Raw genomic sequence first — 70,825 nt, forward strand, 5'->3', positions numbered from 1 at the left:
GCATTTTAGAAGTGGGTGAAGGGATAGAAATGTGCAAGACTAGCTGTGTTTGAGTGTGCTGCATATTCCCCTGTGAAGCTAAACAGTGCGGTGGAACAGGGTGTTGCTGCACACTGAGATTTCACAGGAATCCTCCAGAGATATCTCCAGGAAACTTTCCTGGAGGTACTCGCAAATCCTCTGCCAAAGGTTCCTTGGCAGAGCTGCTTTGTTCCTTCCCCCATTGTAGGAACCTTTCCTGCACCACTCGGCAATCACTTGTGCAGGGACCAAAGCGGCACACAAACGAGCAGCATAGGGACTGGGTCGGAACCTGAACGCATGCAGTGGATGCATCCTTGCCCCCTTGCTTGTCCCCAGGAGTGAGATATCGGCTTCAATGACCCCCACCTGTGGAAAATGGTGGCAGAATTTACAATATTATCCATAGTCACCTTCACTAATCCCCTGAAAACAGCACCTACACCTTGCCCCATCTTGAACGCCCACTCCCCATCCGGGCCTAACTCACCACATTTAGGATGTTCGCCGAGACTTGTGCTTGACAAAGGTCAGTGAGAAAATGATTGGTATGTTACAAGAGGTATATTTTTTACTGTAATGATTGAATGCTGTATGTGAACTAACAATCCTGCTTCTGTGTATTGTTTCTTGTGTTTCTGCAGATGTGGCTATGACGTTGCAGTCTAGATGATTTTATAAAAATTTGATAATGAGTGAATATAATGTAACTGGAATATGCTTCATGCAAAAGGTCTCTTGTAAGGTATAATTACAAAGCTTATTGTCTACTGAGTGTGGTCATCCTATTTGTATAAAGGTATCACTTTTGTATCTGAAACTAGAAATATGAAATATAACTCTGAGGGCCTATTGTAATTATGTAAAGTGTGGGCCATTAATGGTGGTTTGGAATCTTAATGGCTCCATCAACCAGGACAATTGATTGGATGGCTCTGTTTGCAGGCAGGCCTTTCTGTGAGTCAGGCTGGGAGGAATGAAGGCTTGGGGTCTTACAGTGACATGTGATCATGTCACATGAACTGGAATCCATCTTTAACCTGGTGCTTTTCTGGGGGCGGGGGGGCGGGTGTGGAAACCCAGAGGGACAAAGGATTCCTGCCTTATGCAAAAGATCTAAAAAGGGGTGTGTGACAGGGTGGTAGCTCACCACTGTGGCGCCTCCTCCTGGTCGCCTTCGGGTGGCGTCCCGCCTGTTGTCTCGCCTTTGTTAGGTGCGCAGGCTTGCATTGCTCCCAACGTACGGCGTCCTCTTCTGGAACACTGTCCTCCAACAGTGTCCCTTTGTCCATTCATACCCCCTTCCGGGGGGGGGAGTGGTGGTTAATCAACAGCCCCACACCTTCAAACCCAATCCTTGCAGTCCCGGGTCTGGCGTGGTTCTGGCCGGCCGCTCCCTGCGGCCTAGGGCTGTGCGTAGGGCACCACAGCACACAAAAGGGGAAAAAGGGGGGGGGGGAAGACTCAGGCCCACCCACTACTCTGAGTCCCGGTCCAGAGGCCCTCTGGCAACAGTCTCGCTGTCCTCCTTCTCCTTCCTCCTCTGACTACCCCTCTGGACCGCTTCCCCAAGGCCCTTCTCTGTGTTAGGCCTCCTCCTTTCAGACCTGCCGCCTGGCAGGCTATGGAGAAGGGCCTTCTCCCACTCTCTCAAGCTGGCCTGCACTGCGCTGTCCACGGTGCTGGCCTCCCAGCTCTGGAGAGAGACCTTCCCCTTTGAAGGCCTGGGACAGACTGGCTGCTCTCACTCTGAGCAGTCTTTTATATGGCTGAGCCGGGCCCTGATTGGCTAGCCCCAATCTGTCCTCTGATTGGCTCCCTGTAAGCCCTTCTCTGATTGGCCGCGCGTCTACGCAGGTGCCTAGGCCCGCCGCAGCCCACCCTCTCTGGGCGTGCGGCAGCCGCCCCACCACAGGGTGGAACAGAACAAAGATGGAAGGAGCCATCATGAAGAATCCCCTAGCTACCACCTGAGCTGGAACAAGAGCTGTACCAGGGGAAAGAATTGTGCCCAGGCCTGGAAGGTGTCCAGTCTGAGGAAAAAACTTACTGAAGCATCTCTGAGGGTGATATTATCTGCATTCAGTTTGATTAGACATAGATTTGCGCATTTTATTTTATTTTGATTGGTGGCTTACTTTGTTCTGTCTGTTACTACTTGGAACCACTTAAATCCTACTTTCTGTATTTAATAAAATCACTTTTTTCCTTATTAATTAACTCAGAGTATGTATTAATACCTGGGGGAGCAAACAACTGTGCATATCTCTCTATCAGTGTTATAGAGGGCGAACAATTTATGAGTTTATACAATTTAAGCTTTATACAGGGTAAAACGGATTTATTTGGGTTTGGACCCCATTGGGAGTTGGGCATCTGAGTGTTAGAGACAGGAACTCTTCTGTTAGCTGCTTTCAGGTAAACTTGCAGCTTTAGAGCAAGTAATTCAGACCCTGGGTCTTTGTTGGAGCAGACAGGAGTGTCTGGCTAAGCAAGACAGGGTGCTGGGGCCCCGAGCTGGCGAGGAAGGCAGGGGTAGAAGTAGTTTTGTCACATCGGGTGGCAGCTCCCAAGAGGGTTTCTGTAATCTAACCCATCACGGTGGCCTTCAGGGGAACCTTTGCCTTTGCCAGATAAGGATGTGACCAAGGCATAGCAAGGAGGACATGTTCCGAGAGGTGCTCCAATCCTCAGAGGCCAAAGAAAGAGAACGTAGGGAGTGGAGAGAAAAGGAAAGGCAGGAAAGAAAGTAGAGTAAGAAGTGCATTCTAAAGGACCAGGAGCAGATGATAAAAGTGATGGAGGAGCAAACAGAGATGTTGAAGTCTCTAATCATGCTACAGTCAGAACAGATGCATGCTCCCCCCTCCTCCCTGCCACCCATACTGAACTGTTTTCCATCCCTCCCCAAACTCCTCCCACACATTCCTTGCAACTTCCTGGCATGTCTCGGTACCCCATTCCCTCCACCCCTTTGGACAGCTTCCAAAATGATAGTTGGACTTATGCACAGCTCTGAGAGCCTACACTACCCATCACTGTTATCTCTCTTCCGACCAAGCCTTTTGTGTGTGTTAAATGGGGTTTAATAAAAACAAACTCTCTGAAACTGAACCAATCTTTATTTGTGTCCTACATGTCATGATTGCTGCAGGTAGTGATACATAGATGTAGTTTAATCATTTGCTTAGTACAAATCCTGCTCTGGAATCATCACAGTTTTTAGGCAAAACAAGGTAACCGAAGTTACTGAAGCATGGCAGATTGCTGAATAGAAATACACATTACTGGTGCTCATTATCAAAGTGTTGCTTCAAAGTTTCCCTGATTCCAATAGCCCCCTGTTATGCCCCTCTAATAGCCCTGGTATTTGGATGTTCAAAATCAGCAGCCAGGCAACCTGCCTGAGCGCTCCACCCCAGGGGAAATTTTATACCCTTCGCCTCACAAATATTATGGAGCACGCAGCAGGCTGCTATGACCATGGGAATGATTCCCTCATTTAGGTCTAACCTGCCATAAAGGCAGCACCTGTGCACTTTTAATATGCCAAAGGCATATTCCAGAGTCATTCTGCACCTGCTCAGCCTATTGTTGAAGCGCTCCTTGCTGCTGTCCAAACTTCCCATCTAAGGCTTTGTGAGCCATGGGAGTAAGGGGTACGCATTTCAACACCCCCTACTGGAATCTTCTGGTCTGTGCTCCCATTGTGCAAAAGGCACATGGACCCCTGCATGCAGAGTCAGGAGGAGAGGGCTTTAACAGGCATGTGGTGCATGGCAGAGCTGGTGGAGACAAAGGGTGCAGGGTTGCTGAGGTTTATCAATCTGGCCCTTGAACCGCTTTTCTGACATGTTGTTTTCCCACTGCATTAAAATGTAGCTGAGATAGAAAAAAGAGGTCTTGGGGTTCCCTCACTGGTGTACAGACAAGTGGGGGAAAACCCAGTATCTTACAGAGTGGCATGAAAGAGAAGGCATACATCTGTGTCTAAGCAAGAGTAAGGAGAAATCTCAAGCTGTGTTTGAATTCCTTGTGGGGAAAATTCAGCCAGAGGACAACTCTGACTAACACCAGTATGGTGACGTACCCCGGTGAACTCTTCAATAATGTCTTTGCCCCTCATGATGAGGTGTTGTCGTATGAGTTGATCGATGATGACACAGCCATAGTGTGCTGCCCCCATTCTCGCAACACTAACGTTTTCATAGCGTGCTTTACCACTGCTCAGGCCAGGCTAGTGCTCTACTGCCTGTTAGTGCATTTACACGAGTTGTGTCTGGCCTATGATACTGATGCTGTGATTATAGAGAGTAAAGGGGAGTGGCGCCCAGCCCAGGGGGTTATTTAGGGGCTCTGACTAGCAAGATACAGCCAGATGAACACATTGTGGAGTTTGTGCCCACAGGGCCTAAAACCTACAGGTACAAACTAGCTGGCAGTAAGGCCTGTATGAAAGTAAAAGGGATCATGCCCAACTCGAGGGTGTTGTCAGATGTTCGGCTATGTGTGTGTGTTCTTTGTGTGCTGTCCCAGCTCTGCGCTGATAGTTGGCACAGCAGACCTCAATCTATCTGCCCAATGATCACAAGATCTGTTAAAGTACGAAGGCGACAAAGCACGGTAATAGCACCTGGCAGACTCTACGAGGATACTAAGGTATGTATGCGATGACAATGGACGCAGCTCTGTGAATGGTGGGACTTTCCATTCCCAAAGGGTTAAACAAGGTATCCCAACATTTATAGACTGAGACAAACAATTTGGGATAAACAACTTAGGTATCATCTTAAGCATTTCATGACATGTTTGTTACCTCCCCTTGTTCTTTCCTCCTGTTGGTTCAGACAAAACACTTTTATTCACCACCTGTCTTTCAGTCAAAATATCACTATTCATCACTTTTGTCAAACCATTTTATTGTGTGCTAGGTTGGGATGTTCTTGTGCTGGCCTGCTGGAATGTGTTTACATATTCAGTGTGTTTTAGCAATGCTAGCAATACTGGTGCCAAGTTCGTGTACTGGACACTGACTTGCAGGCAAACATCTGCTTTTGACAGGGACTGGCTGTTGTTCATAGCATAACATTTGCTGACTTTGGTTCAGGCCTCAGGCCTTGCACCAGGCCCATGCTTCAGGCTCTCTTTCTACCACAGAGGGATAGCAAGAAAATTAATTTTGAGAGTTTAAAAGCTCTCGTCCAAGACTACTGTTTGAAGCCCAAAGGGGAGGACTCAAAGGAGATCATGGTACAGCGGCTTGGGATCAAGAGGGTGAAAAAGTACTGGCTGATAGAGACAAGAACTCTTAAAAAACTCCAGAAAGTCATTTATGACCAAAGAACTGTCCTGGCAGATTCTAAAACCTTGCCATATGGGTATTGATTATTATGCAGAGTCACAACCAGTTTGCTCATCCCTTTTCCTGTTTGATTTGTGCCTTAAAAGTCAGGAAAATCTTATTTTTTTTTCTAAACCAGTTGTTAGAAAACAGTAATAGACTGTTATCGTGCATGCCTGAAAATATTGTGTGGTGTTACAGCTGTTGACAACCGTTGTATAAAGAGTTGTTATATAAATTTCCATATATTATGATTATGGAAGGTTTACTTGACACTTTAAATGATGAATATTTATTTCCTAGTAGTAAAGTGAATATGGTGATTGTAGATGATCTGATGGAGTCTGCTGTCAAAAGTGGTGAAATCAAGAAAGTCTTTACAAAGTATGTACGCCACAGGAACCTAAGTACGATGTGCAAAATGTGTTTTGTCAGGAAAAAAAGAGCCGCACAATTAATTTAAATACAAAGTAAAAACTCCTGAGATAAATTGCAAATTGCCACTCTGGCACATCAAATTATGCTGGTAAGATGCAATTCTTTTTGGAGGCGGTAGAGGACACTGTGGTAGAAAGGGAGCCCAAGATACAAGGCCTTGTATCAGAGGCCTGGTGTGAGGTCTAAGGCCTGAACTAAAGTAGTGGTCAGGCCTTGTTAATATAAAGCAAAGTTAGCAAGATACAGGCTGTGAGCAGAAGTCAGGCTCTGCCTGCGTGCAGGCTCACTGAACCTGACAAGAATAGGGCTGGTATTGCAAAAAAACACACATTCCTGAGAAGTGCTAGGCACAGGACACTCACGCGAACACATTCCAGAAGGGTGGCACCAGAACACCCCGATACGAAGGATGATACAAATACTCCCTGAAGCTGATACAAGGACACACTAAAGATAAGGTCAGATGACAGGGTGATGGATAGAGATATTTTGATCGAACCAACATGTACAAGGTAAAGGGTGGCAACTAACCACGTCAGAGGGTCAGTAACTAACTATGTCAGAGGGGCAATACGTAGCTTGTTTGTATTGGGGTATAAAGAGGTGTCTCAGAGGGAGTGTCTTTGGCTGGCCTGGGGGCAGTGGAAAATCCCACCACTGACTGAGCTGCTCTATTGCTATGGGCATCCATGTATTAGTGGCCTGGTAGAGTCTGCAGGATACTAGTACTGTGCTTTGTCGACAATAAACATGGCCGGGTGCCTTCACTACTAAACGGGTGTGTGGTTATTGGGCAGTTCGATCGGAGCCCACTGTACAGGCTACTTGGCCGGAGCCAGTGCAGCACGCAGAGAGAGCACACACAGCCAACATCTGAGCACACACATTACCACAAAACCCTGTGGGTACACGCTGGTGGATTTAAATGCTTCAGTGCCTGAATCCTACAGATCAGGTCTCTTCCCCCAGAGCGGCCCTGTGTATACGTTTTTTAAAAAGCCCCTAAAAAGTACTTATTTTTACCACACTCCAATCATTTTAAGAAAGGCTGCGCCCCTGACAAGTATGTCTAGCTACGCCCAGAGAAACCTGGCCCTTTAAAAACTGCTCCTCAAAACCAGACAGAAGCAGAGAAAGGCTATTTTGTGTTGTGCCCCAATGACCTGGTAGTGGCCATCTCAAAAATAGCTCTCAGCCAGGGCTGGCTCCAGCGTTTTTGCCGCCCTAAGCGGCAAAAAAAAAAAAAAAAAAAAAAGCCGCGATCGGCGGCACTTCGGCGGGAGCTCTACCGCCGCCACTTCATCCTTCGGTGGCAATTCGGCAGCAGGTCCTTCCCGCCGAGAGGAACCCGCCGCCGAAGAGCCGGACGTACCGCCCCTTTCCGTTGGCCGCCCCAAGCACCTGCTTGCTGCGCTGGCGCCTGGAACCAGCCCTGCTCTCAGCACTTGGAAACATCCCCCTGAAGCCCTGAGAAGTAAGTGTACAAAAAGACAATGGGGTTTATTAAAAAACTGAGTGATAAGAAGTTGTCCGTCAAAAGGAAAAAGCTTTATTGGTCCTTTGTCAAGCTTTGCTCTCCCCCTACTGTCAGGACTTTTAAATACCTGATAATGGAACATGCTTAAAAAATGTATCTGGTTCTGAGTCATCAGCTAGAACAATTGAGAAGGGCCTCTAGTGGCACAGAAAATATCAGACCACAACCACTTGCCGACTGGATCTGAGATGAAAGACAGCCTACAAAGATCTGGTTTCTCTGACTAGGAAAAGGAGTTGGGGTATATCTTTAAACTCACAACAAGAAAGTCAGGTCTGGACATGTTAATACATGTTTGGGGCATGTCCAGTGCTTAATTTGTGCCAGCGCTTGCCAGGGCTCAGCCCTGGCACTTCTAGGCTTGCCACATCATTTATTAATGTAAAAAAATTGCTTGAGCCCTGGCACCTCTTTCATTACAAATTAAACACTTGGCATGTCTGACTCCCCCACCCCCCTTTTACAAACTGCACTCCCATGTGGTCATTTTCTGGTAAATCACTGGTGTACAATTTTAAAATCTGAAAAAAGGATAACCCCCTACTAAATTTCTTTACAAAAATATGCAATGATATCCACAGGGTCTTGTAGTTTTCTCTGGTGAAACACAATGTTACCAGAATTACAATTTTAAAAAGTCATGATAGCTTCAGGAAAGAAGTTACTGTCTGGGAGAAATCCGTAGGAATAAAAAAACTTGCCCGGCCCAAGTCTGGTAGAGAGAGAGAGAGAGAGAGAGAGAGAGAGAGTGTGTGTGTGTGTATGCATGCATTTGTGTGTGTGTGAACAATCTTCTGGATACAGAACCCTTTTGGAGCAGGTCACTAGGAAACCCATTTTAAATCAAGCGTCCATTGATAAAATACATGTGAACTGCACAGTGTTCATACTCACATATAGTCAAATAGGACATACCTTCGGTGGTTAACTTTGAGCACATTGTCAAAACCTCCCTACTATCAGATTGACTGCAGAGGGCAGCACCAGGGCAAAATGCATCTCTGCTCTCCGGTTGCCAGTTTTAATAATCAAATAATGATGGCTAATTCCGGGTCTGGGGTCAGGGTGGGGGTCTACCATGCGTAACCCGGGACAAATTCCCCACAATCGATGAAGAGCACTCGGTCTTTTACATATTTCCCAGATGCCTGCATGAGCTGCACGCACTCCCTCACACAGTTCCCGTTCTCAAAATCAGGGTGTAGAAATTTAGCTGGCACCTGCTCGCTATTCCCATACAAGGCCACAACATTAATGTTGTGATGTTTAACACTGAAAGAGGTTTTAATGTACTTACCACCAAAGGCATCATTATGTATAAAGCTGATAATGAGCTGTTATGGTAACTACCTCACAGAGAGGCTTTTCTTGTTACTGATATGACTACCGGGTAGAATACTATAAACACCTTCATGCCTACCCGGTCCATAGGGTACATAGTGTTAGTGGTCATTAGAGTCTCTGAGTGGCACAAATGGACCCACAGAGTAATTTTTACCCGTTTCATTCATTACAAGGGGACAATTTAGAATTCTAATTGACATTCCCACTCAAGAGGCAAAAAGTATCTTTGCTACTTGTGAGTTTAATTTTCAAGTCATAGAATCATAGAACCATAGGGTTAGAAGGGACCGCAGGGGTCATCTAGTCTAACCCCTGCCAAGATGCAGGATTTGTTGTGTTTAAATCATCCCAGACAGATGGCTCCAGCCTCCTTTGGAAACCTCCAGTGCAGATGATTCCACGTCTTCCCTAGGCGTCTGTTCCTTTGTGTTACTGTTCTTTCCATTAGCAAATTTTTCCTGAAATGCTGTAGTTTGAACCCTTTGCTTCCTGACCTGCTCTCTGCGGCAAAAGAGAACAATTTTCACCATCTTTTTAATGGCAACCTTTCAAGTATTTGAAGACCGCTATCAAGTCCCCCCTTAATCTCCTCTTTTCCAAACTAAACAGCCTTTGCTCAGATGGTTTGCATTCCATCCCTTTGATCATCTTTGTTGCTCACCTTTGGATCTTTTCCAGTTTCTCTACATCCTTTCTATACATTGGTGACCAAAAGTGGACACAGTATTCCAGCTGAGGCCTAACCAGTACTGAGTAGAGCGGTGCTATCACCTCCTGTGACTTGCATGTCATGCCTCTGTTAATGCAACCTAAACTTGCATTTGCATTTTTTTCAACAGTATCACCATTCAGCAGCAGTTTTTCTTGAAAAAAGCAAAGCGCCAAGTGAAGGCCCCAGCAACTCCAGCTTCCTGGTGTGGGCAGTTAGGTGAGCCCTGTGCATAAAGCCCTTGTAACCCATGCCAGTCAAAATGGTGCTCTCGTGGGCATCTGCTGTGTCTTTCTGAAATGCCCTCTGGAAAACTTCCTAGCGAGAGTATTGTGGCTGTAGGTCAGAATCAATTCAATAAAGGGTCTGTGTATGCAGGGTCTGAATGAGTTCTCCCCTGACAGCTGGCTGGGAGGGGGTGAGACTTCAGGAGTAAACTGTATTTACATGAACACACCTACTCTGTGTAGGTGTCCAGCAGACTGGAGTGGGGCGTTGCTCAAAGTGATCAGCTTTGGTTGGTGTTGGGTTACAAAATGCTGTAGTACTGACTGCAGGGTTAGTGAAATGTTGTTAACCATGTTATCTTTATTGCATAAGTAAAGGAAAGCAGAACTGTGCTGAGTCTGTCCTGATTGAGGGGGTCACTCTCAGTTGAAAGAAACTCGCTAAAGCAGGGGCTCAAATGTCAGACCCCTGTGAAGATAAGAAGGGTGAGGATAGGTGTTCTAGCCAGGAAATAGATTCTCCTTAAGTGTTTCTGGTCTGGTTTAAGCTGTTCTTCCCCACCATTGAAAAATTGAGCTTAATAGGCTCCCTTAGAAGCCTTTTGTTATATTACATGTTCAATAAGAGCTAAAATCACTTGCAATGCAATAGTGTTTCTGCCCAGCTGAAAATCACTAAGAGACTGACCTGCAGCAGTTACTGTAGAGAGGCAAGTGGCTGGCAAGGCAGCCAGTCAGAGCAAGTGCTCATATGGCACAGCAAACCAGGTGTCTTCTTTCCTGGTGGGAAGTGAGCTCACACAGATGCACCCGTCTGAACCCTGACCAAGGACAACCCCTGTGAGTGGGGTCTGGTGAGGGAGCAGAGGGGGGCACAGAGAAGGAACTGATGGTTGTAGTACTCAAGGACCTGAGGTAGAAGGGTCTGCCCCACGCACTCTGGGGTGGGCATCCTGCTCACAGTTTTATGGTTATGAATCTTGCTTGTTGCGTTTTCCCTAATTAATGTCAGGTGACTTCCCTCCTGTCATTAAGTTTCTTTTCTATACACAGACTCTGTGCTTGCAAGTCAGAAGTATTGCCTCTCAGAGGAGCCTAGGGGTGGTGTGTAATTTTCCCAGGTTACTGGGTGGGGGCTCAAGCCGGTTCTGTGTTGTATTGTTGAAAAGGAACCCCTAGATATTGAACCCAGCCCTGGTTGCCGCCGGCTCCACCTGGCAGAAGGGTTACATCTGTAAGGGTACTAACTGTTGCTCTGGCTAACACTTTGCTCATCTAAAGTGACATCCAGCTGGTTAAAAAGGGTGGCAATGGGATAATTTGTTAAGATAACCCTGGCATCGCTGGAGATGTCTGCACCATCTTCTTTCACAACCTTGCAGCACCCACATATAGCAATGTGTTGTTGAATCTAAGTAATGATCCCTGTGTCTCGAAATAAAAAAATTCTAGAGGGGCAGTGTAGCGGGGTGGTCACCCGCTCCTGCCTGGAAGGGTTAAAGCCAGCCCTGCAGATGGCTGGGGCTGTGGAAGGAAAGACCTGGGCTGATTGGGGGAAGCAGCTGCAGCTGGGCCACACCCCAGTCAGAGCCCAGCTGGCCCTATAAAGGCTTGAGCCAGGAACAAGGAGACACCTACTCTCTGCATTCAGAGAGAGAAGGGCCTGGCTGCAGGAAGCTAAGAGACAGGGTACCTGAGTGGAGCAGGGCTGGGGAAAGGCAGAGGAGCTGGGGCACTCCAGCTTGGAAAGCCCCAGGCTGTGGCCTAGCATTGGGCCAACAGGTACTGGGGATTGCAGAGGGCAGCCCAAGGATAGGCAAAGGCAGCAGGTCCAAACCAAACCTTGCCTGTGATGAGTGGCCTATACTGCAGTCTGCCCCCAGGGAGTGGGGCTAGATGGTGACTGGCAGTAGCCTTACCCTGGGGTGGGGTGAGAATCATAGAATATCAGGGTTGGAAGGGACTTCAAGAGGTCATCTAGTCCAACCCCCTGCTCAAAGCAGGACCAATTCCCAACTAAATCATCCCAGCCAGGGCTTTGACAAGCCGGGCCTTAAAAACCTCCAACGAAGGAGACTCCACCACCTCCCTAGGTAATGCATTCCAGTGCTTCATCACCCTCCTAGTGAAATAGTGTTTCCTAATATCCAACCTGGACCTCCCACACTGCAACTTGAGACCATTGCTCCTTCTGTCATCTGCCACCACTGAGAACAGCCGAGCTCCATCCTCTTTGGAACCCCCCTTCAGGTAGTTGAAGGCTGCTATCAAATCCCCCCTCATTCTTCTCTTCTGGAGACTAAACAATCCCAGTTCCCTCAGCCTCTCCTCATAAGTCATGTGCTCCAGACTCCTAATCATTTTTGTTGCCCTCCGCTGGACTCTTTCCAATTTTTCCATATCCTTCTTGTAGTGTGGGGCCCAAAACTGGACACAGTATTCCAGATGAGGCCTCACCAATGTCGAATAAAAGAGAACGATCATGTTCCTCAATCTGCTGTCAATGCCCCAACTTATACAGCCCAAAATGCCGTTAGCCTTCTTGCAACAAGAGCACACTGTTGGCTCATATCCAACTTCTCGTCCACTGTGACCCCTAGGTCTTTTTCTGCAGAACTGCTACCTAGCCTTTCGGTCCCTAGTCTGTAGCAGTGCATGGGATTCTTCCGTCCTAAGTGAAGGACTCTGCACTTGTCCTTGTTGAACCTCATCAGGTTTTTTTTGGCCCAATCCTCTAATTTGGCTAGGTCCCTCTGTATCCGATCCCTACCCCCTAGTGTATCTACCACACCTCCTAGTTTAGTGTCATCTGCAAACTTGCTGAGAGTGCAGTCCACACCATCCTCCAGATCATTAATAAAGATATTAAACAAAACCGGCCCCAGGACCGGATGGGAGCGGGATGGGAGCCCAGGGCTGGGGTGGGGGGCAGCCAAAATGTTTTTTGCTTGGGGCGGCAAAAAACCTAGAGCCGGCCATGAGAGTTTTATCACGTTTTTAGCAGCCTGAAGTAAGGAGGCCCCAAAACTCTCCATCTCCGTGAGTGCGAAATACATTTTCTTTAACAACCCCGTCATTTCTGATCTTTCTTATTCTAAGACTTAAGTACACCTCTATCCCGATATAATGCGACACGATATAACACGAATTCAGATATAATTCGGTAAAGCAGTGCTCCGGGGGGGCGGGACTGTGCACTCCGGTGGATCAAAGCAAGTTCAATATAACGTGGTTTCACCTATAATGCGGTAAGATTTTTTGGCTCCCGAGTACACCGTTATATCAGGGTAGAGGTGTATCTGTAAGAAAACACAGACTTGGATTTTTTTTTATTTAATATAGCTTCTCTCACTTTCTAACTGTGAGCCCCCCCACACCTTATTTTCCTCTAAAATGCATGTTCTATTACTAATATTTCATATCTTTATTAAAAAATGCAATTATTTTTCTCTAAAAAAAGTGTCATTGAGACTTTATTTCAAAATAACCTAAAAGCATAAAATTTATTCTTTCCCCAAAAATAGTTATTACTAATATTTAATGCCTTTAGTTCAAAAAGCATACGTTTTCTCTAAAACCATTTTATTCTTCTAACTTCTAACCTTAAAATGACCCTAAACGTGAAAAAAAAAACATGTGCAAATAGTCCTAAGGCTCCTCATAAATAATTTTTTAAAATGTCAAAATGGCTACTGCACTGAAAGTGTACATATCCGAAAACGAGGCTGGGGGTGGGACATAAATTTAAAAAGGGGGTATGGACACCTGTCAGAATTATATGTTGAAGAACACTATAGAGCCTTTCCTACTTGCCCCCCAATCCATGAGCAGTGCAGAGCAGCTCTTGCCAGCAAATGACATTGTTCGTTTCCCAAACCATTTTTATTTACTTGATGTCATGTGGGTAATCTGGGGTTACATGCTGGGGTCAAGTAAAACAGGCCAAGACATAATGTAACCGTGTTATATGCTGCAATAGGATGGAGAGTACTCATATCAGAACATACATAAGTGTGTTTATACCATGGAGCGGTATATGCTGCATATCATAGAATAATAGAAGATTAGGGTTGGAAGAGACCTAAGGAGGTCATCTAGCTTCAAAGCAGGACCAATCCCAACTAAATCATCCCAGCCAGGACTTTGTCAATCCGAGCCTTAAAAACCTCTAAGAATGGAGATCCCACCACCTCCCTAGGTAACCCATTCCAGTGCTTCACCACCCTTCTAGTGAAATAGTGTTTCCTAATATCCAACCTAGAGTTCCCCCACCGCAACTTGAGACCATTGCTCCTTGTTCTGTCATCTGCCACCACTGAGAACAGCCGAGCTCCATCCTCTTTGGAACCCCCCATTCAGGTAGTTGAAGGCTGCTATCAAATCCCCCCTCACTCTTCTCTTCTGCAGACTAAATAAGCCCAGTTCCCTCAGCCTCTCCTCTATCTCACATTCAGAGTGCAAAAACAGGAGGCTGAGAAACCAGGACTGAACTCCTGATGACCAGGGAGCCTAGAAATCCGTTTGCCATGGAAAAATGTGGAATTTGCATTCTTACAGAGAATCTTTAGTTTTTACATTCTGTGAAAAAATAAAAACCTATATTAACAATTCATTAAATTTTATTGAAAGTGCCAATGCCACTTATTCAATGAGCACAACCACCCCCTCTTGTGGTTGATTTTTTAATTCGTTTTAAATTAACAGCTGAAACCTATTTATCTGATTTAATTGGGACGGGGGCCAGATCGGATAATCAAAAATTGGGATAATCAGGAGAACTGGCAAAGAGCTTTGAATCCCTTATTTTAAGATGGGGGGCTCAGGCTGTCAGCCCCGCGCAGCTGGCACTTGGGCTGTCAGCCCTAGGAGACTGGTGGGTTGGTTAGTATGGAGAGCTGGATAATGGAAACTTGGATAAACGGGCTTCTACTGTATATCAACACACCATTGTGTTCAACTGATACCTGTAGGTATGGTGCCTATGGAAACTAAAGTTCAGCCTTTCATTTTAACTGAGGAAAAATGCAAATTTTTATGGTTTTTAATCAGAGAAGTTTGGTTTTTTATCACGGAAAACTAGGATCTCTGCTGCTGTCAGCCTTGAGCTCCACCCATGGCCTGGACCCGAGCTGAGCACAGAGCTAAGAATCATGGGTGGGCCCAGGCTGCGATCAGCTTGGAGACCTTAACCATGAAAATATTATAATGATTTGGTGGTTGAGGGTGTAGATGTGTCACCCCTGCCAGCCCCATCATGGAATGGAGGCAGGGTCATTGGGCATCCAGCGGAGCTACCACCCCCATGTGCAAATGGTTCCCCAGCCGCCATGCTCTGCTGCACCAGCATGGGCTGGCTGAATGGGAATGGCTGTGACCCGTTGGTGGGTTCTGTGTTGCTCTCACTCAGGGTTGGTCTACACTGCAATTAGACAGCCTGGCTGGCCCATGTCAGCTGACTCCGGCTGGTGGGGCTCAAGCAAAGGGGCTGTTTAATTGGGGTGTAGGAAGGTCCTGGGAGGTGGGAGGGTCCCAGCGCTTGGGCTGCAGCCAAAGCTGGAACGTCTACACTGCAATTAAACAGCCCTTTAGCTGATATGAATCAGGACCATAAACAGTGGGAAACGCTAGAGGGTAACAGAAAGAGAGCGGGAAGGGACGGCACCTTCTGGTCTCATTTCAGAGACATTTAAAACCTAAGTGACCTGGAAGAGAGTGAGGAGAATTCCTGTGCGAGAAAATCACAGACAAAAAGAGGTGAGTGGAAGGGTGGGAGCCTAGAGAAACAATGCAACAGGTAGGGTTATAGCTAAGCAGACAGTAGGAAAATGGATATGTACAGCCAGCCATGGAGGCGGGTGAGCTAATCAGGAGCCAAGCTTTCCAAGGGGAGGGCGCTGTCTGGCAAGGGGCAATGCTGATACACTGAGAGAATGGGCAGGAGTTTGCAATGCAGTGTGGCTGCATGAAAAGCCAATGGGATTTGGGTCTGCCTGTGCCAAGGGCTTATCCCAGCAGTGAAAGGCAGGGCCCGGCGCAGCTCTGCAAGTCAGAATTCACCAGATTAGTGGGAGGAACCCAGGCAAATGGTACTGAGTGCACGTCAGGATCCCATCCTGCCCCTGAGATCTGCGGTGAGCAGGGAAGCTCACGGAGAGCCGCACCAGCCCTGATGCCAGGCACATTTAGGAGCAGACTGGACCAAGCACTGGAAAGCTGACTGAGGAGCATCCAGTGCTGGGGCCCAGGGTGGGAGGCCTAGACAGCACCTCCCAGCCTCTCTCAGCTCTGTGCTTAGGCCCAGTGTGTGCGACAGGGAATGGCACAAACCCCAGGGGCTGGAGATCACATTCTCCTTTGTGCTAGACTTGCCAGGGTTTATGGCACAGTTGCCAACTTTCAAGTGGTAAATAAGAACCCCGACTTTCACAATAAACCAAAAATCAAGCTAATCTCATTTCAAAACAAGGCCAAAACAAGCCAATCCCTAAGAACCCCAACACTCTATGTGACCAGATCCCCTGGCGTGCAGTCTGGGACTGTGGTGGGCCCGCTGAGCACCCCTGGCTCTCTCTCTCTCTTGCCCCTGCTTGCCCCTTGCCCCAGCTTGCCCCCTGCTTGCTGGGAGCCAATAAAAAAAAATAAGAAGCCACAAGCTACAAGCCAAAACTAGCCAACAAGCAACTCACAAGCCAATTAAGCCAAAAACAAGCCCAATTTCTGCGTTTTTGCTGCGGGTTTGGCATGTCTGGTTCATAGCTGCAGACAGCACGCCCCGGGGTCAGGTCACTCTCTGAAAGCAGACAGCAGGAGTTGGACCTTTGGCCGGGGCTGCACCGCTACTGAATGCGGCCTGTGCTCACAGGATCAGAATAACAGCCTGTGTTTCAGGAACACATCACCTACTAATTCATAGTACAAATTATTCCAGCCAAAGATGTAGCGGGAAAAGGACCCACCCCCCATTATAGATTGCATGTCATAGAGGACATGGTCCCACATGTACACGTCAGTCATTTCACCTGTAAAAGAATTATATAAATCAAACCCGCCCCCGAAGGAGTCCTGCTCCTGCCCCAGGATGATCACAGCCTCAGTACTGACGGAGTAGCCTTTCCACAGCCCTTTCCTGGGTAAGGGCTTCCCGTTCACCCAAAGCTCGGCTATGCCCGTGGCGGATTCCCAGGTGGCACAGACGTGCTCCCAGTCCATACGGGTCTCTGGGACTCTGAAGGTCACAAATTCCCCCCCCACGTATAGTCTGTACTCCCTGGAGCTGGATTTGAAGAGCAGGATCTCGTCGTCATAGGCCTTGGTGGCATAGGAGAAGAGGGCGTATGGCCGGGGCAGGTCAGTGTAGGATCTCAGACACACGGTAAAATTCTGCAGTGGCTGCTCTGGCTTCGGCTTCAGGATAACATAGGAGTCGTTGGATGCTCTCGGGAAAACAAACACCTTACGGAAGAGGTCTGGGAGGAGAAGGGAGATGGGTGGGGGGTGTTTCTTTGTCAGGGTAAGAGACCCGATTGGTACCACTCTTCCTAGTTAACCGCTGAGGCCCCTAAATCTCCCCCCCCACCGTGCTATCCCAGCCCTGAGGCCAACCCAGCTCTGCCAATGCCCCTCAATCACCCTCACCTCACTACCCTGGCCCTGGATCCGACCCAGCTCTGCCAATGCCCCCAATTCCCCCCACCCTGCTATCCCAGCCCTGGGTCGTACCCAGCTCTGCCAATGCCCCCGATTCCCCCCGCCCTGCTATCCCAGCCCTGGGTCGTACCCAGCTCTGCCAATGCCCCCGATTCCCCCCGCCCTGCTATCCCAGCTCTGAGGCTAACCAAATTCTGTCAGTGCCCCTCACTCCCCCGCACCATGCTATCCCAGCCCTGGGCCGTACCCAGCTCTGCTAATGCCCTCAACGCCTCCCACACCCTGCTATCCCAGCCCCAATTAAGAGGGATAGATTGGGGCTAGTTGAAAAGCCTTATGTCTGCCTGGCAACTGGCAACACCTGCCAGCCTGATAGGCAGCCGCTACAAAGGCTGGGAAGGAGCCAGAAAGAGGTCAGTCAGGGAGGGAGGTGGACACCCTCTAGCTGGTTACTGACCCAGCCTGCGGTAGGCGAGACACCTATACGGATTGTATATAGTTGGACACTGGTGGTTGGATTTTAAATGCTTAAAGAATAAAGGATACGGGTGTTGCAGAGTTGAAGTCCCCTGGACTTATTTGGGAGGGCAACCAGCCCCAGAAGAAGAGGGGCCGGCCGTGCACCCCGTGACATGTGGGAGCTTGTCCGAGATCCTTTTGTGCCAGAGCTACAGTTTGGCAACCTGGAGATGGAGGGAACCCTGCAGTGGCTGGCTCAGCAGCAGGAGGAGATGCAGAAGGTGCTGCAGGCCTTCCAGCAATCCCCCCAGATGGAGAGATGGGCTCTACTTGCCTGGCAGGCCGTGCAGCGGAGGACTTTACAGGACTTTATTAAGGAGCAGGTGGGGTTGCAGCAACAACTCCTGCAGAAACTACTGAATTCCTTGAGGGGAGATGGCACCCACACTACGGGGTTGGGCCTTTGTAAAATGGGCCCCGATGATGAGCCCGACACTTTCCTCTGCACCTTTGAGTGAGTGGCCATGGGCACCGGATGGGACAGGGAAACCTGGGCCCTACAGCTAGCCCCCAATCTAACCCCCAGCCAGCGTGCGGACACTCCGGGGGTGGGCAGGACGACCGCTGGGGCCGTGTGTGACTCCCAGGCAGCGTGTGGACACTCCGGAGGTGGACAGGGCGAGGGCTGGGGCTGCGTGTGACGCTCAGCCAGTGTGCGGACACTCTGGGGGTGGGCAGGGTAAGCGCTGGGGCCGTGTGTGACCCCCAGGCAGCGTGCGGACACTCCGGCGGTGGGCAGGGCGAGGGCTGGGGCCGCGTGTAACCCCCAGCCAGTGTGCGGACACTTCGGGGGTGGGCAGGGCGAGCGCTGGGGCTGCGTGTGGCCCCCAGCCAGTGTGCGGACACTCCGGAGGTGGGCACGGCGAGCGCTGGCTGCGGGGAGGTAACAGCTGCAGGGCTGCCTGGCTGCAGGGATTCAGAACGTGAATCTGGATGGGGCACTTTGGGTCAGGGGCTGTTGCCTTCACTGAGACCGTCCCCTATTCCCCGCCCAGCCACTGTGCCTGAGCAAGGAGAGCAGGAGTGGGCTGGGGGCCTTTCCCATCCTGGGTGCTTTGCATTGGCCCTGGCACCTACCTCCTCCCCAGGCATCATTGGATCTGCACCCTGGAGGAGAGGGGAGAGGTGGGTACACACTGCACCCCCTGCTGGTCACAGGGAAGTGGAGAAGTGAACAGCCCCCTGCTGTCTCTGGGGCTGGGGACAGATGGACCCCACGGCCACCTTCCCCAAGTCCCAGACAGCACGCTCCTGGGGAAGCAGCATTCGAATGAGGCTCTTTTAATTGAAAGGGCCCGTCAGCCCATGGCCACATTGGCACTTTGCTCACCAGGAGACAGGGCACAAAAGTGGATGCTGGTGCTGGCGAAAGCCCCCTCCGGTGGGGGCAGGAGGGAGCTCAGTGCCCTGGCTGCTGCCATGTGCCCTTACTGGGGCCGAGAGCTGCAGGGACGTACCGATCATCTCCAGGCTGTACTTGGCCACAGAGCTGCCCCAGGCACTGGTGGCCGTACAGATGTAGGTGCCAGTTTCATTCTTGCCGACGGGAGGAAGGGTGAGGATGCGGTCAGGGTTTATCTGCAGGGGGACATCGCTGCCTTCCTTTGTCCACAGGAACTCCAGGGGGCTAAGAGGAGGGGGGTTAGTGAGAGATAAGGAGTGCTTTCCCGAGGGGCACACATTGGGACAGGTCTGACTGCAGCCCCACGGCAGCGCCTCTGGGGCAGGCCCCGGCAGGTGATATCAGCACACAGCAATGCTGCAGCTATTCCCCAACAGCCGGTGAAGGACACCAGCGCCAAGAGGCCTGGTCCTCTGTCGCCAGGCACTTTCTCTCGTCGGTCACACCAGGATGGGGCGAGTGCAGAGGCCGCGTATAATGCTACTAGTGAGATCTGGCAGCGTGTGCTACCCCCTCTGCAATGACGTGGGCACGAGGCAGGGCAGGGCAGAGCCAGGCCTGGATCTCCTAGGGAGCGGGGTACGTGGGGCTTGTCCCGAAAGGCAGCACAGATTCCCAATGTGGCAATCGTGCTCAGGGCAAGAACTCAGAGAGCAGGCAAGTGGCCACAGGGAGGCGCCTGGCTAGTCCTGCACTGGGTGGTCTATACTCTGAACCCAGCATCCCACTTTCTGCGGGTGTGGGGTGGAAAGTTTGTGCTCCGACAGGTCTGATCTCACTGCTCCATGCACAGCGCAGGGCTCAGCAAAAGCTGCAGGGGGGGTGTTCAGCATTTCCCGCCCTGTGGGGATGATCCTGGTGTGACCCATGTTGTGTCCTGGGCCCTACCGATGGGTGCAGGGTGGGCATGATGGGAGGGGGAGGGGCGAACACTACAGGCCCAGGGTCGGGGTGGGTGCAATGGGAGGGGGAAGGGTGAGTGCTACAGGTGCAGGGTGGGTGTGATGGGAGGGGGAGGGGTAAGCGCTATGGGCACAGGGTGGGGGTGAGTATGATGGGAGGGGGAGGGGTGAGCGCTATGAGCTCAAGGTGGGAGTGGGTGTGATGGGAGGGGGAGGGGTGAGCACTATGGGCCCAGGGTGGAGGTGGGTGTGATGGGAGGGGGAGGGGCGAGTGCTATGGGTGCAGGGTGGGGGTAAGTGTGATGGAAGGAGGAGGGGCGAGCGCCATGGGTGCAGGGTGGGTGTGGGCACGATGGGAGGGCAGGGGTGAGCGCTATGGGTCCAAGGTGGAGCGGGCATGATGGGAGGGGGAAAATTGGGCACTAAGAACACAGGGTGGGGGTGGTCGTGATGGGAGGGGTAAGCGCTATGGGCACAGGGTGGGGGTGGGGGTGATGGGAAGGGGAGGGGCGAGCGCCATGGGTGCAGGGTGGATGTGGGTGTGAGGGGAGGGGGAAGGGCGAGCGCTATGGGTGCAGGGTGGGGCGGGCATGATGGGGGGGAAGATTGGGCACTAGGGGTCAGGGTGGGGGTGGGGGTGATGGGAGGCGGACGGGCGAGCGCTATGGGTGCAGGGTGGAGCGGGCATGATGGAAGGGGGAAGATTGGGCACTAGGGGTCAGGGTGGAGATGGGTGCGATGGGAGGGGAGGGGTGAGCGCTATGCGTGCAGGGTGGGGGTGGGCACTGTGGGCGGTGTAAGTGTTTTGGCTGCAGGGTGTGGTGGATGCAATGGGGGGAGGGGTGAGCTCTTGGGCGCGGGGTGGGGGTGCTGGGAAGGGGGCTACTAGAGCAAGAGCAGCCAAGGGGAGAGGTGAGGGGGAGGGGAGCTCCTTACCCAGGATCCCCTGGGACGTCACACTGCAGCTGCAGCTCTCTGCCCGGGCTGGGGTAGGGGGGCCGCGGCTGAATCCTCGCTGCTGGCTTGTCTGGTAATGTGGAGAAGGAAGAACATGGAGCCAAGCCTGTTCCCCTGCAGGGGCCGGGGTAAGCAGCGGCTGCACCGGGGAATGACCCTGCAAGCCCCCTGGCTGCCCACAGTGTCTCTGCCAACCCCTTGTGCTGCCCACCGAGTCCCTGTGTCGTCTGCTGATGCCCACGTGTTGGCTGCAGTGTGCCCACCACAATCCCCTTTTGCTGGTCAGAATGGAGCCCCCAATCCTCCTGCACTGTCACAACGCCCCACACAGATCCCCCCACGCTGTCACAGCATGCCTCCTAAGTCAGGTAGGGCAGGGCACAGCTGATTGGCCATTGCATTCTTATCGCCCTTCCGTAAATGTCTCTCAGCCACACCCTGTGTGCACCAGAGCAGTGCCATCGAGCAGACGTGTGCAGCAACGCGGCTCTTCCCAACGCCTCCTCTGCCCCACGCTGGTTCCGCGTCACTGTTTCTGGGAGTCCTGGGGCCTCACCCTCAGAGTCACTGAGCCCCAACGCTTCAATTGACATCAGGCTCCATCGTCTCAAGGTGGGTGCCAAGATCCAACAGGGCTAAATGCTGAGCACCAGGGGACTTAGCACTGCACAGTCCCCCAAGTCCAACAGAAGCCCTGCTCTGGACGGGGGCATTATCGGGAGTCCCATCTTCGGCTGGGAGCTGTGGGGAGGGCAGTCGGAAAACGTGACCCACGCACCCTCCAGAGTGCCAGGGACTGGGCTGCTCTCTGCTTGCAGAAGCACAAACCCTGTCGTCCTGTACAGAGGGCATCCCGGCCAGGGCTTGCCCCCCTCCCCCGGCACAGCCAGCTCTGCCCCTACCTGTCTGGGCCACTGCTCCTGAGAGGCCAGCGAGGAAAAGGAGCCAAAGCTGCAGCTTCCGCATTTTCTTCACCTGCAGAATAAACCAGAGGGAAGAATCAGAGGGACAGGTGTCAAGAGTCTGTGGCCAGTGTGATATGGACAATCAAGGCATTCTTTAAATCTATCGGGAACAAACAAAATCCTAGTGTTCATACAGCTCCATTATGAGAGAGCGGCGACGACAGTGTCAGCCATGACGGAGGAAAGGGGGAAGTGTTCAGTAAATATTTCTGTTCTGTACTGGAAGGAGCTGGGGGACATTTCCATCTCTGACAGTCAGAGCTGTAGCTAGGTATTTTTGCGCCCGATGCAAGAATATTAAATTGCGCCCTCCCCCAGGGCCGGCTCTTCGGTGGCAATTCAGCAGCAGGTCCCTCAGTCCCTCTCGGAGGGAAAGGCCTGCCGCCAAAGACTGAATGAAGTGGCGGCGGTAAAGCCTGTGATTTTGGGGGGTCTAACTCATAATTTTTGACTGCTTGGGATGGTAACATTGCTTCCAAGATGGTCTTTGGTTCCAGTCCAGTTCCAATCCAGAGAGGAAAAACAACAAGGAGTCTGGTGGCACCTTAAAGACTAACAGATTTATTTGGGCATAAGCTTTCGTGAGTAAAAACCTCACTTCTTCGGATGCATCCGAAGAAGTGAGGTTTTTACTCACGAAAGCTTATGCCCAAATAAATCTGTTAGTCTTTAAGGTGCCACCAGACTCCTTGTTGTTTTTGTAGATACAGACTAACACGGCTACCCCCTGATACTTGAATCCAGAGAGGGACTCACAGGTTAAGAGAGGAGGGAGGTGCTGGATATCAGCAGTGGCCACTAGGGCTCAGCATGGGTCCTGAGAATGCTGGGAGTTCAGGTTTGCAGGGCAGGATCAGGGGTGGCAGATTTGTAGAAATTTTGGTGGTGCCCAGAACACGCTCCGCCCAAACTCCATCCCCCCACCCTCCCAGAGCCTTGGGAGGGAGTTTGGGTGAGGGAGGAGGTCTGGGGTGCAGGCCCTAGGCTGGCGCAGGGGATTGGGGTGCAGGCTCTGGAAGGGAATTTGGGAATGAGAGGGGTGCGGAGGGAGGGGGTGCAGGTTCTGGGAAGGAGTTTGGGGATAGAAGAGGTGCAGAGGGAAGGGGTGCAGGGGTGAGGGCTGTGGGTTGTGGCTGGGAATGGGAGATTTGGGATGTGGGAGGGGCTCAGGGGAAGAGTAGGAGTGTGGGGGGGTGAGGGCTCTGGCTGGGGCTGGGAATGGGAGGCTTGGGGTGTGGAGGGGCTCAGGGCTCGGGCAGAGGGTCAGAGTGTGGGGGGGATGAGGGCTCTGGCTGGGACTGGGGATAAGGTGTTTGGGGTGCTGGAGGGGCTCAGGCAGAGGGTTGAGGGTGCAGTGGGGGGTGAAAGCTCTGACTGGGGGTGTAGGCTCTGGGGTGGGGCAGGGCTGGGGATGCGTTTTGGGTGCAGGCAGGCTGCTCCGGGACAGAGGCCAGAGAGGAGGACTCCCCCCAAGGCCTTTCTCTGCTGGCAGCAGCAAGCTCTGGGGGAGAAGTCCTCCTTTCCTGCCCCCCCCAGCAGCACACTCACCCCCACCACTGTCACTGCATGTGCTCCTAGGGTCCCTCTCAGGTCCAGGAATCTCCCTTGCCTCCCCCTTGGTGGGTGTCAGAGGATGCTGCGTGTGCCTCCTCCCCTGTTGTTGCCCCTGACTGTAGCCTCACTGGGGGTGAGGGATGGGGCTGCCTCCTTGCCCAGGAGCGGTGACTGCGGGTGGGGCCGGGGGAAGGGGCTGTGCTGCTGGAGGGTCCCACTGGAAAAAGAAAGCGTTTGAGGGGGAAGGGCAGGCTCAGAGTCAGTCTGCCCTGGCAGTTGAGATGGGGGGCGCTAGGACCCTGCGGCAGCAGTTGCTGCAGGGGAGAGACAGGGACTCTCCGCTCCTTTTTCTTTTTTTAACTCCACCGCTTTCTGCTCCCCCTCCCCCTCCAGGCTTTGTGTGCCCTCGCCTCCCCCTTGTTATGGCACTGCTGACAGTGATCAAGTCATACTTTCTATCCCATCCATGACTAAGGAGGGTATTACCCAGCAGCTACTAAAGTTAAACATTTTTAAGTCGACAGGAGCAGACCACTCACACCCAAGAGTATTAAAATAATTGGCTGAGGACCTCTCTGAGCATTAATGTTGATATTAAAGAACTCTTGGAACACTGGGGGAAGTTGCAGAGGGCTGGCAGAAGAAACATGCCAAAATTTAAATATGATAAATGATGTGAGTCAAGAAACTATAGGTCAGTTAGACTGTCATCGTTCCAGGGCAAAACCCTGGAAAGACTGAGGCAGGCGCAATCAGTAAAGAACTAGAAGATGGGTGTATAATTACTGCCAGTCCACATGCTTTTGGGGGAAAAGGTCTTGTCAGACACACCTGAGAAAAGGATTTTGCTGAGCTCACATGTTTTGCTGATCAAGGCAGGAGTGTGACCTTCATACACATGATATTTCTATCACACATAGCCTGACTGCAGTGCTCCACTTTGTACTGCTCTGCCTGCCCTGCCTAAAACCTGCCCCCAGGCAATGCCAATCTCCAGATGCAGGGGTTGCTGCCCCCGAATGGGGAGGAAGGCAGGCAAGCTGGGAATGGGCGACGGGATGGATCACTTGATGATAATCTGTCTGTTCATTCCCTCTGGGGCACCTGGCACTGGCCAGTGTCGGAAGACAGGATACTGGGCTGGATGGACCTTTGGTCTGACCCAGTCTGGCCGTTTTTATATTATGTTCTTAGGGACATGGCCCCCTCACCCACTCCCCCCAGCCTGGGGCGCACTGGGGAGCAGGTGCTCTGTCAGAAAGCATGGTGCCACCAGGGCACTCCTCGCAGCACTAGGGGAGGATGGCAGCTCTCCAACCCCCCTCGGGCCAACATCTCCACCTGCACCTGCTCTGGGCTGTGCATAAGGACGCGATTTAGTCATGGATTCCGTGATCGTATCAGACCTCCGTGACTTCGGCTTCCGCTGTCAGCGGCTGAGGCTATGTTAGGCTTTTACTAGAAGCTTCTGTACGGGATCGGGGAACAGATACTGGACACAGTGTTGGTCTATAATACTCTAAATACCTTTTACTGATTACAATATAAACCTCACTCACTCCACATTCATACCCCAAACATACTGCACCAGAGTCTGAAGGTCAGAGCAAAGTCCCAATGGCCAGTCGAGGTTCGGTCCAATCACAAGGCGTGGCAAGCCGACACTGCCCCTCTTCAAAACTGGGGCTTTGGATCGATGTCTGACTCCAAATTTCAGATCTGTCAGACAACCATTTATAGACCAGTCCATCACGTCATCTGCTGTTTGTCTCCATTCGCTAGGCCTTTCACCCACAACTCAGAGAAAGCAGCCCCAGGGAGGCTGCCATAATCCAAGCAGCCCCGGGGAGGCTGCGTTCCATTTCCCCCGTTTTTATCCACAGCTGTAACAGATACAATACCACCAATGTTATTCCCTTTTCTGCTGGTTTTGTATGTTTCCCATGGACACAACAAGGCTGTTTTGCAAGAACAGTCCTTGACTGATTAAAACCTTAAATCCTCGCTTCAGTTGCCAGCATGCAACTCACATACTCATGTCAAACACACTTCATTCACACTAGGCCTCAACAGCCCATAACATATTGCATTATATATAGTGTAGATATAACCCAACAGCTGGAGCTGGGGCTATGTCCCTCCCACCTTGCAGCTGTGCCCTGGGCTATGCACCACCTCCAGCCCCTGCAACTGCGGCCAGGGCTGTGCCCCCCTCACCCCACCCTGCTCCTCCTCTCACACACACGGCTAGGGCCTGGGCTGTGCCAAAATCTTAATCTTAGCTATGTGGCATGAGAAGAATCTGCTGGCAACGTCCTCATTTGTAGCCTTTCACTCGGGGCCTGGAGCAATCACGGGTACCATGTAGCTCAGGGCATGGAGAACAGCAGTGGGAGCAGAACCAAGGCCGTGCCATGGTCACTGGGAGACTGTACGGGCAGTAGAAAGCCAGGCGTGCCTGGGTGGGGTGGCTCCAGGCGGACATTTGCTAGAGCAGCAGTGGGGCAGAGGCACCTCAGGGCGAGTTCTGCTTCCAAGGGCTAGTAAAACAGTGCCTCCTCCCTAAAGTTAGCGGTGGTGGTGGGGGCACCCAGAGCTGGCAGGGCTCTGGGGAGGGGCGGGGGAGGTGCAGAAGCAGGCGGGATGCTGAACTGTGTCCCAGGATGCCTTGCTGTGAGGGTGCTGAGGTCACTAGCTCAGCTGAGGAAGGACGGAAAGCAGCCCTCTGTGCTCTCTGTACTCCCACAACTGAAAGAAGGCACCTGGGTTTTGGCATCCACACGAGCCGCGCGGCAGTCCATGGAGAACCAGAGCCTTGCAGAAAGCAGCCTGTCCCCAGTGCATCACTGCTGAGCCCCCGACTCCCCCAGTGTTGCTCCGGCCTGCAAACCTCGGCTGTGATCCAGAGCTGAGCTAATGCCCACTGGACAAGCCAGGCCACAGCGGGTCGGGGGCTGCGTGGATTAGGCTTACCATATTTCAACAATCAAAAAAGAGGACGGGAGGAGCCCCGCCCTAGCCCCGCCCCCGTCCTGCCCTAGCCCCACCCCTTCCACTCCCTCCCACTTCCTGCCCCCTCAGAACCCCCAACCCTCCCCCCCACGCCTTGTCCCCTGACTGCCCCCTCCTGGGACCCCTGCCCCTAACTGCCCCCCAGGACTCCACCCCCTACCTAAGCCTCCCTGTGCCTTGTCCCCTAACTGCCCCCTCCTGAGACCTCCCCCACCTGTACTCTGACTGCCCAAAACCTTACACCCCCAACCCCCAGACAGCCCCCCCCCGAACTCCTGACCCATCCAACCCTCCCCCTGCTCCCTGTCTCTTGACTACCCCCCCCCAGAACCTCCCTGCCGCTTCTCTGACTCCCTGGCCCCCTTACTGTGCTGCAGAGCAGCTCGCTCGGCAGCGGGGGAGGGGAGCAGGGTCGGAGCTCCAGACTGCCTGAGGCCCGAGGCGAACGGCCGGCAGGCGATCTGTGAATGCGGGGAGGGAGGGACAGAGAGGAGGGGAGTAGTGTCAAGTTGCAGGGGAGAGGAGGGGGAAGTGGAGGAAGGGCTCAGGCCCGTGCGAGTGGCACGATCCGGCCGGCTGCCCTGTAAGCCACGCACGCTCTTCATGGGGGGGAAATCCGGACATTTACAAATTCCCCCCGGACGCTATTTTTAACTCAAAAAAGCCGGACATGTCTGGGGGAATCCGGACGAATGGTAACCCTAGCGTGGATCTAATCTGCGATGCAGACAGAATGGTTCCCGGATGTGTCTCAGAGCGCTCCCTCATCTGAGCATGGGCCCAGCCTCAGCAGCAGCCCTTGGCTGGGGACAGGCTGGGCCCTGGCTCCAGACTGAGTGAGGGGTTTGCACTTTCGCTTCTGCTCATCGAATCTGATTGCCCCAGAGACGAAGGGTTTGGCTACCCTTGTGAGTTACAGCACATTAAAGGAGCTCACTAGCTCACTCCCCATCCACACTGGCAAGGCAGGTAGAGCGCTCTGACTCCACGGCTACAGCGCTACTGGTACTCCACCTCGGCAAGTAGAATAATGGTTGATGCGCCCCCACTGGAGCACCCCAGCGTCAGTGTGAACGAGGTGTTGCATTACTGCGCTCTGATCAGCCTCCAGAAACGTCCCATAATCCCCTTAAATCAAGTGGCCACTCTTGACATTGTTTTGGACAGGGCCGGCTCCAGCATTTCTGTCGCCCCAAGCAAAAAAAAAAACAACAAAAAAAAGCCGCGATAGCGAACGGCGGCGGCAATTGGGAAAAAAAAAGCCGCAATCAGCGGCGGCAGTTCAGCGGCAGGTCCTTCGCTCCTAGAGGGAGTGAGGGACCTGCTGCCCCCAAATTGCCGCAAGTGCCGCCCCTCTTCCTTGGCCGCCCCAAGTACCTGCTTGTTAAGATGGTGCACAAACTGCTCTCGCTCCCGTTTTGCTACTTTGGGTGTACTGAGCATGCTCACTCGAACTGAGCATGCCCAGTAACCTTCGTTGTAGCCACTGCCCTCTCTCTGCCCTTACTTCTACTTACGATTTGCTGCCTCCTCTTTGGGGGGGGTTAAAAGGATTAAGGGGGGCAAATCGCAGCGGGGGGCTGTCAGGGTCTGAGCAGGGGGCAGAATTTTACTGGCCTGGGGGGTTCAAGCTACTGTAGCTAGCGGCAGAAGAGGGGCTGAAGGGCAAAAATCGGTGGTGGGGGGTGAGAGCCGGGGTTAAGCCGGGGGGGGGAGACACTGCCAGACCCCGTGCGAGTACAAAACCCCCGTTTAGGGAGGGGGAGGGGGGGAACAGTGATCCCGTGGGATGAGCCACCCACTGTGCTCGCTAATCTAGGGGTGTGGGGGGGACAGAGGCTGTTTTTGTTGTTCTCACAGGGACGCTGCATGTCAGCCTCGGAGCAGGGGGCGGGTTCCTGGGACTGGGGTCTTAAAGGCACAGGCCTCCAATTCCTAGCCTGTCAAAGCTTAATCACCGCAGCTGCTCTCTATCCTATACAAGTGTTGCAGGGCCAGGGCCGCCCAGACGGGGGGGCCAAATGGGGCAATTTTCCGCAGGGGCCCCCATGAATATGTCAGAGGCTGCCCCCGCCTCCGTCTTCCCCCGTGCCGCGTCCGGGAGCGGCCCTGGCGCACTGCAGCGCGGTGGCTCCAACACTGTCCGGGGCCGATCCTGGTCGCAGCACGCTGAGGCTCCAGGAAAGGGGGTAAGTGCCATGGTAAGGGGTGGGGCACCCCCCTGACCCCATCCTAACCATCAAAATCACCCAGCAACAGCCCATTATGTAATTGCAAATGTATACATACCATTAAAGCATTTAATGTTTTTAAATAATGTATTTAGTGTATTTTCAAATTATTACAAATTAATTTTTGAATGTATGTCACTGGTTATTTTTTACATTTCCAAATACATGTTACTATAGTATTGCAACTTTTTTTATGGAAGGGGCCCCCAAAATTGCTTTGCCCCAGGCCCCCTGAATCCTCTGGGCGGCGCTGTACACGGCTACGTTACTGATCCAGCCAGGAGACTGAATGCGGTGAAATATTGTACAGACACCCCCTCCCTCCAACTCTGCCTCTCACATTTTGAATATGTAAAAGTGTCTTCTATCAGTTTCTATGCCTATATGAAATCACTGCAGCTCATTTCTCTTATATAACGTGCTGAGTTGCTAACTCCCTCCCAGAGCCCACATGTCTGCACCCCCTCCTGTACCCCAATCCCATGCCCCAGGTCAGAGCCTGCACCCCTCACTCAAACTACCCATAGCCTGCAACCCTCCTGCACCCCAACTCCATCCCAGAGCCTGCACCCCAAAAAGGGCTGGATTAACTTTTTGTGGGCCTGGTGCTAAACATATTTGTGGTCCCCAAGGCGGGAAATGGGGACATGGGGCATGGGGGGCAGAGTCCTCAGAGCGACGGGCTGGCCGGGGGCAATGGGAGATGGGTCATGGCACGGCAGGGACAACCCTGCTCCACCCAGCCCAGTACAATGGCACTGTTTACAAACCGGGAGCTGCCAGACGCACACTGGCCAGCCCGGCCCTGTGCTCCCATCATGCTTCTTCCCCTTCGGGGCGGGACCATGACCCCAAGGTGATACCAGAGTGGCCCCTTTGGTTGATCTGCTTCCTCCTGGCTAATTTGACAAATTGATCTATTGTACGATTGAGGCGCGCTGTTTCACGTATTTGTGTGTGAGTACATGAAAAGGGAGGTAAGCTTTGGGGGTACAGAGCATGCCCCTGAGCCCAAGGTGAGACCAGAGTGGCCCCTTTCATCGATCTGCTTCCTCCTGGCTAGCATGCCCCTGAGCCCAAGGTCATACCAGAGTGGCCCCTTTCATTTTTTTCCACTGGCTTCCGCCTTCCTTATTTCCAATGACTTGTCTGCTCATGCACCTGTCACTGGTCCATGGGGTTGCGAATCAGGAGGGATGGGGTTTGTAGTCAAAAACACTCACAGTCTGCTTCCTCCTGGCTAATGTACCAAATCGATCTATTGGACAATTGAGGCGCGCTGTTTCACGTTTTTGTGTGTGAATACGCGAAAAGACCCCCACAAACCCCCATGCCCAGTGCCCTCCCACAGACCACTCCGAACCCCCCCCAGATCCTCTCACTGCCCAGTGCCCCCTAGCTGTAGACCCCCACAGCCCTCCCACAACTGCACAGTGCCCTGCCCCTCCCCGCCCAGAGCCCCCCCACAGATTCCCTCACTGCCCAGTGCCCCCCACCGCCCCACTGCCACAACTGCACAGTGCCCCACCCAGACCCCTGCACACTTCCCAGTGCCCCAACACACACAGATCTCCCCACCCCCCACTGCACAGCACCCCCCCAGACCCACTAGAGACCTACTCTCCCACACCCTAACCCCCAGCCACAATACCCGGCCCTGATGGGAGGTGACTGTGTCTGCCAGGCTGAGCCGGCAGCGCAGCCAGAGCTTGTCCTGGGGCAGGATAACTCCGGCCCCTTGGGGGTGCAATCAGCCAGGCTGGAGCAGGAGCAGGGCCTACCCGGGCCAGGCTCCCTCAGGACCCACATGCCTGGCAGGACCCAGCTGAGCCTCCCACACTCTCCCCCTCCCCCAGCCGTCCTCTGGGACTGGCTGAGACTGGCCCAGCCTCTGCACCAATCCCAGGTGGCTCTTTCCCTGGGGAGGCAGGTGGGGCCCCACAGGTCCCAGGCAGTGGAGACAGCTCAGAGCTGGAGCAGTGCTGGGGAGTGGGGCATATCCCTGGGACATGACTCCTGAGATCCCACCCACACTCATTGGCCCCGTGGCCAGCAGCCCTGCCGAGCCCACATGGTGGCCCCCAGCTGCTGGGTGATGAGCCCCCTACAGCAGCGGCATAGCCAGGTTCTAACATCAGGGATTTCTTGTATTATGTATAGTGAGTGTATTATATACAAATCAGGTAGTAGGGTTTACAATGTTCTAACAAGAGATTATGCTATTATCATTATCCAGTCAACTTGCACACCACTATTTTGAATTAGTGATAATTCACAGAGAGAGAAAGAAGAAAGCTGAATTTAGAGAATAATTATTAACCAGATTCTTGGTTATTCACCAGCCACTTTGCTCCAGTCCATAGCACACAGCACCATAAACCCAGTAGAATCTGGCCAAGAGAATATTCACCTCAAATTGTCATCTGCTACACTCCCCCCCCCCCCGCCTACCCATTCCCAGTCACCACTATTCAGCAGGTCCGCCCGGGGGGGGGGGGCAAGTGGGGCAATTTGCCCCAGGCCTGGAGTATGTCGGAGACTCCCCACACTTCCGTCTTCCCCCATCCCATCCCCTGGCGTCCTGGATGTGGCACGCTGAGGCTCCGGTAGAGGGGGTAAGCGGCATGGTAAGGGAGGGGCCGGACAACCCCCTGACCCCATCCCCCCACAGCCATGACCCCCAGCTCCAAGCCCAGCCCCTCTGAGCCGGACACCCCCGACCCCATCTCCCCACATCCCTGAGCCCAGCCCCTGTGAGCCGGGCGCCCCCCAACCCAGAGCCCAGCTCCCCCCGGAGCCCTGGGCAACAGCAGCGCTACCCCCAGGCAGCGACAGCCCATTTGCACCAACCATCACCATCACCCAGCGACAGCCCATTATGTAACTGCAAATGTCTACATCCCATTAAAGCATTTAATGTTTTCAAATGCTGGATTTAGTGTATTTTCAAATTATTACAAATTAATTTTTGAATGTATTTCACTGGTTATTTGTTACATTTCCAAATACATGTTACTATAGTATTGCAACTTTTTTTTATGGAAGGGGCCCCAAAAATTGCTTTGCTTTGTAATAATTTGAAAATACACTAAATACATTATTTAAAAACATTAAATGCTTTAATGGTATGTATACCAGCTGCTTAGCTGCAGCGCGCCAGGGCCGCTCCCGGACACGGCGCACTGAGACGCCGGGGGATGGGGGAAGACGGATGCAGGGGGATCCTCTGACATATTCATGGCATCCCCTGCGGGGCCCCCGGGGCCTGGGGCAAATTGCACCACTTCCCCCCTCCCCCCGGGCGGCCCTGAGACATTCTCTCACCTAGACCTAGACCAGTTTCAACAGATTTAAAATTTTTATTAAGATGATTTAAAAAAAAAAGTGAACAGAGTTTGAGCATAGAAGTTTATGGTTATCAGGGAATACTGTACAGAATTATCGATGGTGCAAAGTTTGGTTTAAAATCAGGTGGCATAAGGAATACATAATCTGCAATATCCCCGATTGGGGGTAAAAGGTTGATGGGTCAAAGTACAGGCATTGAGATATGAGGGTATGAAGTTCATATAGTGGCTATGTACGGGTGTGGAGTATAATGAGTAGATATAATGATGAGGATGGATTGACCCTCATTTGGTGAGATTTAATGTTCAGGGAGTTTATGGTTCTAGTAGTTCTCTACAGATTTGTCACCAAGATCAAGGACTGCAGTGAAAAGACAGCAAGGCCTGTGTGCTGGACTTGTGTGTCGAAGCTGATTCACAAATATTCAGTGTAGTGTATTATATGGTGTCATCTTACATCCTTCCCAAGGGCAAAAAATCTTCTGAAACAATGAAGGCTTGGGCTCATAACCAGTGGCTGCAGAACTTTTGGATGTGCAAGTCCACATTTCTGCATCTGTGTGCAAAACTCACCAAAATAAAAGCTGCACTGACATTGGAAAAGAAAAAAAAATTGCACTCTGGGGATCTGCAACAACCGATTCTTATTGGTCAGTCAGTGGTCTCTCTCCTAAACCTAGGTGGACTGGATTTCTTTAATGTAAGTAGTCACAACATATTGTTAAAGCTCATTTTATGCTCAATGCTGTGTTAAGATCTCTGCAGTCACAGATAATAACGGTCTTCTTGGGGAATCAGGGCACAGTATCCAGTCTGCAAGACACACACACACACACACACACACCCCGCTTGAACAAAACCCCATCCCTCCCGTTTTGCAACCATCCCCCAGAGGAAGCAGATCGTGAGTGTTTTCCATCACAAACCCCATCCCTCCCTGTAGTAGTTCCGGGGTGGGGCTCGTCCCTTCCTGGGGCGCCTGGAAGCCAGGCCGCCCCGCTACAAAGCGAATAACAGTTCTGAGCTCAGGCCCTTTGTGCAGGGGCTGAGCAGACAATTAACAGTTCTGAGCTCAGGCCCTTTGTGCAGGGGCTGAGCAGACAATTAACAGTTCTGAGCTCAGGCCCTTTGTGCAGGGGCTGAGCAGACAATTAACAGTTCTGAGCTCAGGCCCTTTGTGCAGGGGCTGAGCAGACAATTAACAGTTCTGAGCTCAGGCCCTTTGTGCAGGGGCTGAGCGGCCAATTAACAGTTCTGAGCTCAGGCCCTTTGTGCAGGGGCTGAGCACACAATTAACAGCTCCGGCCCTGGGTCAGGGCGGGGCAGCAAACCAATAGTCAGTCAGAGGCCCAGGCCTTGTAGCAGGGGCTGGGTCAGTTTGGGTTAGCCCAGGCCCTAGGTCAGGGCAGGGCAGCCAACGGATAGTCTGTCACGGGCCCAGGCCCCTGGGACAAGGAGGAGGAGAGACTGCCACCCGGCGCGGGGTGGCAGGGGGGAACACAGGCCCGCCCACTCCACTGTGTTCCAGCCCGGGGCCCTATCCGCAGCAGTCCGTCTGCCGCGCAGTCAGTGGGGATCCTGACCGCAACACACTGACATGGGTTCGGGGTCTGCTATCCCCGGGCCACTTCCCATCTCCTCCTCCATGGGTACCTGCTCCTCCTGAGTTCCGTCTGCTGGGTCACAGATCATGGGCTCCTCCGGGCCCCGAGCACCAGGTAGGTCTGTCACTCCCTCTGGGCCCTCGGCGGGGGGAAGCTCAGACTGCTCCTCAGGATACCGGGCTCTCGGCAGGCTCGGCCAGTCCTCCTCAGGGTACCGGGCTCTCGGCAGGCTCAGGTCTGCGGGAGCTCGGGCACCAGCGTCTGTCCTCTCCCGCTGCCGGCCAGCTACTGAGCGCTGGGGCCTGACCTTTATACTTCCTGTCCCGCCCCTTGACTTCCGGGGGGCGGGGACAGGCCGCGGTGGCTCCGCCCACTCTGGCGGCTTTTCTGGCTCATCCCTTCCTGGGGCGCCTGGAAGCCAGGCCGCCCCGCTACACGGCCCCCCCCTCAAGGCTGGCTCCCGGGTACCGGGGCCAGACCCTTCCATACCTCCTAGGCGGGAAAGGAAGTCGGCGTTTGCGTGGTCTCTCCCAGCCCGATGGCGAACGGTGAAGGCATAAGGTTGCAGCGCTAAGTACCACCGCTGCAGCCGCATATTATGGTCCTTCATGCGGGCCAACCACTGGAGAGCAGAGCGGTCGGTGACCAAGATGAAAGGGGCTCCCAGGAGATAGTACCGCAGGGCGTCACAAGCCCACTTCGCGGCTAGGGCTTCCTTTTCCACCACGGCATAGTTCTTTTCTCGGGGGAAGAGCTTCCGACTGATGTAAAGGACCGGGTGCTCTTCGCCGCCAACCTCTTGGGAGAGGACCGCCCCGAGACCCACCTCCGAAGCGTCGGTTTGCAGGATGAAGGCCTGCTTGAAATCGGGGCTATATAAGACTGGCTCTTGACACAGGCTTGTCTTGAGGGCTTGAAAGGCTTCGTCACACTCACGGGTCCAGACCACTTGCCGGGGGCTTTCCTTCGTTAAGAGTCCCGTCAAGGGGGCTGCGATCGCCGCAAAGTGGGGAATGAAGCGTCGATAATACCCCGCTAGCCCCAGAAACTGGCGTACTTGCCGTTTCGTGGTGGGCGGGGGGCAGGTCGCAATGGCCTGCACCTTGTCCACCAGCGGTTTCACCTGGCCGTGCCCGATAGCGTACCCCAGATACTTAGTTTCTTGTCGGCCGATGCAACACTTCTTCGGGTTGGCCGTTAACCCGGCGGCCCGCAGGGATCTCAGGACGGCGGCGACCTGTTCCAGATGGTTTTCCCACTGCGGGCTGTAAATGACTACGTCGTCCAAATAGGCCGCCGCGTAGTCTTGGTGGGGGAGGAGGAGGCGGTCCATCAGGCGCTGAAACGTGGAGGCCGAAGGGCATTCGAGTAAACTGGTATAGGCCCGTAGGGGTGGCGAATGCAGTTTTCTCCCTTGAAGTAGGATCCAGGGGGATTTGCCAATACCCCTTGCTGAGGTCCAGGGTCGTGATGTAACGAGCTCCACCTAACCGAGCCAACAGCTCGTCTATCTGGGGCATGGGGTAGGCATCGAACTTGGAGATGGCGTTCACACGTCTAAAGTCGATGCAGAACCGTTGGGAGCCGTCGGGCTTCGGTACCAATACGATGGGGCTTCGCCACTCGCTGTGCGAGGGTTCAATCACGCCCAGGTCCAGCATCGCCCGTACTTCCTCATCCACGGCGCCTCTCCGGTGATAAGGCAAGGGTCTGGTCGCGCCGCGAATCACCACCCCAGGCTCCGTTTGGATCCTATGGTACACCAGGGAGGTGGCTCCTGGTTGGGCAGTGAAGGTGTGACGGAATGCTCGTAGGAGGCACCGGGTTTGCTTGAGTTGTTCTTCCGTCAGGGTCTCCCCAAGTTGGGGTTCCTCAGGGTCCCGGGTATGGGCTACCTGGGGCCCTAGCTCGGGCTCTGGTGGGTAGGGGTTAATCAAAAGCCCTTCTCGTTCCCGCCAGGGCTTGAGCAGGTTGATGTGGTACTGCTGTATCCGCTTCTTTCGGTCGGGCTGGTCGATCTCATATGTAACCGGGCCCACTTTCCGGACCACCTCATATGGTCCTTGCCAGCGAGCCAGAACCTTCGACTCACTGGAGGGGAGAAGGAGTAATACCCGGTCTCCGGGTAAGAAGTCCCGTGCTTGGGCGTCCCGGTTGTAGGCCTGGGCTTGCGTCTCCTGGGCGGCTTTCAAATTCTCTTGGGCCCGGTCTCCCGCTTGCTTAAGACGCTCCTGGAGCTGGATCACGTACTTTAAGAGTCCCTGGGCCGGTGACGGGGTTTGCTCCCAAGTTTCCCTCACTAGGTCCAATAGGCCTCGCGGTCGACGGCCGTAGAGCAGCTCGAACGGCGAGAATTTCGTCGACGTCTGGGGGACCTCTCGGACCGCTAGGAGCAAGGGTGGGAGTAGCTGGTCCCATCGGCGAAGGTCTTCCGGGGGGAACTTACGGAGCATGTCTTTTAAGGTCCGGTTAAACCTCTCGACCAGCCCATCCGTCTGGGGATGATAGACTGACGTTCGCAGTTGCTTGACCCCCAGAAGCTCACACACCTGGCGGAGCAACCGCGACGTAAAGTTTGTCCCTTGATCCGTGAGGATCTCGCGGGGTAGGCCGACACGGGCAAAAATCTTCACTAGCTCATCAGCGATGGTGCGGGCTGTAATGTTCCGGAGGGGAATTGCCTCGGGGAACCGGGTAGCATAGTCCAACATCACCAAGATGTATTGAAACCCTGCACTGCTTTTGGGAAGGGGCCCCACTAGGTCCATGGCCACGCGCTCGAAGGGTGTCTCAATCAGGGGCATCGGGATCAACGGGGCCTTGGGAGTCCGGGCCGGGGCAGCCAACTGGCAGCGCGGGCAGGAATTACAGTAGTTCTTCACCTCCTGGTACACCCCTGGCCAGAAGAAGCGTCCCAAAATCCGGGCCAGGGTTTTTTCGTGACCGAGGTGCCCAGCCGCGGGGACGTCATGGGCCAACTTCATGACGGACTGTCGATGAGGCCGGGGAACGAGGAGTTGGGTTCGGGTCTCCCCCGTGTGGGGGTCCCGCTCGACCCGATACAGGCGGTCTTGCCGCAACTCAAAGTGTGGCCACTGGGCCGCTCGACCGGGGTCGAGGATAGTCCCATTCGCCATGGCCAATTGTTCGTAGGCTCGCTGAAGAGTGGGGTCGGCCCGTTGGTCCCGGCAGAAGTCCATGGTGGCCGAGGAATCCGTCGCCGCCCCTCGGGAAGCATCCTCTGGTTCTCCGGCCGAGCTGGTTGGCCCGGGGGTTTCCCTTTCCTCTCCTTCACTCTCGGGGGTCTCCCCTTCTAGGGCGGGCATGGCCCGCGGGTCGTCTCCTGCGTGCCGGCGGAGGAGTGCTGGAAACTCCGGCCAGTCTCGGCCCAGGATCACGGGGTATGCCAGTCGTGGGGCCAGTCCCACCACCATTGATCGGGTGACCCCCTCGATCGTCAGCTGGGCCCGGGTACTCAGGTAGGGCCGTACGTCTCCATGGATGCACTGCAGGCGAATTTCACCCAATCGGGCGTCAGCCGGGGGACCGAAGCGTTGGCGGACTAGCGTCTGTCCGCAGCCCGAGTCGAGGAGGGCCACTGTCGGGTATCCTTCAAGGACCACCGGCACGGTGATCTTAGCCGCCTGGGAAGGACGGGCCCGAGCCTCCCCTGCACAGACCTGGCCAAAGGTACACTCCAGCCCTGGGCAATCCCGCTGGAGATGGCCGTACTCCCCGCAGGAGAAACAGGGCCCCGGGGTGGCCCGCCCCGTCCGGGGCCGGACGCCAGGGGGGGGTCCCGGCGGACTTCGGTGGTCTTTTTGCCCTATGGGGGTCGGGGTCCGAGCGGGTCGCCCGGGTGCCACCGGGGCCCGAGTCCCACCCTCGGCTCCCCGGGACGAAATCCGTGAATCTGCTCGAGCGGGTGTTCCTTTCTTCTCGGGGGTAGGGCGCTCCGCCCCGGGTGGGGGCCCTCGGAGTCCTGGGCCTATCGGCGTGTCAGCCGCGAGGAAGTCCTCCATTAGGGACACGGCGGCGGTCAGGGTCGCTGGTCGGTGCCGGAGGACCCAGGCCCGCCCCCGTGGTGGAAGAACATGGATGAACTGCTCCAGCAGCACCTGTTCCATTACCTCCTCCGATGTCCGGTGCTCGGGTTGTAACCACCGCTTGCAGGTTTCCCGGAGTTCCTGAGCCACCTGCCGAGGTCGGGCCCCCGTGGGGTAGGTCAGACTCCTAAACCGCTGCCGGAAAGTCTCGGGGCTCACATCCAGGGCATCAAGAATGGCAGCCTTTACTTGGCTGTAGTCTTGGGCGGCTTCCACCGACAGGCCTCGGTAGACCATCTGCGCCGTCCCAGTCAGGTATGGGGCTAATATGGAAGCCCATAGCTCCGGGGCCCAACCGGCAACAACGGCCACCCGCTCGAAGGTGACGAGAAAGGCTTCGGGGTCATCGCCGGGCACCATTTTCGTCAGCCGGATCGGGGGGCTGGGCCGCGTAGTCCCGGCCGCGCCTCCAGGCTGGGCCAGCGTCGCTGCGAGTTGCTGGAGACATTCCCGCTGGAACTCCTGCTGCTGGGTGACCAGGTCTTGCACGAGCTGGTTCCGTTGAGTTCCAAGCTGCTCCATGAGCTGCTGCTGCTGTTGCAGCTGTGCGGCCTGCTGCTCCCTTTGCTGTTGCAGCTGGGCCGCCTGCTGCCGCTCCTGGGTTTCTGTCACCAGGGCCAAGAGCTGGGACAGATCCATGTCTCGGGAGGGGGATCTTTCTCCCCCGGCCCCTCTCTCCCCGGAGTCGAGGGTTCGCGCCCACATCCTGGGCGGAACTCCTGCCTGGCTTGCCACGTGTAGTAGTTCCGGGGTGGGGCTCGTCCCTTCCTGGGGCGCCTGGAAGCCAGGCCGCCCCGCTACAAAGCGAATAACAGTCCTGAGCTCAGGTCCTTTGGGCAGGGGCTGAGCACACAATTAACAGTCCTGAGCTCAGGCCCTTTGTGCAGGGGCTGAGCAGACAATTAACAGTTCTGAGCTCAGGCCCTTTGTGCAGGGGCTGAGCAGACAATTAACAGTTCTGAGCTCAGGCCCTTTGTGCAGGGGCTGAGCAGACAATTAACAGTCCTGAGCTCAGGCCCTTTGTGCAGGGGCTGAGCAGACAATTAACAGTCCTGAGCTCAGGCCCTTTGTGCAGGGGCTGAGCGGCCAATTAACAGTTCTGAGCTCAGGCCCTTTGTGCAGGGGCTGAGCACACAATTAACAGCTCCGGCCCTGGGTCAGGGCGGGGCAGCAAACCAATAGTCAGTCAGAGGCCCAGGCCTTGTAGCAGGGGCTGGGTCAGTTTGGGTTAGCCCAGGCCCTAGGGCAGGGCAGGGCAGCCAACGGATAGTCTGTCACGGGCCCAGGCCCCTGGGACAAGGAGGAGGAGAGACTGCCACCCGGCGCGGGGTGGCAGGGGGGAACACAGGCCCGCCCACTCCACTGTGTTCCAGCCCGGGGCCCTATCCGCAGCAGTCCGTCTGCCGCGCAGTCAGTGGGGATCCTGACCGCAACACACTGACATGGGTTCGGGGTCTGCTATCCCCGGGCCACTTCCCATCTCCTCCTCCATGGGTACCTGCTCCTCCTGAGTTCCGTCTGCTGGGTCACAGATCATGGGCTCCTCCGGGCCCCGAGCACCAGGTAGGTCTGTCACTCCCTCTGGGCCCTCGGCGGGGGGAAGCTCAGACTGCTCCTCAGGATACCGGGCTCTCGGCAGGCTCGGCCAGTCCTCCTCAGGGTACCGGGCTCTCGGCAGGCTCGGCCAGTCCTCCTCAGGGTACCGGGCTCTCGGCCGGCTCGGCCAGTCCTCCTCAGGGTACCGGGCTCTCGGCAGGCTCAGGTCTGCGGGAGCTCGGGCACCAGCGTCTGTCCTCTCCCGCTGCCGGCCAGCTACTGAGCGCTGGGGCCTGGCCTTTATACTTCCTGTCCCGCCCCTTGACTTCCGGGGGGCGGGGACAGGCCGCGGTGGCTCCGCCCACTCTGGCGGCTTTTCTGGCTCATCCCTTCCTGGGGCGCCTGGAAGCCAGGCCGCCCCGCTACACTCCCGTTTTGCAACCATCCCCCAGAGGAAGCAGACCGGGAGTGTTTTCGACCACAACCCCATCCCTCTCGTTTTGCAACCATCCCCCCAGAGGAAGCAGACCGTGAGTGTTTTCGACCACAAACCCCATCCCTCCCGTTTTGCAACCATCCCCCCAGAGGAAGCAGACCGTGAGTGTTTTCCACCACAACCCCATCCCTCCCGTTTTGCAACCATCCCCCAGAGGAAGCAGACCGTGAGTGTTTTCCACCACAACCCCATCCCTCCCGTTTTGCAACCATCCCCCAGAGGAAGCAGACCGTGAGTGTTTTCCACCACAACCCCATCCCTCCCGTTTTCCAACCATCCCCCCAGAGGAAGCAGACCGGGAGTGTTTTCGACCACAAACCCCATCCCTCCCGTTTTGCAACCATCCCCCAGAGGAAGCAGACCGTGAGTTTTTTCCACCACAACCCCATCCCTCCCGTTTTGCAACCATCCCCCAGAGGAAGCAGACCGTGAGTGTTTTCCACCACAACCCCATCCCTCCCATTTTGCAACCATCCCCCCAGAGGAAGCAGACCGTGAGTGTTTTCGACCACAAACCCCATCCCTCCCGTTTTGCAACCATCCCTGGACCAGTGACAGGTGCATGAGCAGCCCAGTCATTAGAACTAAGCAAGGAGAAGCCAGTGGAAAAAATGAAAAGGGGCCACTGTGGTCTCAACTTGTGCTCAGGGGCACGCTCCATACCCACAAACCCTACCTCCCCTTTCACAAATGCAATGAAAACGGCCACTCTGGTCAGGAAGCAGATCGGGATCGTTTTTGACCACATACCCCATCCCCTCCTGATTCGCAACCCCATGGACAGGCGGTAGCAAGTTAACAAACAGTTTACCAAACTGCTACGCTGCGTGGCAGAAACCGCTCGCAGTTGCAAAAGGGGAGGGTTGCGTTTTGTGCTGATACACCTTCCCTGTGAGCATGGCTACACTTGCAGCTGTAGAGCGCTTTGAGTTAAACCAGCCTTCATAGAGCGCAGCAGGGAAAGCGCTGTAGTCTGTCCACACTGACAGCTGCCAGCGCACTGGCATAGCCACATTAGCAGCTCTTGCAACGGGCACAGAGAGCAGTGCATTGTGGTAGCTATCCCAGCATGCAAGTGGCTGCAACGTGCTTTTCAAATGGGGGTGGTGGTGGTGAGGAATGTGACAGGGAGTGTGTTGTGTGTATGTGGGGGGAGAGAGAGTGGGTTTGAGGGGGCTGAGAACATGTCAGCATGCTGTCTTGTAAGTTCAGACAGCAGCAGACCTCTCCCTCCCCCCGCTCCCCTCCCCCCCCCTCTTTCTCTCACACACAGCATTCCCAGTAATGGTTGCTTTGTCTCGGAGCAGATAAGCAGCCGGGTGTCAAATGGAGCTTTCAAAGGGCATAGCCAAAACCAGGGCCAGATACACTGCAGAAATCACAGAGCAGACCCCCCACCGCCGAAGTGCTGCCGAAGACCCGGGTATTCTAATCGGGCCCCGCAGGTCCTAAAGCCAGCCCTGCATGCCCATGCCTGAACCTATGCTTGCAAACCAGCCTTCCTCCGTCCAGCTGTGCCCCAGGAACTCAGTCAGCTGGGACCACAGCGACTGGGCAGAAACACCTGCTTCCCCTCCATGCTTCAGGGGCTATTTGGTGTCACCCTGAGGGGAAGTGAGCCCAAAGCAGCCAGGCCTTAAAGGGGGGTGAGGAAAGCAGGGGTCGAGCCGAACCCTGGCAGACAGTGCCTGAAGCGCGCCCCTCCCTCGCTCCCCAGCGAGCTCGGTTTGTGGGTCTGCGGCCCCTAGCGCCCCTGGGAAGCCGTGAGTGTCTCCACAAGCTACCCCTGCCGTGCCCTGTACCGGCAATACAGCCCGCTCGCCCAACACAGCCTGGCATTGCCTGTTTCCCCCAGCATCGCCCGTTCTCCCCCGGCATCGCCTGCCCCCCGCCTGTTAGCTTCGGGGCTGCTCCGGCTCCCAGGGGTCTCGCTCCTGCCGCAGGGACCTGGCCCGGCTGTCCCGCCTCGAGCTCACCACAAGATCCCCCACGCCCGGCAGCGCCCCGCTCACCGAGCCGGGCACCCGGCGCAGTGTCCCACTCCCGGCGCGCTAGGGAACGTCCGCTGCAGCGCCGCGCTCTGCTGTCCCCGGCCTGGGGGTGAAGCTCTGGCCGCGGGCGGAGTCCGTGCAGGGGCTGGGGCCTAGCAGCTGTGGTGGGGGTGGGGTTCAGCGCGGGTGATTCGCTGCCCCAGGTGGTGGCAGAGGGACGTGGGAAAGGGGAGGGCAGAGTCCCCCCGCAAGACGGTGCAGCTCAGACCCCGGTTCCCAGGGCTGTGCTTTTAAAGGCAGTGCCCAGGCCAGGCAGAGGCAGCTCCTCCCTGGTCGATGCGATGGACTGGGCTGACAAAGGCGGCTGGATCCAGTGAACCACTTTCACAGACACCACCCCCAGCAGTATAATGGGCGGTATTTGCACTTGTCTGCACCAAGTCTCCCCGCAGTTCCCACTTTGTTTTAGGGGCTATTCCCATTGTCACTCCTTACAGTATTTACTGTGGGAAAAGTTATTGTTATTACTCTTAGCACCTCATCATTCCTCTCCCTTAAGGCTGTGAAGATGGAGGTCCCGCAGCATACCCTTAATAATAATCATTGAAGATACTAAGTTGTTAGTAGCTTCAGCAACCACCTCTCAATGTTTCTAGTGTAGCACTTCCTGGTGGTACTGCAATATAAGGTTTTAAGTCTAAATTGTTGGGTTTTTCTTCTTTTTCTGCACACAAGTTTATTTTTTGGAAGCATCCAACTTGAAGGCTGACTGATGTCCTGCGTTGGTGTCAAAACGTCTTCAGTTTCCCTTGATCTGCTAGTGGAGACTGCCTTTGTCAATTGGAATTTTGCCTCTGTATTTAGCACCTGAGTATTTTTTTCACATCCCCACCTCTGTGTAGAACTTGGTTCCCAAATATTCACCACAAGCCAGATTTTTAAGGTTGAATCCCACTAGTCACCTAAATAACTTTTAAAAATCTGGTCCTAAGGGCACTGTACAGAATCTTCCTCAAAGGCAAATTTCTACTGTAATTTTTACTAAATATAGTTATACAACCCCAAGGTAGATTGACAACCACAACAATTAAAAAATCATGAATTAAGCACCCAAAAGTCATGAAATTAAAATAAATAAATACAGACCTTTTGTGTTCTTTTGATTTGCCTTTTTCTTTCTGAGCCTTTAGGGTGCACTAGCTTCCCGCTTCTGCTGTGACCTCGCCCAACAAATCCACACACCTAAAACAGTTGTACAGACCTGTAACATTCCATTCTGTTTTGGACTTCCAGTAATATGATTCCTGCCCACCATCCTCTTCGGAATTGAAAATTTATTAAAAATCCTTATTTCTGTGAGTAACCCCCCATCATGCAAACACAGTCACGCAAACTTTACTCTTCTGTTACTGCACTTGCTGGATACATCGATGTTGATTTTTCTGCCAAATTCTTTATACTTCTAATTGCATATTTAAATTTCATAGCCTTTTATGTTGGCTACATATTTTGTTATGATACTTTTCATTGATATTCTTCATTCTGACAAGTTTATTGTCTGAAGTAAAGTTTATTATCTGGGAAAGCAACAGCAGTTCAGACAATCCAGGAAGTTTTTGGAGAGTGTTGGGGACAACTGCCTGGTGCAAGTGCTGGAGGAACCAACTAAGGGCTATGCTCTTCTTGACCTGCTGCTCACAAACAGGGAAGAATTGATAGAGGGAGTAGAAGTGGGTGGCAATCTCGGGCAGCAGTGACCATGAGATGGTCGAATTCAGGATCCTGACAAAAGGAAGAAAGGAGAGCAACAGAATACAGACCCTCAACTTCAGAAAAGCAGACTTTGACTCCTTCAGGGAACTGATGGGCAGGATCCCCTGGGAGGCTAATATGAGGGGGAAAGGAGTCCAGGAGAGCTGGCTGTATTTTAAAGAAACCTTATTGAGGGCACAGCAACAAACCATCCCAATGTGCAGAAAGAATAGCAAATATGGCAGGCAACCAGCTTGTCTTAACAGTGAAATCTTTGGTGAGCTTTAACACAAAAAGGAAGCTTACAAGAAGTGGAAACTTGGACAGATGACCAGGGAGGAGTATAAAAATATTGCTCAGGCATGCAGGAGTGTAATCAGGAAGGCCAACGCACAATTGGAGTTGCAGGTAGCAAGGGATGTGAAGGGTAACAAAAAAGGTTTCTACAAGTATGTTAGCAACGAGAAGAAGTCAGGGAAAGTGTGGGATACTTACTGAATGGGGGAGGCAACCTAGTGACAGAGGATGTGGAAAAAGCTGAAGTATTCAATGCCTTTTTTGCCTCTGTCTTCACAGACAAGGTCAGCTCCCAGACTGCTGCACTAGGCCACACAGTATGGGGAGGAGGTGAGCAGCCCTCAGTAGTGAAAGAACAGGTTAAGGACTATTTAGAAAAGTTGGACATGCACAAGTCAATGGAGCCGGATGCAATGCATCTGAGGGTGCTGAGGGAGTTGGCTAATGTGATTGCAGAGCCATTGGCAATTATCTTTTAAAACTCGTGGCGATCGGGGGAAGTCCTGGTCAATAGGAAAAAAGGCAAATATAGTGCCCATCTTTAAAAAAGGGAAGAAGGAGAATCCGGAGAACTACAGACAGCCTCACCTCAGTCCCTGGAAAAATCATGGAGCAGGTCCTCAAGGAATCCATTTTGAAGCACTTGGAGAAGGGGAAGGTGATCAGGAACAGTCAACATGGATTCACCAAGGGCAAGTCATGCCTGACCAACTTGATTGCTTTCTATGATGAAATAACTGGCTCTGTGGATATGGAGAAACCGGTGGACATGATATACCTTGACTTTAGCAAAGCTTTTGATACAGTCTCCCACTGTAGTCTTGCCAGGAAGTTAAAGAAGTATGGGTTGGATGAATGGACTATAAGGTGGGTAGAAAGCTGGCTAGATTGTCAGGCTCAATGGATAGTGATCAACGGCTCGATGTCTAGCTGGCAGCCGGTATCAAGTGGAGTGCCCCAGGGGTTGGTCCTGGGGCCGGATTTGTTCTACATCTTCATTAAGGATCTGGATGATGGGATGGATAGTAAGTTCGCGGATGACACTAAGCTGGGGAGAGAGGTACATACGCTGGAGGGTAGGGATAGGGTCCAGAGTGACCTATACAAATTGTCAAGTATCAGAGTCTGAAGAAGTGGGCATTCACCCACGAAAGCTTATGCTCCAATACGTCTGTTAGTCTTAAAGGTGCCACAGGACCCTCTGTTGCTCTGTACAAATTGGAGGATTGGGCCAAAAGAAATCTGATAAGGTCCAACATGGACAAGTGCAGAGTCCTGCACTTAGGACGGAAGAATCCCATGCACTACTACAGGCTGGGGACCGACTGGCTAGGCAGCAGTTCTGCAGAAAAGGACCTGGGAATTACAGTGGATGAGAAACTATATATGAGTCAACAGTGTGCCCTTGTTGCCAAGAAGGCCAATGGCATATTGGGCTGCATTAGTAGGAGCGTTGCCAGCAGATCAAGGGAAGTGATTATTCCCCTCTATTCGGCACTGGGGAGGCCACATCTGGAGTACTGCATCCAGTTTTGGGGCCCCCACTATAGAAAGGATGTGGACAAATTGGAGTGAATCCAGCGGAGGGCAACGGAAATGACTAGGGGCCTGGGGCACATGACTTATGAGGAGACGCTGAGAGAACTGGGCTTATTTAGTCTGCAGAAGAGAAGAGTGAGGGGAGATTTGATAGCAGCCTTCAACTACCTGAAAGGGGGTTCCAAAGAGGATGATGCTCGGCTGTTCTCAGTGGTAGCAGATGACAGAACAAGGAGCAATGGTCTCAAGTTGCAGTGGGGGAGGGCTAGGTTGGGTATTAGGAAACACTATTTCACTAGGAGGGTAGTGAAGCACTGGAATGGGTTACCTAGGGAAGTGGCGGGATCTCCATCCTTAGGGGTTTTTTAGGGCTATCTTGACAAAGCTCTGGTGGGGATGATTGAGTTGGGGTTGGTCCTCTTTGAGCAGGGCATTGGACTAGATGACCTCTCGAGGTCCCTTCCAGTCCTATGATTCTATGATTGTTTTTTAAAAATCAGTAACCCTATTACTCCTTTACATTGGTTGGGTGGAAGAGTTGGGGGCACCTAGTTTGTCTTTTGGTGAAACTAAAGTGCGTTGAGACAACTGTGTTTTTACAGTGGGATGGTTAATGCATGATAATTACCCCTCTGGTAAAACCCATGTTTTCTTAGCACTGAGGACACAGACTATACTGCTGACTCAGATGCTAAACAAACCATTATTTTCATGGCTTGACAACTGTGATACTGATTGTTTGCATGGCTAACACCACTCCTTCACCATCAGTGCCAGGTATTTGAATGTCTACAGCTCCCCCCCCCCCCCGCCTTTGTGGGGGTGTCATGGAAAACCAGTTAAAACATTTTAAACATAAGGAATTAACAGAGGCTCCCTCCTCAATATCCCTTATTCTCCTCCCTTATTAAGGGCTTGTCATCACAGTGTGACAGTAAAGGTGTGAAGTTAATACATGTAAGTTACAGCTCTGTAAGCCCCTATGTGGATGCTCTCTTCAGAAGTAAGCGTCCTTAGTTTTGACAACAGCTTTCAGGGCAATAGAAGAGTGCAGGTGTCCTTCCTCCAAACATTGCTAATCATCAGGGCTTTGGCCTGTCTTGAACATTGTTAAGTTTTGTATAGTCCAGCTGTATCCCCGTTGGATTTTTTACATCCAAGTGGAAGGAATGAAGTAGGGGAGACCTTGTCTGAACTTTCCTGGGCATTGCCCTGGGTTGAAAAGCCTTTACAGTATTTCAAGGTACCAATTTTGGTCTGAGACAATTTCAATAAAGATTTAAGATGAAAATAAAAGGTGATCTCGCTCCTTCTCTCTGCCCTGTGCTGGTCAGGACACTGTTCATGAGCTGGAGAATGAAGACCTGATGGTGCCATGGTAGGTCCCGATGGGCAGGCAGAGGGGTTGGCCTAGTGGCACAGTGAGCCCTGAAGCTACATATATATATATAAAGTAGTGTCACTCTTGTCCCATTAGAATTAATCAGTTGACTCACATTTTTGGTGCTTTAACTGTAAAGATTCCTCTTTGATCTCAGCCTCTGCCTGCTTGCAAACCACAGATGATATAATCCTTATCTATTACTAACTATGTGCTCCCAGGCAAATGTCTGAGAGTGTGGCAGTTACTAGACAGGCTTTGTATTTGTTTCTGAAGCTGTGTAGGATGTTTTCATTATAGGTAAATCACCTGGCAGGTCACTCCCCATTTACTCACCTTCTTGTGTCGCTGAGCCAATCAGAGTTGGCGGGGGTGGGGGGGGGATATGTTATAAATATAGCTGCTGAAGACAGCCCTGTGACATCAGTGGCTGGTCAATGAAAGAGCTGGTGAGTGTCTGCTGCGAGGGATGGTTTTGCTGACAGCTCTGAGTAAAGGAGGATGCTGATGTTCGTATGAAACTCTGAAGAAGCCAGGCATGAATACTACATATTATGGCCACATCACAGAGACTTAGAGCCAGATTCACAAAGGTTTAGGTGCCTACATCCCAATTTTAGGCTCCACTCCAAACTCCCGCCACACCCTTGGGCACCTAAACTCACTCAGCACCTACATTTTCAGGGTAAAAGTTCCTTAGGCACCTAAGCTTCTGCCTTTGGGCCTGCGCACAGCTGCCTCCCTCTAGGCATCTAGACACCTATCTCCCACATAAGCCCCAGCGTGAATCGCAAACCAGGGAAGTGGGGGTGGGGGAGGGGGGCGGAGAAGCTTATCTTGTGTGTGGGGACCGATCCGGTAGGTGTTCTCAGGGCTGCCTACTGGATTGGGTCCCATTCAAATCTGGCAGGATGAGGAGGACATGGTGTCACCACCCAGCTTCTAGCCCAGTGGGTGGCACACACAGCTGGGATGTGGGAGACCGAGGATCAATTCTCCCCTCAGGCAGAGGGGGAGAAAAGATTTGAACAGGGGTCTGCCGCATCCCAGGTGATGCTCCAACCCTTGGGCTAAAGGTTAGAAGGGGGGCACCAGCTCCTCCTCCTGCAGCTGTTTTGGGTGGAGTTAGGCACCTCCCTAGCACCATCTCTCAAGAGCCAGCTTAGGCACCCAAGCCACCTGACTCCTGGAGAGGGGTCACCATTTGCAGAGCTAGGTACAGAATTCTGTGAGGGGGCGGGGCTTAGCACACATCCCTCTGCTCTGCATCTCCCTTTGGCTGCCTTGATGGTTCCCCGCCTAGCTCAGCTGTGTGAGTGGCAGTGTCAGGTGCCTCTCACCCCCCCCCCCCCCATTCATTGTCTATAGAGCTCAGGTGTCTGAGTCAAGCTTTGTGAATCGCAGGGCATTCCTGTGACTTTCTAGGTGCCTAAAAGCGAGGCCTTGTGACACTGAGCAGTGCCATGCCAATGTCCCTTTGTAACTTTAGCCCTTTTGTTGTCTTTTATCTAATCTCAGGGTAACTAAGGTGCAGGAGCTACTCTGCGGCAAAAATCCAGAGAGGACAAGGCATTTTAGTCTTAGCAGGCAGGAAAGGGCCTGAGAAAATGTCTCTGGAATACAATCCAGGCCACTGTGCTCACAGATTTGTGCCAAAGTACAGAAGTACAAATTCTGCATTGAAAACTTGCTCAGTGTGTGTAACAGTGGCAAAGGGGGTACGTCTGTGTAAGGAACAATGGCAGACGTTCTGCCTAATAAATTATATTTCAAATGTATTCGTGTTTCAAAAACTGTTTACAAGGCTTTACACTGGTTTCAGTGTTTTGTGTCCATTAAATGTTTGTTTTCTGTAGAAACATAATGGCCTAATGTACAATGGTGTAACCAGTCTGACAGCTGCTGTTGGCAGCAACAAGGGCTGGGTTCAATATCTAGGGCACGGGTGGCCAAACTGTGGCTCGCGAGCTGCATGCGGCTCTTTTACAATTAAACTGCAGCTTGCAGAGTCCCCCCCATTCCTCCCATTCTCTGCCTACCAGACTGATGGTGTGGGGGGGGAGAACTTGGGGCTTCTGCCCTGCAGCGGGGTGGTGGGGGGCTAAGGGCTTCTGCCCAGTGGGAAGGGGGGTCTCAGGGTTTCAGCCCCATGGGGCACTTCTGCTGGGGCTCAGGGATTCAGCAGGAGTGGGTCTGAAGCCTGGACACCCTCCTCCCCACAGGGAAGAAGCCCCGCTCCGGCTGGTGTGCCCCGGCTCTCGAACTTCTGAAGATTTTCATATGCGGGCCAGTAAGTTTGACCACCCTGATCTGGTGATAGTGGGTGCTATTAGGAGGGGGTCTTCTTCTTAACAGCCTGATATTACAGTGTTTTAGGGTGTGTCTACACTACGAAATTAGGTCGATTTTATAGAAATTGATTTTTAGAAATCGATTTTATACAGTCGATTGCGTATGTCCACACTAAGCACATTAAGTCAGCGGAGTGTGTCCTCACTACCGTGGCTAGCATCGACTTACAGAGCGGTGCACTGTGGGTAGCTATCCCATAGTTCCCGCAGTCTCTGCCGCCCATTGGAATTCTGGGTTAAGCTCCCAATGCCTGATGGTTTTGGGTACATGTCGTCAGTCGCTCCTCCCTCCATGAAAGCAATGGCAGACAATCGTTTCGCGCCTTTTTTCCTGGGTTACCCGTGCATATGCCATACCATGGCAAGCATGGAGCCTGCTCAGTTCAACTATAGGCTGAGCAAGTGGAGAATGGTGGTAGAATGTGCCTTTGGATGTTTAAAGCTCACTGGCGCTGTTGGTCAGACCTCAGCGCAACCAACATTCCCATTGTTATTGCTGCTTGCTGTGTGCTCCATAATAGCTGTGAGAGTAAGGGGAAGATGTTTATGGCAGGATGGGAGGTTGAGGCAAATCGCCTGACATCTGATTTTGAGCAGCCAGACACCAGGGCGATTAGAAGAGCACAGCAAGGCGTGCTGCACATCAGAGAGGCTTTGAAAACCAGTTTCACGACTGGCCAACCTTCGGTGTGACAGTTGTGTGTGTTTCTCCTTGATGCAAACCCACCCCCTTTGTTGATTTTAATTCCTTGTAAGCCAATCACCCTCCCCCCCTTTGAAATAAAGTAACTATTGTTTTGAAACCATGCATTCTTTCTTTATTAATTAAAAAAAAAAGAGAGATAATGGACAAGGTAGCCCAGGTGGGGTAGGGGAGGAAGGAAGGGCAAGGCCACAATGCTTATTGTAGCCACACTAAAAATCAAACTGTTTGAATGACAGCCTTCTGTTGCTTGGGCCATCCTCTGGAGTGGAGTGGCTGGGTGCCCGGAGGTTCTCCCCCCACATTCTTGGGCGTCTGGGTGAGGAGGCTATGGAACATGGGGAGGAGGGGAGGCGGTTATACAGTGGATGCAGCGGGGGTCTGTGCTCTTGTTTGCTTTCCTGCAGCTCCAACAGGCGCTTCATCGTGTCCATTTGCTTTCCCATTAGCCTCAGCATCGCGTCCTGCCTCCGCTCTTTGCGCTCATTTAATTCTTTCCTGGCCTCTGCCACTGAATGCCTCCATGCATTAAGCTGTGCCCTATCAGTGCAGGAGGACTGCATGAGGCCGGAAAACATGTCATCACGAGTGCATTTTTTTTGCCTTCTAATATGAGATAACCTCAGGGACGGAGATGATAGGGGGAGCGTAGAAACATTCTACGCTCTACGATTCTGGGGGGACTGCATGGTCATCTGTGCTGCTGAGTTCGCCACGCTGACAAAACAGGAAATGAAATTAAAAAGTTCCTGGGGCTTTTCCTGTATACCTGGCTAGTGCATCGGAGTTCAAAGTGCTGTCCAGAGCGGTCACAATGGAGCACTCTGGGATAGCTCCCGGAGCCCAATACTGTTGATTTGTGTCCACACTACCCCAAATTCGACCCAGCAAGGTCGATTTTAGCGCTACTCCCCTCCTCGGGGAGGAGTACAGAAGTCAATTTTAAGAGCCCTTTAGGTTGACGGAACGGGGTTGGTTGTGTGGATGCAGGTTATTTTTAAATCGATCTAACGCGGCTAAATTCAACCTAACCCTGTGGTGTAGATCAGGCCTTAAAGTAATTTAGATGGAATGTGAGGATGTGACTTCCTGCTTCTCAGCTAATGGCTGCTGCTCGGCTGCTCTTTTAATGTCACTGCTGACAAAGACCTTAGGCTTTAGGCCTTACAATATGGCTGCAGACAAAGGCCTTATCCGTACAGTCCCCTGCTTAATGAGGCTTTTACCAAAGCCATCATTACCTTTCCAGGAGTCCAATACTCAGACCTGCTGAGCTTGGGCTTGCCTCCTGGGTATAATTAACAAGGGTCTTATTTGACTTGGCATGCCAGCTTCCTGTAGTCTTCTAACAGTTTTCTTCATCCAGCAAGCCAAAGCTATTATGCTCACTAATAAAGCCAATTGCATTCCAATGATCATCACAATCGGGCGAACCATTATATTTAGCATACCAGTTGCAGAAGGCGACTACCCTAATAGTGTTTCCCACCAGGAGTGACGTTCTGCATCTGCAATAGTTTTCAGTACATGAGTGATTTCTGTATTATCACGTTGTACTTCAATACGTATTTGTTCTCCTGTCTTTGCAATATCTTGTAAATGCGAATGTAACATAGGATGGATTAACAATTTTCTTATCATGGTCATATTCATGCCTAAGGTTACAGGTGTTACATTGTGATACAATTGTGGTTTAAACTTCAAGTAGTTTACAGTCCATACAGGTACATAGTATTCAAAATCACAACTTTTAATCTTTGTAATATTGCAAAAACATCTATTAACTAAATAAGTCATAAAATACAATTCCTTATTGTCTACTACTACCACTGGACAATGATTTCTAACACAAACACATCCCCTTCCTGCATATACAACAGCTGACTTTTGTTCAGTGAATATATTAAACATACATCTTTGGATTCCTTTGACTTTAACATAGAAACATTTATCTCTTTCTTGTAAATGTTTTGATCCTCACACACATATCTCAAATTTTCATGGACCACACACTGAAATATGTTAATGGTTTTCCATTGTTGGTTTCCTTTACATGCCCAGGAATGATGATCAGTGGAATATATAACCAGGTTTTTTGTTAGCTGGATTCCCACAGATACCACTGGATATATATCAATAGTTAGACTGGGGTGTACAGTTACTACATATGCTTGTAGAACCATTGTATCTTTATTTAGGGTAAAATTTACCAATTTCCACCACGCCATTAATTGTCTCTCCCCTTCTGTAACATTTTCCCACAACTTTTTAATTCCAAAGGTAAATTTCCTTGCATGCCTTCCCAGATTATTTGAATGACCAACTGCTCACTTATTTCCTGGGCCTGTGTACAGGCTAATACCAAGGACACATTTTCTTGTATTGATTCCATAGTCCCTGCTAACAATAACAAATTCTTTTCATCTTGCTGTTGCCATACTGGCAGTATTTTAGAAAATAATTGTTGCTCCATTCCTAATTTTGATGAGGATGCACTGATGGGCTTTCCCAATTCTTGTATTTCAGCTGTAGCATAACTTTGTTTGCCATTACCTCTATGTTGGTAGCATCCAATACTCCAACTCCTAATCCAGTTTTACCCAAAGCAGTTTAATATACTTCTTGGGAGCCTTTTCTTTTGGCTGCCAGGCAAATCCAATAACCTTCAGTAGTTCACATTGAGATAGTATTAGGGCAGCTATACCGTCACTGGGCCTTTACTGTACTGCCCCTTATAGTAATCAGGGAAGGTGTGCAATGGCCTTCCTTTCCTTACATCCAATTTTATACAACACCCAAGTGCATTCAACTGGGCTTGCATACTGGAAGTTCTTTAAGACTTGCCAATTATTACTGATTGTTTTCCCCCAAAACAACCAATGTTTCCACATATCCTTTTTTCCCCTTGGTCATTTCACTTTGTGCTTCAAATATTTTTATGTTTATTCTTCCATTCCCATCAACAGATAAACCTTGTGTCCCATGCATATTCTGCCTTTAAATGTGCCTTTGCCACCTGTGGATGTTTCCCTTCCTTTTACAAATACCCTTGTTGATTGCAGGCAAAACAGAGGAATTACCCCTATACTTTCCCGTGTCTTTGTTCTATAGGCGGGTTTAATGGTTTTTAGCCTTTAAGGATTTAGGGGAAATCATCCCACTGTTCAGTCATTAAATTCATGAGGTGGTGTACCTCAGTTTCCCTTTTTATACAGCAGACCAGGTTTGTAATGTTTCTCCTGCTGTGCTAAGCTTTAAATTTATTCACAGATAATAGCTGAGAAGCATCACCATATGACCTTAAAGCATTTTCCCAAAAATCATACACAGTATACACTGTTACAGGGATACTAATTAACATTACATTTATCCCAATGTTTAATATTAACAATAACATTAGCATCAAGTCTATTAAAGGTATCTTGTTATACCATGAATTATATCCTTGTGGTCTGATGAATTAAAAGGTAGGAGTGTTGTGCATATAAGCAGACCCCTTTTGTATTTGTCTTCAGATTTTAGCACTGGTCATACACACAAAAAAGTATTTTTTTTTCTACTTAGGGTTGACTTCTTTTCCCATCTTCCTCTGGAGGGTCATAATTTGAGCCTTTGGGTTTCAGGTAGTTTGTTTGCTGACCAGGTATGTTCATTTCTTCAGCTCCTTTGTGCTGGCATTTATGCGCAGTTCTCTCCTTCCTCTATCAGCCAGGTAATTTGCATCGACACAGTTGCTTTCTGGCTTGCAGGCAAAACAGAGGAATTATCCAAAGCCATGAGCAGAGCTCAGAGACTCTGTTTCAAAAGGGACACAATCAACTTCCACCAGAGTTTTGATTACTTTTTACTTTCAACTCCTGCTTCCAAAACACACAGAGATCTGAAAAAGAAAACACAACCTATGGTGGCTCCTTTTAGGAGCCCTAATAGGATTTTAATTACGTAGCATGTTTTGTTTGCATTTCTTTTACCCCTTCAACAATATACACTGCACATGTCCTGGGAAAAGTGCACATTCCTTTCATAGTTTAACTTTTATAACATTATATTAGCCATATCAATTTTTACATAAGGTGTAACAGTTTCTTTTGTGCTCGCAGAGATTTCATGTACCTTTATCAAAGTGACAGTCTGATTACACAGAGCCACCTCAAATCTCAGTATTCCTAATGTTGCTTTTTTTGTTTTGTGCACCTCACCCCTGCTGTTGCTCCAGAGGGGCACTGTGACGCTGCACTCTATATGATTTTATGAAAATATGCTAATGAGTGTGAATATAATGTAACTGGAATATGCTTCATGCAAAAAGTCTCTTGTAAGGTATCATTACAAAGCTTATAATCTACTGAGTGTGGTCATCCTATTTGTATAAATGTATCACTCTTGTATCTGAAACTAAAAATATGAAATATAACTCTGAGGGCCTACTGTAATTATGCAAAGTGTGGGCCATTAATGGTGGTTTGGAATCTTGATGGCTCCCATTAACCAGGACAATTGACTGTAGATGGCTCTGTTTTACTTGTAAGTCTTCCTGTGTACATGTGTGCTACCCTGTTTCCCCGAAAATAAGACAGTGTCTTATATTAATTTTTGCTCCCAAAGATGCGCTAGGTCTTATTTTCAGGGGATGTCTTATTTTTCAGAAATGAAAAATGCCTTATTATCGGTGGATGCCTTATTATCGGGGAGGTCTTATTATCGGGGGGATGCCTTATATTACAACGAGAGGCAAAACTGTAAGTAGGCCTTATTTTCGGAGGATGTCTTATTTTCGGGGAAACAGGGTAGCAAGTGGGTAATGAAGTCTTACAGTGACATGCGATCATGTAACCTCAACTGGAATCCATCTTTAACCTGGTGCTTTTCCATTGAGAAGGGGGGGTTGGGAACCCAGAGAGGGACAGAGGATTCCCGCCTTATGCAAAAGATATATAAGTGGGTGGAACAGAACAAAGTGGGCAGCCATCAGGAGAAATCCCCAAGTTACCACCTGAACTGGAACAAGGGCTGTACCAGGGGAAAGGATTGTGCCCAGACTAGGAAAGCATCCAGTCTGTGAATCTGTGAAAGAAACTTATTGAAACATCTCTGAGGGTGAGATTTTATCTGTATTCAGTTTTATTACTGTATTAGGCTTAGATTTGCATGTTTTATTTTATTTTACTTGGTAATTCACTTTGTTCAGTCTGCTATTACTTGGAACCACTTAAATCCTACTTTCTGTATTTAACAAATCACTTTTTACTTATTAATTAACCCAGAGTATGTATTAATACCTGGGGGGGGGCAAACAGCTGTGCATATCTCTCTATCAGTGTTATAGAGGGCAAACAATTTATGAATTTACCCTGTATAAGCTTTATACAAGGTAAAACGGATTTATTTGGCGTTTGGACCCCATTGGGAGTTGGGCATCTGAGTGTTAAAGACAGGAATACTTCTTAAGTTGCTTTCAGTTAAGTCTGCAGCTTTGGGGCATGTGGTTCAGACTCTGGGTCTGTGTTGGAGCAGACTGGCGTTTCTGGCTCAACAAGACAGGGTGCTGGAGTCAGGGCCGGCTCTAGGCACCAGCAAAACAAGCAGGTGCTTGGGGCAGCACATTTGCAGGGGGCGGCATTCTGGCCATCCTTTTTTTATTAAGCTCACTTCCTCCCCTCTCCCAACGCTGCAGAATCTGTAGTTCCTTGCCTAGCTCCCTGCCTATAGAGCCAGCCCTGCAGCAGGGAAAGAACTACATTTCCCAGCCATCCCTTGGCAGCTATCAACAGGAAAGGGTGGGGGAGGGAGTGAGGTAGCTGAGCCATGCTGCAGCTTGCTGTGAATGGAGAACTGGCTGCTAGAACGGGGTGGCACTGTGAGTGGGGGACAAGTGCGCCCAGCCCAAGGAGTAGAAGGCTTTGCTCCAGATACCCCCTTCAGAAGACTTCCCCAGACTGGATTAGGGATACTGGTGTGACCTCACCTTGCAGCCCCCAAAGAAGGAATTGGGTGGACTAAAGGGACAGCGCACCTCTCTATCTGAAGCCTAGCAAGGGAGGTATGTGGATCCCACTAGACTTTAAAATGTAAGGGAGGGGAGGGGAGGCTCTGCTAGAGGACCTGGGCAGCTTTAGATACAGTACCAGGCACGTAGGAGGATTTCCACTTCTGAGCCATGGAAGCAGAAATTGACTTTTCCTTTCCAGATATAGCTAATATTCAGAAAGGGAATCTAGCACCTGCCTTCCAGATTTGAACACCTTCAAAATTCATGAGTGCTCAAGCTCAATTTGGGCAGCTGTTACTTCATTTCTCCCAAATCAAATATACTGATCCACTGTAACTTGCTGTAGAAAAAGTAGGATAAAATTGAGCAAGCAATGCTTCCCAGTGATTTTTAGGCTGGAATTGCTATTGTCAACAGTCATTGCTTTTTTTGTTTGTTTGTTTTATTTGTTTAAAAGGAAGACAGTGATTGCATTGGCAAATTCCCCATAGAAACAAAGAGTGGAACAAAAGAATAATAAAGGCACCTCAACTTTTCCTCATTTATGTAGGACAGTCTTATAATATGCATCCAGACATCCTTCAATCACACAAGCTGAAAACTGTTCCACTTTACCGCAGTTCTGTAACCATATGGGAACCAATCCTGTCTGTGTTCTGTGCACATCCAAAATTCCTGCTGAATGACCCGCCCTGGGAGCGAGTTACCAGTGACCCAGGGCTGGGACAGCAGGAGGATGCAGGTTGCGGGGGAGAGCCCAGGGCTGGGGCAGCAAGGAGCGGGGGGGAGCCCAGGGCTGGGGTGGGGGGCAGCCAAAATATTTATTTAGGCAAAAAACCTAGAGCCGGCCTTGTCTGGAGTCCCAAGCTGGCAGGGAAAGCAGGGGCAGAAGTAGTCTTGGCACATCAGTTGGCAGTTCCCAAGGGGGTTTCTGTGATCCAACCCATCACAGGCACTGTCTTTTTAAATTTCTTATTCTTTTACTACAGCACTTATCTGCTATTTTGTTACCAAAAAACAAATCCAGAATCTCTTCCCATTCTCCTGGGTTTGACTGCCCTGCTGCATAAAAAGATATTGAACTTTATAAAGCATTGAGGTACCTTAAGAGTTAAAGGCTAAATACGAAAGTCAAACAACACTAGTTACCTGTGTCTGGCAAACAGTGTCTGTCAGTTTTGCAACTTTGAATGAAAGATTCAAATGGATTTTTAGTGGTGTTATTTGAAAACAAAACAAAACAAAAAACACTTTATCTTAAACCTACAAAACAGAGTTTTACAAGCCAGGAGTGCTGGTTTAGGTCCTAAACACTCCACATACACCTCTACCCCGGTATAACGCGGCCTGATATAACATGAATTCGGATATAACATGGTAAAGCAGTGCTCCGGGGGAGAGGGGGGGGGGGGGGGGGACAGGGCTGCGCACACCAGCAGATCAGAGCAAGTTCAATATAACAAGGTTTCACCTATAATGCGGTAAGATTTTTGGCTCCTAAGGACAGCATTATGTTGGGGTAGAGGTGTATTTACACAATATATTTATGTATACATACACACAGATACATACATATTTTTTTGCTTAACATCCCTTACACTGATTTAATTTTTATACTGCTGTACCTAGATTACATTTGTAATGTACATTTGGGGGCAGTTAAGTTCCAATAGAAACCCCTTATGTTCTTTTAGCGAATTTGACTAAATTGTACACAGTCAAATGATTTAAATCAGATTGTCTCTTTGCCTGGCTTATTTACAGACATTCCTTTGGAAAAGGGCCCATTTTCCCTTCAGAATGGCTGCAAAGAAACCAAGAATTCTCTTTGTATAACACTTTTCCTTTTTAACATTTTTACATTCCACTGCTTAATTCCCTCCAGCTTCTGTGGAGTTAACTTCGCACTCTCTTTCCTTAAATCACTTGCTTATCTCCCAAAATGACACCTCCATCAGCCCAGATATCACCATTCCAAGTATTGTCCCAGGGATCTGAAATCCCCATGCCTGTGCTTACTTACTGCTTTCCTTACTCCTGCCAGTATGCCCCTCAGGGCTCCCAACCTGTTTTCCAATCTCTTTATCTGTTGCCTGCCCACTTGTCTGGGCCTGATCCTGATTTCCTCACTGAACCGTCCCTTCCCATGGGCACAGGCTTTGTCCCACTAACCATTTAGCAAGGAGGGTGGGCTCTTCAACTAGCCCCCAATGCTCCAGGTCTCTTTTCTTCTTTCCCTTTCTCTCTTGTTGCTCTGGGGTGATCATTCTGCCAGATAGATAGTGACCCTCTCTGACCGAAGGCACAGGTACTCTGCTATTATTTACTGTGTTAGATTCTATCAGTTCAGTCCAAAAGACCTTAGGCTGCCCAAGCATTCTCCACCAAATTTGTTACCCGCACAAAATTCTGTTACTCACACTCTCAAGGGCACCCAACTTTACCCAGTTCTTAAGGCTCAAGGCATAACCCTCTTAATTTAGGCACCCCACCCTTTCCCAGTTCCTAGGGCTCCAGACAAAAGGCACCTAACTTTAACCCTCCGTGGGCTCCGGGCCCTACTATTCTGTGGCCTCCAGGCAAACACCCTTTCCCTGTGGACTCAGGACTTAATCTTTGGCTAGTGAAGTTTTAGTAAAATGATTGGTTAAGGTTCAGCTAAGCAGGACTCAAGTTTCACTATATCAACTGGGGTCCAAAAGGACGTTCTTTGGGAATCTACTCCAGGACACAGCCCAAGCTCAGAGCTGCCAGACCTTAACACTCTGCCAATGACACCGTGCAGAAACTGGAGTCCCCCAGATGGACCTGATCCTGACTGGCCAGCAGGGAAAAGTTCATGTGCCTTATTGGGAGTGGTGAGCATTGTATGTGTAGTGTGTGCAGTCTGTTTTTGGTGATTGTTAATAAATAGGGTTATGTAGGATATTACTGTGTAAGGCTCTTTCACTGGTAAAAGGTCCTGCAAACCCGCAGAAAATTACACCCTGAGCCCTAGGAACTGGGTAAGGGCGGGTGCCTAAATTAAGAGGGTTATGCCTTGAGCTCTAGGAACTGGGTAAAGGTGGGTGTCCCTAGAGTGTGTGAGTAACAGAGAATTTTGTGCAGGTAATGACAACCCCTCCTAATACTGCCAGCTCTGGGCAAACAGCTTCTTAGGGCAGGCCCTGTGCTCCCCTCTCAGAAAGCAGGCACACACAGCAACATTTGCAGAAACTTGCTAAGGACAGGCCTGGAACACAGCACTCTTGGGAGCACAGTGTACTGCCTGGGCCTCTAAGCCACCCAGTGACTGCAGCATAAACACCTCTCTGCAACATTGTTGGGTACCACCACACAGCACCCCAGGCCTGACATGCTCCATCTCGCCAGGCACATGCTAAATCACTCCTCTGGCACATATTGCAGATACATGCCAATGTTTAGAGCAGGACAGACTAGCAAATAACTTTGTAACAATAGCTAGTGCCCAGCTCTGTGTTGGGGAAGCAGAGCTCAAATCTGATCCCGTTATCCTAGTCCGGGGCAGATCAGGGCCATTGTTTGAGCTGCCCACAGAGATGTGAAAAAACAAGTTATTAGAATGAGGAAGGTCTACTGGTAGGTCCCTTCTACCCTGACCACATCTCTGGAGCCCCTTGACCAGGTGACCTCAGCTTTATACCATTCTGGCCCTGGTGAGGCAGCCCCACGTTCAGGACAATGTGAGCATGCACGTGGCTCTTACGGCACTTTGGAACACGGGTCTGAGACAGACACTTCTGCCCCACTTTTGTGATAACGTTCCAGGCTCGCCTCTGCAAACTCGTTTTTAAAACCGGTGCCTTTCTGCTTTCACTTCCTTTTTTATCCAGGATGCTTTTTTAGTCTTCTTTGTAACTGTGGCTTTTTGAGAACCTAACAAAAGACTATAAACAACCCCCAATTATTGCTCACAATTTTCCTTTTAATTTTTTCCTCCCAATCAATTTGGCTCATGATTGTTTTCACATTTGGAAAATTGGCCTCTTTAGGGTGCCAAATGTATATGTGATTGTTGTGTTTGCAAATAACAAATGTAGCAATTAGGTTGTGATCATGTGCACCCAGACTACCACTTTTTGTTCAGCGACCAATTAATTCACCGTTAGCCACTGGAAGATGTTGTACAGAGTTGCCTTATGTTAGAAAATCATCTGTAATTATTAGAAATGCACAAGACATTTAACTAACGCAGTATTTGCCCCAAGACTGATGGAATGCAGGGGTCTTTCCTGCACCAGAGAGATTTGCTTGTGCTGCTCTCTAGTCTGATTTGGGTTTGTAATGCACCCCTGGTAGCTCACCTGTGACCTAACTCAAGATTTAACTGAAGTCTCCAAGTCTACAGCCCTAACCAACTCCACCCTGATCACCCTGTGCAGCAGGCTCTGCCCTTACCTTCCTGGGTGACAGCTCCCGAGAGGCCAGTGAGGACGAGGAGCCAAAGCTGCAGCTTCTCCATGTTCTTCACCTGCAGAGCGACCCAGAGGGGCAGAAACGTGGAGAAGGGAGGTGGGAGGCCCTGGGCTGCTCTGCCCTGAAACCTGCCCCTGCAATGCCAATCTCCAGGCACTGGAGTTATCTGAAGTTATCCCCGAGTGGAGGTGGAAGAGGAAATGTGTCCAACTAATCCTGTCCCAGGGCGGAGTCTGGAATTGCCTGTTCAAGCCAATTTCATGCTGTTCATGGGGTGATGGCCATTATTAACCCTTTCCTATGCAGGGTGGGGCCCAGCCTAGCCAGCTGTAGCCACTGACAGAGACACTCCCCATGCACAGAGTGGTCTCAGTGTTTGTTGTACTTATTGCCTGTTACATAGTCTGTGTGTGTATGAAATACCCACAAACATCACGTGGCATGTCCTGGCAGTGAGAGATGCCCCCCAGTTAACCGAGCCTTCCCCCCAAACCCCACCCCCAAGCCAAAGCTCTGGGCCTTGACTTCTGCCCTGCTTGTGAAGAGACTCAGGTTCTGTCAGTGCAGCCAGGACATGAATTGCTGAGACAAATGCTGTTCCCGATACAAATACTGTTACACTTACCCCCCAAATCCTGGGCTGTGCAGAAGAGCCCTGGCAGGCCTCAAACATTCTGGTGACATAGAGGGACAGGTCTCTCTGCCAGGCCTAGCTCAAACCTCAGAGCTTTAGAGATCAACACTGTGAATTGCTGCTGGAAGCAGTGCACTCTGGAGAACTGGGTGCATGCTCTGGAAGCCCCAGAGCCGAGCTATCACCCTTCTGTGGTGGTGACGGCAAGGGGCCTCTCACAGTATCTGTCTGCCTCTGATATCCTTGCCCCTGTCAGTCTGGTTCTGCCCAGATGCTGCATTGGCCAAAGGTCTCCCCTGCCGAGGGGTGAAGATCAGGCACCCGTGTTGACGTCATTAGATCTAGAGCACTGGGTTTCAACCTTTTTTCATTTCGAATGGCAGTGCGGACCTTTGGAAATCTTAGACATGGTCTGTGGACTCCCAGGGCCTGTGGCCCACAGGTTGAAAACCACTGATCTAGAGCCCTGAGCCGTTACATTGCACTTGGCAAGTATTTGATCGTGAGGCAGGTAAATATCCTTAGCCCAGTTTCGCATCTGGGGAAGCTGAGACGGCGAGAGGCTTGGCCATGACCAGTCCAAGGTCCCGGGCACTCAGCCGAGTCACTAGGCAGCCTTTTTGCCCCTTGGCTTCCCCATCTGTAACAAAGGGCCTGACTCTGCCAGTGCCATTTTGCACATGGAGGAGCAGGGGCTCGGGAAGGACAAGGGGGCAGGTCCTTATCCTGACACTCCCTTGCTGTGTGACCTGGGGGAAGTCCTGCACTGATCACAGGCTCTGCACCATGGGAACGGTGGCATTCCCCTTCCTTGGGGGCAGAGCAGTGCCTGGAGTGCTGCGGAGGGGCAAGGCAGGCTCCCTGCCTGGAGTTTGCTGGGCTTAAGGTGCCAGCTCAAGTGGCTGCCTTGGTTATCTGAAGAAACAGCCCCAAGGGCAAGGCCCCACCCCTCCTTTCTTGCCTTTTTTTTTTTCCCCCAATTTTAAACGGTCGTCTTTTCATCTTCTCTTGCTGACCTTACAGGTTTCCATCCTATCAGATAAAGAGTTTATTTTAAAAAGAAACGTTTGAAAGTTTAACATGTAAACCAGGTCATGGGGGTCAGAGAGCAGTCTTGAGTTTTAGGGGAATATTGATAATTGACTGAACTCTTTCGTAGTGAAACCGTTTAATAGGCAGCCATTCTTTGTTAGTTGTCATGCTTTAGCATAGGCAAGCCCGTGTCATTCAGAAACACTTCCCTCCTTTACCAGGCATTATCTCCCCCATACAATGGACAATGAAATAACCAATAAATAAGATTAAGGAAAACACTGGGGAATTACAGTCTTGGAGACATTGTGTAGCAGGACCTGCAAAGCAACAGGTACATTTCTGTTTATTATTACATTCCAGGGTCCTAGAGGATGAGGAATTTGGGGTGTGGGAGGGGCTCAGGGCTAGGGCAGAGGGTTGGGTTGCGGGGGTGAGGGCTGCAGGGTGGGGCCGTGGATGAGGGGTTCAGCATGCAGGAGGGGTGTGACGGGGTTGGGACTCACCACCTGGCGCCTCCTACTGGTTGTCTGGGGAATTAGCTCTGTCCAGTGGAGCGCCCCCTCCTGGTGGTGTCCCATCCATCGTCTCGCCCTCGGTTGGCGTGTCCGGACCCACGTTGCTCTCAAGCTTGGGGCATCCTCTTCGAGCCACTGCCCTCCGGCAGTGCCCCTTAGTCCATCCTCGCCCCCTTCTGGGGGCAGGGGGGAATCAATCAGCTGCCTCTCTGCATCCTGGCCGATGTGACCAACTGCACCCTCAAAGTCACTCCCCTCTTGGCAGGGGGTTGGTGCAGTTCTAGATGGCTGCTCCATCGGCCGGGTGCAAGGCAAGAGGAAAAGGGGGGGACCCAGGCCCGCCCACTACTCTAGGTCCCAACCCAGGGACCCTCTAGTGGCAGCCGTCCTGCCCTCCTTCTCTCCCTCTGTCTGTCCACATCCCTGGGCCGCTTTCCCTTCGGCCCCTCGCACCGGCTAGGCCCTTCGCTTCAGGGCCTGCAGCCTGACAGACTCCAGGCTGGAGTTACCCTCTGCTCCCCTGGGCCTGCCCGGCACTGCACTGTCCCAGGTGCTAGTCTCCAAGCCGGGAGACAGACCTTCCCCTGTCAAAGGCCTGGGACAGACTCCCTGCTCCTGTCCTGAGCAGCCTTCTTATAGGGCTGAGCCTGGCCCTGATTGGCTGTCTCCAACCTGGGCCCTGATTGGCTCCCAATAAGCCCTCCGCTGATTGGCCATGCATCTGCGCAGGCTCACTGGCCTGCCGCAGCACATACTCTCAGGGAGTGGGGCAGTCTGCCCCCCTACAAGGGGGCTCAGGGCTGGGGCAGAGGGTTGGGGTGCGGGGTGGTGAGGGCTCTGGCTGGGGGCTCTGGGGTGGGGCTGGGGCTGAGGAGTCTGGAGTGTAGGCAGGCTACCCCAGGGCTGGGGCCAGAGAGGAGGACTCCCCCCATCCCTCTCCCCTCTGGCAGCAGCAAGCTCTGGGGGAAGGGTCCCTCCTCCCCCCTGGCAGCACACTCATCCCACACCACTGTCACTTCATGTGCTCCTAGGGCCCCTCTAAGGTCCAGGAAGCCCACTCGCTTCCCCTGTGGTGGGTGCCGGGGGGTTGCCATCACATGTGCGCCTAGGGCAGCAGGCGGGGCCAGGGGGGAGACCCAGTCCTGAACATTGGTGGTGCTGGGCCCCCGGGCCCTGAATATTGCTGGAGCCCGGGCACCACAGGCACATAAAATTTACCTCCTCTGTCTTTTCATCAGAACGCTTGGTTTGGTCTGGGTTGTAACAGAACCGACTCAGGAAAGTATAAGATATACAAATAATACAAAAGTAAGGGTGCAACAGCTCCCATCCTCCCATGCCCTTAAACAGAAATTCCTTCTTACTTAGGGCGGGAGATCCATGGACTTTTGCAAGGTTAGCCCTGAACTATTGGCTAAGAGTATAGCGCAGCTGTCGCATACAAGTGAGTGATCTGTTTCAAGAGGCCTATTGGTTGAAGATGGAAGTGCCTAGAAGTCCCTTGCCAGCACCAGCAGTCAAGCAGCTCACAAAGAGATGTTATATGGGTGAAAATTGTGGGAAATGAAGAAACAAATATACCATTGACACATATGGTGTTTGAGACGTGTCATGGGAGTGGGCCAACAGGGATAGCTGGCAATGAATGTGATCACAAGAACAACGTGTAGGAGAAATATGAGGCCAGACCACTGACCCAAGTTTGTTTGAGACTCTGGCTCCCCGGCAGGAGACCCAAATGATTTTGTACGGAAGTGAGTCACAGCTACGTTGTATGTAAGAATGTTTCGGGTCTTGGAAGGGACCTGGCCACAGTAATTCAATTGGCTAGAGAGTTTTGGATTGAGCCCATCCAGAGGCAGTTCTTTTATTGTAAAAGCTGCGAGCTGAAGGGGTCTCTTGACACACGAGTAAAAGGTTTTAAAAGCACATCATATAAAAGTACGAAGATGCTCAGAGGATTTGGAGAATCTGGACACCGATTGCTCTGCTGGAGCAAATGAATTAGGCTTGATCCTGTTTTTGCTCAGACCGAATGCCAGATGCTCAGCAGGATTCTGAAAGAGAAGAAGGTGCTTATTCTATAGGCCCATACTGTCTAATGTTGAGGAAGAAATATGGTATCAAGCCTGTGCAAGGCCAGAACTGTAAAACTGTTATGTGTGCTCTTGTGCAAGTGGCTGTGCATGGACTCGTTATGCACTGCCTGAGAGAGAAACAATTTGAGGACTGCCCAGGGTGACTCATAGATGCCCCTGGGCAGAGGAGTCACAACTGTGTGAACTGGACTGTAGGTGATGTGAACTGTAAAATCAAAGGAATTAGTGGCAATTTGTGCATGGAGAGTGTTCTAAATATTATCATCACACTGGGATATGTACTGCAGTGCCTCTGTTTAACCCAGGAACATTTAGCTCAAGGGGCAGAACTGGTCGACAAAGTGACTGAGGACCCAGACAAAGCGTTAGAGGAAACAATCAAGCTGATGGATAAATGTTGAATACAGCATGTTGAATGTCTTCTTTGTTCAGCAAATCACAAAACCCTGCTGAGAAAAACCCCTAAAAGTTCGAGTATGCTGGGGAATATGGTGTGTTGTAAATAAAGTGTCAGTTGAAAATGACTGTGTCAAGCATGTTTTTATGGAGCTCCCCGTCACGGGGCGGGAGAGGGGAGGGGTGGTGGGCCCTGTGTCATATCAACACACAATTACTCAACCCCTCGTGCAAAGCCTACCAAAGCACAGCCCCCATCAAGCCTACATCATCAAGGCTGTTGCATTGCCTCTATTGCCGTGCCTTTTCAGTATGCGCTATGCCCCGGATGCAAACTGGTGTTGGAAAACATTGTCTGTAAATGGCTCCAGTGACACCTACTTGCCCACACAAAATTGTTGTGCAGTTTCATTTCAGAAATGTACCACTTAAAATAAGTCATGCATGTCCAGATACGCCCAAACATGTTTCAACATGTCCAGACCAGTCTTTCTTAAAAAAGGTCTTTGGAAATATACCTCCTATAAAAAAAAATTCCCGACAAGAATGTAATAAACATAAAACAAAACCAGAAATAACTGTTGCTTTGCAGGTCCTGCTACAAAAGGACTCCAAACATGTAATCTTCCAGTGTTTTTCTGAATCTTATTTATTGATGATTTCTGATAGTCCATTATGTGGGGGAGATCATGCCTTGTACTGTAAGAAAGTGTTTCTCTATGACACATGCTTGCCCATGCTAAATCATGACAACTAACAAAGAATGGCTGCCTACAAAACTGTTTCACTACAACAGATTTCAGTAAGTTATCAACATTCCCCTAAAGCCCAGGATTGCTCTCTTATCATGTCCTGGTTTACATGTTCGAGGAAGGACTGCTAGGCCGAGATGGCGTTCACCTTTCAAGGAGGGGAAAGACCCTATTTGGACACAGACTGGCTAACCTAGTGAGGAGGGCTTTAAACTAGGTTCGACGGGGACAGATGAGCAAAGCCCACAGGTAAGTGGGGAACATGGAGACCTGGGAGATGGGTCGGAAACAAGGGGGAGTGTGGGCTGTATTTACAGAGAGAAAGGAGGGTCAGGACAAAACTGGGAGGCAAGATCAAACCAGTATCTTAGATGCCTATATACAAATGCGAGAAGTTTGGGTAATAAGCAGGAAGAACTGGAAGTGCTAATAAATAAACACAACTATGACATTGTTGGCATCACTGAAACTTGGTGGGATAATATACATGATTGGAATGTTGGTGTGGATGGATACAGCTTGCTCAGGAAGGATAGACAGGGGAAAAAGGGAGGAGGTGTTGCCTTATATATTAAAAATGTACACACTTGGACTGAGGTGGAGATGGACATAGGAAACAGAAGTGTTGAGTCTCTCTGGGTTAGGCTAAAAGGGGTAAAAAACAAGGGTGATGTCATGCTAGGAGTCTACTACAGGCCACCTAACCAGGTGGAAGAGGTGGATGAGGCTTTTTTTAAACAACTAACAAAATCATCCAAAGCCCAAGATTTGGTGGTGATGGGGGACTTCAACTATCCAAATATATGTTGGGAAAATAACACAGCGGGGCACAGACTATCCAACAAATTCTTGGACTGCATTGCAGACAACTTTTTATTTCAGAAGTTTGAAAAAGCTACAGGGGGGGGGGAAGCTGTTCTAGACTTGATTTTAACAAATAGAAAGACAAGGGGGTGAGGTAACATCTTTTATTTGACCAACTTCAGTTGGCGACTGTCAACTAGGCTCAAAACAAGCTACAGGGGGTAGCCGTGTTAGTCTGTATCTACAAAAACAACTGGTGGCACCTTAAAGACTAACAGATTTATTTGGGCATAAGCTTTCGTGAGTAAAAACCTCACTTCTTCGGATGCATAGAGTGAAAGCTACAGATGCAGGCATTATATACAGACACATGGAGAGCAGGGAGTTACTTCACAAGTGGCGAACCAGTGTTGACAAGGCCAATTCAATCAGGGTGGATGTAGTCCACTCCCAATAATAGATGAGGAGGTGTCAATTCCAGGAGAGGAAAAGCTGCTTCTGTAGTGAGCCAGCCACTCCCAATCCCTATTCAAGCCCAGATTAATGGTGTTGAATTTGCAAATGAATTTTAGTTCTGCTGTTTCTCTTTGAAGTCTGTTTCTGAAGTTTTTTTGTTCAATGACAGTGACTTTTAAATCTGTGATAGAATGACCAGGGAGATTGAAGTGTTCACTTACTGGCTTGTGTATGTTACCATTCCTGATGTCCGATTTGTGTCCATTTATTCTTTTGCGGAGGGACTGTCCGGTTTGGCCAATGTACATGGCAGAGGGGCATTGCTGGCACATGATGGCATATATGACATTAATGGATGTGCAGGTGAATGAGCCCCTGATGGTGTGGCTGATGTGGTTGGGTCCTCTGATGCTGTTGCCAGAGTAGATATGGGGACAGAGTAGGCAACGAGGTTTGCTACAGGGATAGGTTCCTGGGTTGGTGTTTCTGTGGTGTGGTGTGTAGTTGCTGGTGAGTATTTGCTTCAGGTTGGGGGGTTGTCTGTAAGCAAGGACTGGCCTGCCTCCCAAGGTCTGTGAGAGTGAGGGATCATTTTCCAGGATAGGTTGTAGGTCGTGGATAATGCGCTGGAGAGGTTTTAGCTGGGGGCTGTATGTGATGGCCAGTGGTGTTCTGTTATTGTCCTTGTTGGGCCTGTCCTGTAGTAGGTGATTTCTGGGTACCCGTCTTGCTCTGTCAATCTGTTTCCTCACTTCCCCAGGTGGGTATTGTAGTTTTACGAATGCTTGATAAAGATCTTGTAGGTGTTTGTCTCTGTCTGAGGGGTTGGAGCAAATTCGGTTGTATCTTAGGGCTTGGCTGTAGACAATGGATCGTATGATGTGTCTTGGATGGAAGCTGGAGGCATGTAGGTACGTATAGCGGTCAGTAGGTTTCCGGTATAGGGTGGTGTTTATGTGACCATCACTTATTTGTACTGTAGTGTCCAGGAAGTGGATCTCTTGTGTGGACTGGTCCAGGCTGAGGTTGATGGTGGGGTGGAAATTGTTGAAGTCCAGGTGGAATTCTTCAAGGGCCTCCTTTCCGTGGGTCCATATGATGAAGATGTCATCAATGTAGCGCAAGTAGAGGAGGGGCACTAGGGGACGAGAGCTGAGGAAGCGTTGTTCTAAGTCAGCCATAAAAATGTTGGCATACTGTGGGGCCATGCGGGTACCCATAGCAGTGCCACTGACTTGAAGGTATAAGTTGTCCCCAAATCTGAAGTGGTTGTGGGTGAGGACAAAGTCACAAAGCTCAGCCACCAGGCTTGCTGTGGCCTCATCAGGGATACTGTTCCTGACAGCTTGTAGTCCATCCTCATGTGGAATATTGGTATAAAGTGCTTCTACATCCATGGTGGCCAGGATGGTGTTTTCAGGAAGAACGTCAATGCACTGTAGTTTCCTCAGGAAGTCGGTGGTGTCTCGAAGATAGCTGGGAGTGCTGGTAGCATAGGGTCTGAGGAGAGTGTCCAAATAGCCAGATAATCCTGCTGTCAGAGTACCAATGCCTGAGATGATGGGGCGTCCAGGGTTTCCGGGTTTATGGATCTTTGGTAATAGATAGAATACCCCTGGTCGGGGTTCTGGGGGTGTGTCCATGTAGATTTGTTCCCGAAATGTAGCTGGGAGTTTCTTGAGCAGATGGTGTAGTTTCTTTTGGTATTCCTCAGTAGGATCAGAGGATAGTGGCCTGTAGAATGTGGTCTTGGAGAGTTGCCTGGCAGCCTCCTGTTCATAATCTGACCTGTTCATTATGACTACAGCACCTCCTTTGTCAGCCCCTTTGATGATAATGTCAGAGTTGTTTCTGAGGCTGTGGATGGCATTGCGTTCTATACGGCTGAGGTTATGGGACAAGTGATGTTGTTTGTCCACAATTTCAGCCTGTGCACGTCTGCGGAAACACTCTATGTAGAGGTCCAGTCTGTCATTTCGACCATCAGGAGGAGTCCACGCAGAGTTCCTCTTCTTGTAGTGTTGGTAGGAAGGTTCCTGTGGGTCAGTGCACTGTTCAGTGGTAATTTCTGCTTGTTTTAAGAGGGTTTGGCTTGTAATTTCTTTGAGTTGCTTGTTGCTTGGTTTTGGGCTTTCCCAGCTCTTTAAGTGGCTTATTGATTGTTGCTTGTTTGGGGCTTCCAATCCGGGAGTGGCTGCTGCTTTTTTTTTAATTTCCTGCCGGAGAGTGTGATTGGCTCCCAGTTGCACAATCCCTCCAACCAAAAGAAAGAATCTGGAGGAGACTGCTAGTCCCCAGGGCCAATGGGGAGAGGCCAACGCTCTAGGTCAGCTCGATTGACAAGGCACTACAGGCCAATGAGGGAAAGGATTCAGGGAACCAAGAGCCTGGGGAACCGACTCTTATTTCATGTGCTTTGGTTGGATCCCCCTCTCAGCACCAAGCTGCCATGTACCCACGCTCTCCTCCATGCCAACGCATGCTTAAAAAAAATTAGGGAACTAACCAGACACTGCCCCTTACTTTGATGTTCAGGTATGTGGCTTTCTATTGCCTTCTTTCCATCTCCCTGCATTGGTATGTTGTCTACCTTCTACGAACTCTTTGGGGGCAGGGACTGGGTCTTATTACCCTTCTAACGAGCCTGGCATATTGTTGATGCTATACTGACAACTTTCATGTGCCTTAGCATCTGTGAGGGGAGGACTGCACGTGGTGCAGAGGAAGGCTCAGAGTTCCCTTTCAGCTGTCCTACAGGAGGTTTAGTCCAAAGGAACCTATCTGTGGGAAACTCTGATTAGTGCTTTTGGCAGGTTTCTAAATAAAACTAGAAGGGGCCAGTTTACTTCTCCCCCCAAAACCCCGCCTTTTAAATTAAAACCATAGCACTTTATCTGCAGGCCATGTGTTTATTTAGCACTTCTAGAGTGGCGGGGGGAGGGAAGGCAGAGAGAGGAGCAAGCCAGCAGTGAGTGGTTGGGAGCATGAGGGGAGGGGACAGAGAGGTGTGAGTGGTGGGAGGGGGAGTGGCTGGAGAGGCATGAGAGGTGGGCAGTTGGGAGCCTGGGGTGAGGGGACAGAGAGGCGCAAGTGGTGGGAGCCTGGGAGAGGGGCCAAAGAGGTGCAAGTGGTGGGTGAGGGCGTGGCCAGAGAGGCGCGAGTGGTGGGAGGGGGAGTGGTGGGAAGGGGTGGGCGGTTGGGAGCCTGGGGGGAGGGGACAGAGAGGCACAAGCAGTGGGCGGGAGAGTGGCCGAAGAGGTGTGAGGTGTGGGCAGTTGGGAGCCTGTGGGCGGGAGAGTGGCCGGAGAGGCACAAGGGGTGGGTGGTTGGGAACCTGCGGGGAGGGGGCGGAGCAGAGACGAGAAGACTTTCTTTCAAAGTGTTGTTGAAAGAAAGAAACTCCAACATATTGAACCTGTCCCTGTTTTCTGTGGTTTCTATCTGGCAGAATGGTTACAAGTTCATAATATACCTTTTTGTTGTGTGTACTCTACCTTATTGCTAAAAATAAATTATGGAACTTTTTCAAAATCACCCCTTTTGAAGTGTGGCTTGTTTGGGGCTTATTTGTTGGGAGCAAAAATGGATTGGGCTCTTTTTAGGCTTGTTTTGAAATGGGATTGGCTTGATTTTTGGCCTTGATTTGCCTTTTTATCTCGTGAGATTTGGTAACTCTTCTGAGACAAGCTTTCAAGCCACACAGAGCTCTTCTTCAGGTCTTGCTCTGCTTTAGGTCTGGGAGAAAAGTTCTGTGTAGCTGGAAAGCTTGTTTCTCTCACCAACAGAAATTAGTCCAATA

The 70,825-nt window shown here is 51.3% G+C and overlaps 1 protein-coding gene across 5 annotated transcripts; it reads right to left on the reverse strand.

Moving 5' to 3' along the window:
* Positions 1-13,477: 13,477 nt before the first annotated feature.
* Positions 13,478-43,104, reverse strand: LOC128826990 (serum amyloid P-component-like). Of its 5 annotated transcripts, none has more exons than XM_054010620.1 (5): positions 43,033-43,104; positions 21,947-22,019; positions 21,024-21,114; positions 19,241-19,410; positions 13,478-17,083 (listed from the first exon to the last, which is right to left on the reverse strand). In XM_054010620.1, exons 2-5 carry the CDS (start codon positions 22,008-22,010, stop codon positions 16,482-16,484), a joined length of 927 nt encoding a protein of 308 aa, XP_053866595.1. In that variant the 5' UTR covers positions 22,011-22,019; positions 43,033-43,104; the 3' UTR covers positions 13,478-16,481. The 5 variants fall into 5 exon arrangements, with proteins under 5 accessions (XP_053866595.1, XP_053866594.1, XP_053866593.1 ...); XM_054010619.1 differs by lacking the exon at positions 43,033-43,104 and adding an exon at positions 41,872-42,233; XM_054010618.1 differs by lacking the exon at positions 43,033-43,104 and adding an exon at positions 41,908-42,232.
* Positions 43,105-70,825: the final 27,721 nt, after the last annotated feature.

The sequence above is a fragment of the Malaclemys terrapin genome, chromosome 21 (assembly GCF_027887155.1).
Source record: "Malaclemys terrapin pileata isolate rMalTer1 chromosome 21, rMalTer1.hap1, whole genome shotgun sequence".
Taxonomy (NCBI): Eukaryota; Metazoa; Chordata; order Testudines; family Emydidae; genus Malaclemys; species Malaclemys terrapin.

Excerpts from the sequence above, each read along its gene's own strand:
- LOC128826990 (XM_054010617.1), bottom strand. The coding sequence starts at position 25,313 with ATGGACTGGTCTATAAATGGTTGTCTGACAGATCTGAAATTTGGAGTC. Across the intron at positions 22,020-25,151 it reads GCTCTGACCTTCAGACTCTG|GTGAAGAAAATGCGGAAGCT; the intron begins GTGCAGTATGTT and ends TTTATTCTGCAG. Across the intron at positions 21,115-21,946 it reads AGGAGCAGTGGCCCAGACAG|ACAAGCCAGCAGCGAGGATT; the intron begins GTAGGGGCAGAG and ends CCACATTACCAG.